Raw genomic sequence first — 69,451 nt, forward strand, 5'->3', positions numbered from 1 at the left:
ATGCATTACAAAGGATGATGTATACAATCTGTATCAGTGGGACACTGACAGACTGTCAGAGAGTGGAAACCAGTCCATGATGCTTCAGAGTCAGAATATAAGAGCTCAGTTTGGAGGACTTGGCCTGATCCCGGCTTCTTACCCTCTTCATGAACTGTGGGAAGGATACACACTCAGTTTTTTCCTTTAATATTCCTATTAGTTAGAGCCCATCCTCTCCAGGACTCTCTCTCTCTCTCTCTCTCCCCCCTCTCTCTTTCTCTCCGCCTGCTCTGGTCCAGGCTCAGGAGGGCTGTGTATCGGGGCCCAGCCTGGCCCCTGCCTGCCCAGCGTCAGACTAAGTGCCTCTGACAGCCCACCACACAGTTATTAACTGTGATCCGCCACCACAGGGCCCGGGCAACCCCGCGCCGAGGGGAGGGTCCACCAGAGGGCTCTGCTCGTAACACAAAGACCGCTTTCACCTCCCTCACAGTGACCCCCCTCACCCGCTAATACATATTTACATCACTTTATATACAGAGCGCATACAGTGGTTCTAATGTGGCTGCTGGGAAGCTGCTCTGCCAACCGTCCACGCTGCTGACACTGATGGGACGAATATAAAACGTTAGGGGAGGATAACCTAGGAGGGGGACGCGTCAGTCACCAGAGAGAGGGTCTAAAGAAGGGGAACAATGGGAGAGGATTCAAACACTTGGATTCAACAGAGACAAAAAACATCCACATTAAAAAATGAGCGACTCTGACAGAGACGATGGTGTGCCTTATGGAAGTCTTTACATGTCTTTAACATGTTTTAATGATGCTGTAAAATTTGACTTTTTAACATGAGGCTCTATGAAGATGGACTCACTTTCAGAGCCAGCCTCAAGTGGCCACTCAGGGAACTGCAGCTCTCAATGTTTTTTAATGGCTTCTCCTATAAAACCACAAGATTCCCTCTAAAATAAAACATTAAATAATGAGTGACTCTGACAGAGATGATGACGTGTCGTGTGGAAGTCTTAACATGTCTCTAACATGTTTTAATGATGCTGTAAAGTTTGACTTAATAGAATGAGGCTCTCTGGAGATTGACTCACATTCAGAGCCAGCCTCAAGTGGCCACTCAGGGAACTGCAGCTCTCAAAGTTTTTTAATAGCTTCTCGTATAAAACCTCAAGGTTGCCTCAAAAATAAAACATATGGGGCGCTAGTGGCCTAGCGGTCTAAGCGCCTCACATACAGAGGCGTCGCAGGGGTCGCCGGTTCGATTCCCGGCCAGGACCATTTCCTGCACGTCTTCCCCCTCTCTCTACTTTCCACATTCCCTGTCTCTCTTCAGCTGTCCTATCAAATAAAGGCAAAAAAGCCCCCCAAAAATATGACTTTAAAAATAAAATTAAAATTAAAATAAAACATTAAATAATGAGTGACTCTGACAGAGATGATGACTTGTCGTGTGGAAGTCTCAACATGTCTCTAACATGTTTTAATGCTGCTGTAAAGTTTGACTTAATAGAATGAGGCTCTAAGGAGATTGACTCATTTTCAGAGCCAGCCTCAAGTGGCCACTCAGGGAACTGCAGCTCTCAGAGTTTTTTAATGGCTTCTAGTATAAAACCACAAGATTCCCTCAAAAATAAAACATTAAAAAATGAGTGACTCTGACAGAGACGATGGCATTAATGATGCTGTAAAGTTTGACTTAATAGAATGAGGCTCTATGGAGATTGACTCACATTCAGAGCCAGCCTCAAGTGGCCACTCAGGGAACTGCAGCTCTCAAAGTTTTTCACTGGCGACTCGTATAAAACCAAAAGGTTCCCTCAAAAATAAAACATTAAAAAATGAGTGACTCTGACAGAGATGATGGTGTGCCGTGTTGGAGTCTTCTAACATGTTTTAATGATGCTGTAAAGTTTGACTTTTTAGAATAAGGCTCTATGGAGATTGACTCACTTTCAGAGACAGCCTCAAGTGGCCACTCAAGGAACTGCAGCTCTCTGAATTTTGTAATGGCTTCTGGTATAAAACCACAAGATTCCCTCAGAAATAAAACATGTAATAAAGGTTGAATAAGATATTTATGATCATGAAGAAAGGGCCGGCTCTTGTTGCTTCTCTGAACAGAACGACCCGTGGAAAAAGAGCCCATCTCTCGTTCTCTTTATGAAGGATGACTGGAGGGTAAACATACGTGTTACATACAGCACAGGCATGTACAGCACCCGGGCGTTATGTTGCCTGAGGAATGCCGTCCGTAGACTTGTGGCTTTCATCCATATAGGTGGTCTGGCTGCTCTGTTTGTCCCGCGCTCGCCCTCCACTATCCCAGCCGGCCCTTTTTCTTCCTCAGGATGTGGGCGAGCGGAGCGCCATCATCAGCCCCCCTTCAAACAACAACACAACACGGGTCATTAGATGACAAAATTGGGAGAGAAATAAATAAATGTTAGTGAGGAGGAGGAGGAGGAGGAGGACAGAGACGGAGAGAGAGACAGGGAGAGAGTGAGATCCGTAATGACAGCCGACTATGTTTAGCCCCCAGAAAGACGTTGGGATAAACAGCAGCTCGTCCCGGCTAACAGGAGGGCTTTAAGTCGCTGAATCCAAAACCCCCAAAGCCACTTTTTCCTGCCCACGCCGGCCATAATGAGAGCCCCACCATTCAATTGTTGAATAGTTGAGGCTTTTCCCTTTGAGGTGACTGGCTTTAATATAGCAACGCGACATACACAGTGGAGCGATGGACGTCCCCAGCAGTGTTCAAAGCTGTGGCGGGAGAAGGACACGGCTGACATGCATTATTCCTTACAAAAGCTGCCCTTTGTTTGCTTTATGCTCAGATCCCACAAATTGTAGGCTTTGTCCGTCAACATTTCTTATTTCGGGCAGAGTCCTTTTTTTTAAAATTTCCCTGCCTCTGTGTCTGCTGTTGTCCTCTCTGGCCTCCTGGGCGTGCGTGGGCGCGTCACGCCATCGATAACTGCACACATTAAAAACACACAGGTTAGTTTTTCTCTTGAGTTCATCCTTAAAGCTGCTAAAATAAAAGAAGGTAAATTCAACCTAGATTAATATCTTTGCACTGCGGTCAGAGGTGTTTTTCACACACCTTGATGTGTCAGCGGTGAGAAATCGTCGTGTGTGCTTTAGTTCTCTGGAAAAATGTAAAACAAATTTGGCCTGGCCGACAAAAGAAAAATATAAAAGAGGGGAAAAGGATCATAAATCCTTCATCAGAGTAACACAAAGCCCAAAGAATTTAATTCCAGCGCTGCCAAGGCTTTCAAATAATTTTTCAAATTTAGCAATTTGTCTTTCAGTGCATGATCTGTGTGAAATATCTGCACATGAACTTTCTTTCACTGGACTTTAAGAGAGTTTGCATTTTAAATTCAGTCTTTAAGGTGTAAAGAAAACATGGCTTGAGTTTCTTTCTTCACGGCTGCAGACAGGTTGCAGTAAAGCTGAGTGGAATATTCTTGTTGCATGCTTTTCTTTGATAACTATTCATAAACAGCATCATAATAAAGACCGTGCACGCTGCAACTAATCTTAAATGGTTTTGATATTAAAGGTTCCCAGAGGAAAATTGTACTGCTCAAGGCTTTCTCTTCTAAGTCTCCAGAGACAAAATTGAGATTCTCACTTCAGCCTCATTCAAGTTTCAAATTGTTCTCATTCGTTTCTCATTAGTTTGTCAGCTTCAGACACAAAAACTGAGTCTGACAAAAACAAATGGATGAGGTTAGATTGAGACAATTGAGAGAGCTCCCTGATTTCTCCTTTTCTGGAGGCAAGAATGAGAAACAGGAGACATAAGCTATAGTCTCATTTTGCTTTCAAACAGATCTCATTGTTGTCTAGGAGATATAAATGAAACACTTTTGAGATCTCCTCTCTAAATTTATTTTCCTATGGGTTAAGTCTGTAAATTTAGGGACCAAAGGGTCATAAATGTGTTGAGTCATGCTCTTCAGTGGAATCTGAGATCCTCTGCAGACAGATTTTCTAAACAAACTGCACCAAGAGGAAAACCTGTTTATTTACCTTCCTACCTGAGTGCTGAAGTGATGCAAACTAAGTTTACTTTAAAAGGTGTCACATTTTCTTTCCTTTACCTGCTCTTAAGCATCCCTTTGTTTACACATATTCAGCATGTTTTTTTATTCTCAGAGTAAATTATATTCTTGATATCTTGGTGTTATTTTAATTCTAATTCTGCACATATTTAATTTACAACTTTGGATTTAATCTCCTGTTTCTTCATTTTGCTGCACTGGAGACGAGGTGTGATTCAAAATGACGCTCCCCTCTTATCTGAAAACATGAAATGATTTTAGTATCCATTGAAAATTGCACATGCTTTCTCATTTATTTGATGCAACCTCAGATTTTATTTGTTGAATTTAAATACAGAAACACAGAGCATCAGCAACTGTCAGAGTCTTCACCTCAAATCCTGACAGAGGCGTCAATATTTACTAAATTTTTTTTTCCTGCAGATTTTTATTTATTTATAAGATTGTATTTAAGATAATATAATAAAGACAAAGAAAAGACAAATCATTAAAATTTTTTAGTTGCCAAAAGTTGAATTCAATTTTAGGAAGCAGCAATTTCTCTGAGTCGTGCTCGGTGTCGTCGTGGAGCCGCTCTCTTCACAAACAGGTCAGGCTCCATTAACCGAGCACACTGCAGAGTCAGAGCAGGTCAAAACACCCGATGGCGCCACTGCATGAGCACCTACACACACACACACACACACACACACACACACACATGCACACACACAGATTGCTCAATTAGCCCTCCTTTAGCCCGGGCCTCTCTTAACCCTGCAGCTACGCTTATAAGTCATTACACTCAGGGTCAAGTGTGATCCCTACGCTTATCTGCATCAGCGACCGGCAAGTGCAGGGGTTCTACTACACACACACACACACACACACACACACACACACACACACACACACACACACTCCTACACACACTTAAACTGTACAGACCTCTGGTGAGTGTTGAGGGTAATAAAAAGTGATTTAAGAGAGATGTGACTGAAGAAGCAATGCTGCCCTCGTGTGTTTTATGATCTGTAATTACAGCCGGTTAAAGACTGTGTTTGTGTCTCATCAGTAAATCCTCATCATCATTCAGCCTCTACTTCTCACAGAGAGAGAGAAACACTGACTTCAGGTTTTATTTCTCACACCGTGCCCTTTGACCCCGAGGATTCAAACACTCCCTTATTCTTCTGTTGATGAATGTTTACCTCAGTTCAATTATTCTCTGTCCTACCACAACCACGGCACATTCCCCACACTTCATTTTTAATTCCTTTTTTGAATGTATATATTCAGGATAAATGTATGTATGTTTGTGTAAACAGGATTATGTATATATTGCTGCTGTGCAGTCACTCACCTAACCTTGTTCTTATTCCACTGCTCTCTGTCCTTTTAATTCCCCCCAGGGATAAATAAAGTATTTTGAATAGAATTGATCCAATAAGAGCCGAGGAGAATCTGGACGTCTGTGTGGCTCAGAAGCTGAAATGCTTGGATTAAAAGTTTGTGTCCTCTTGAAGATATTTAGTTTTTGATAATAAAAGAAAAAAGGAAACACTGGAAAATATCAAAAGACAGAGAGGCAGATAAAAGAGGATGTTTCAATGAAGAAGGAAAAGTTATCAGGGATCAGAATGAAGAAATGTCAGAATAAAAGCACAAACATGCGTCTAATAAAAACAGAAGAGTTCTCTTAATGTGAAAGGATAGAATAATAAAGAGCTGTATTAATGTGGAGGGACAGGCTGGGGACAGATTTTGTTATATGACAATAAAAATGTCCAGTTTGTCACTATTTTATTAAAATAAAGAAACATGTTTATGAGCTTTATTTTAAAACTGACAGACTAAATGAAAACAAGCACAGTGTTCTACAGACATTAAATAAAACATGTCTTTTCAATGTGTGGATAACTTTGCTGCAATTTGGTGTCCAGTAATGTTCCAAAAAAATCCAAAATATGCCACAAAAAATATAATTATGACGAATTATATATTTGTAGTTGAATAAATAAATATATCTCTTTAAACTTCTGTGAAAAGTAAGAGGCAGTGTTGGGAAATGTTATAAAATCATACATTGGTTTTAAGTGTCTTAAGAAATATATTTTAAAAGAGCTTTATTCCTTTAGAGTTCTTTTAGGGGAATTTGATGTGTTTTAAAATATGTTTTATTTCTTTATCTTGACTTGTGTGTTTTTATGAATTGCCTGTTTTATTCTGCTGCCCATGTGAAGCACTTTGTAACTCGGTTTTGAAAAGATCTCTACAAATAAAATTATTATTATTCAGTGCCCACCTGAAGTATGACAAACTCTGATGTGTCTGATATCTGTTTTTATCACCTGACTCTCTTACTGATCTTCAGGCTGTGTTAGATGCTTGATTCTGATTGGTCTAAACCCCTTGACAACAGTTATTAACTTTCACTAACATGAGCAACACCAGAGACAAACTGATCACACGTCATGTCAAATCAATCCACAGAGAAGAGTTCAGACACATTTAGCTTCTGCTTGTTGACACCACAGAGAGCCGGGTAATAAAGAAAGTTAAACCCTGAGCGGTGGTGATGATAGCAGCAGGGTTCAAAGGTCAGACATTAGTTTCTTTTTAAAGGTGTGTGAACCGCAGAGCTCAGAGAAGAAGGAGAGCTGAATGAGGACAGGTTCATGTTCAATCCAACAGGCAGAGAAGAATCCATCACCATGGAACGATCACTGACGAGGAATCATTTTAGATCAATAAAATAAACTTGAATCAATGTTTTAACAATGTGTTTGGATCTGAAGTTAGTAGCCGGGTCATTAGCAGGATAATTTATGATTAGCAGGAAGTAAAACAAACTAAAGGGCCTGATGAAGGCAGCAAAGGATCTGCAGGTTAAAGCTCCTGTGTGGAACTTTGGGTTCATGTAGAGTTTTGCAATCACACTGGATTATGCAGCACCTTGAATATATTTGCACATCTTAATCTGTGCATTCAATTCAATTCAAAGAACTGTATTTGTCTGCAGGGGGAATTCAAAGACTGCACAGCGACAGTAGCTTTAAAAGAAAGATAATAAATGGAAAGTTAGTGCATGGACATACATGCATGCATAAGTGCAGTGTTTTGATGTGGAGTCTCATCCTGTTGTGAATATTTGTCATGCAACATGTAAACAAAATCTGTTTAGGGCTTCACTTCCTCTGACGAGGATGATGATGGTCTCATTTAAGTGCAGCTAAATCTCCTGACAGGAGCTTTAAAATGACTGTTTTATTAAAGCAGTTTGGTGGCTTTGAAGAGACTGTTTGAGATCAAACACAGCATCCTCATTGAAGATATGAAGGTCTGTGTCTGCAGGGATCCTTTCTGTAATGTCATCAATACCAATCACAGTCTGAGTGACAGAAACTCGAGCTTTAAGTGGCTTTAAGTCTGAAGGTTTGTGTTGTACGGCCTGTTTTGTGGCTGCAAGCTGGAGCAATCTACTGCAGAATATTTGAGTGTCTGAATGTATCTGTCTTTTACTGGAAGTTCCCTTTAATGCAGATCCAGGGTTTAGTTTGCTCTGTTGGTTTTAAAGGTCTGAATCTCTCTTCTTTATTAGTCTATAATAACCCGAGTGTCTCACCGTGAGCTGAAACAGCGAGCTGCATCACAAAGCGTCTCTTCTCCTCCGCTCGCTCTGAAAATGACTCCGGGATGTGCGGTGAGCCGAGGAGGAAACTCCCTTCACCACAGCCCTGCTATCTCTGTGGGAGTTCATTATACACACAGACTGGCCACACACACACATGAATGCACACACTAACACACACTCATAAGCACATATCATTTGTACAGTCTGCACACATGCCATTTTCTATTGTGGGGAATTATTACACACTAACACACACACACACATGTCTGCACCATCACCACACTTTAAACCAACCGGGATGAATTTGTTTCTGTGGACATCCCCTGCCCCACCCAGGCAGACAGACTCCCACCCACAGACCTCCACCCACTAGGTGTGGGGTGTGTGTGTGTGTGTGTGTGTGTGTGTTCAGTTAAACAGACGGAGGAGTAAAGCCACAGACGGGTCACAGGGTCAGGACGTGTTAGAAGATTATCACATCTACAGTTGTGGGTCATGATGAATCTCTGCTCCACCTTCAGACCCCTTCATATCTTAAAGAGCTCATAGTGTCCTATTCCCCCTCTAGAATACTACGCTCCCAACATACAGGCCTGCTCAAGTCTCTAAAAGTAGTATGGGAGGTCGAGCCTTCAGTTATCAGCCACCTCTCCTTTGGAATCATCTACCAGTCAGGGTCCGGGAGGCAGACCCCCTCTCTACTTTTAAGAGTAGGCTTCAAACTTTCCTTATTCATAAAGCTTATAGTTAGAGCTGGATCAGGCTTGGACCAGGTCTTAGTTCTGCTGCTATAGGCTTAGACTGACACACTGGGATCCTGTCTTTCCCTCTCTCTCCTCTCTCTGCCTGTCTCTCACTTTAACTCTTCCTGTCCCATTAAAGTTACTAACCATAGACCTTTCTGGAGTCCCTGAGCTCCCTTGTCTCGTAGGTTCCTCTGGATCTCTGCTGTAGATTCCTTTTTTTGGGGTCTGTTATTCATCCTTTCTTTCTTTCTTTCTTTCTTTCTTTCTTGCTTTCTTTACTTATTTCTCTTTTTTATTTTTTATTCCTTCCTCCTTTCTTTCTTTCAATCCTTTTCCTTTCTTTCATTTCTTCCTTCTTTCTTTTATTACATTTTCCTTTCATTCCTGCTTTCTGTCATTCCCTTTCTTTCTCTTTTTTATTCCTTCCTTCTTTCTTTCTGTCATTCATTCCTGCCTCCCTTATTTCATTCCCTCCTTTCTTTCTCTCTTTTTTCTTTCCATGTTTCTTCCTCCTTTATGTCTCATTTTCTCATCCTTTCCTTCTGTCATTCCTTCACCATTTCTTCTCCTCTTTTTCTTTCTTCTGGTCTCCCTCTCTTCTCTCTTTTCTTAGACCTTTCTGGAGTCCCTGAGCTCCCTTGTCTCGTAGGTTCCTCTGGATCTCTGCTGCTGTGGACGTGGTCCAGACTCCAGCTGCTACAACTACTACTATCCGTCTCCCCACTATCATCTCTCTCTCTCTTCATCTCCCTCTATCCCTCTCTCCAACACGGTCTCAGCAGATGTGTGTCTAACATGAGTCTGGTCCTGCTGGAGGTTTCTGCCTGTTAAAGGAAGTTTGTCCTTGCCACTGTAACTTGCTAAATGCTGCAAAGTGCTCTGCTCATGGTGGATTAAGATGAGATCAGACTGAGTCCTGTCTGGAAGATGGGACTGGATCTAATCTGGTCTTGATGTTGGGTCTTTGTTAGTAATAGAACATAGAGGGCGGTCTAGACTGGCTCTGTTTGGAGAGAGTCTGAGGAGAACATTTGTTGTGATTTGGTGCTTTATAAATAAAGATTGAGTGAAGGAAACTCTTTAGCTTCAGGAGACTCCCTGCTGCTTGACTCTGGCGCCCCCTGCTGGTGAACGTTTGTTACTGCAGCTCATCAGAATTTGTAGAAATCTTTATTTATGTCCGTCAAAAGTACATCATTCCCCTCGAACACTCAGTAAAAATGGCCGGATATTTCACATTTAAGGCCATGAGGACTTTCTCATAAAATTTAGAGGCAGCTTTGCAGTCGACAGAAAGAAAAAAGGGAGGGAAGGAGAGTCCTAAAACCAGGTTTTAAAAAGCACCAGGAGGCCGAGACTTCCAGGTCTGGAGTCCCTTTCAGTCGGAGGTTCTCTTCCTGGAGAGGGAGAGACTCAAAGGTGATGGAGGATGTGCAAACTGTCCCCGTGTCTCCAAATTAACAAAACGTCACTGTTTTATTCAAGAGGTCAACTCCTGTCACAGCCAAGGATTCTGCATCAACAGTGACAGGCTCCCCGTCACATAACTTAGGAAAACTGAAACACAACAAACGGATGAGATTTGATCTTCCCTATTTACAAAGTATTCACGAGCATGAAGCAGAATCAGCGTTTCATCAACTGAGGGGTGTTTACATTCAGAAATGAACCCAAATGAAGAGACTCCCGTCTCAAAGGTTTGAAGGTGTTTTTAAAGATGTCGGGGCGTCAGTGTCCTCTTCTCCCAGACAGAAAAATGAGTCCAAAATATTAAGACTAAAACAAAAAGGCCTTGATTCAAAGTAAAGAAAATAAAAGAGGACAAAAAGAACATCTTTTTCTTTTGTTCACTTTAAATAAAACTTCAGAGTTCATGAGTCGCTGCCGTCGACCTGCAGAACATTCAAAAAGAACTAAAGGGGGATCGAGCCGTCCTGAGAACATCTGAAAATAATAAATACACCCTGGCCCTCCTGTGTGAGTGAGTGTGAGTGAGTGTGTGTGTGTGAGTATGTATGTGTGTGTGTTAATGTGGCAGATAACTCAGTCCAGGCTGTGTCTGTATGTGTGTTAGTATCCTTGTAGTCCATTGTAAATTTTCTGTACAGATCCCTGCTTCAGAAGGCCGCGGATACCTGCAACAAGCAGAGAGAGAGAGAGAGAGAGGAGGTCAGTTAGAGTTTGTTAAAGTAAGATCATCACTCAGAGGAAACTCTGAACAGTTCTTCAACACTCTGAAGTTTCTGCCACCTGATAGAGGACCCCTACCCCCCCCAAAGACTGTCTGTTTGGTTGTCTCTTTTATTTTCTGAAATCTTAAATGAAATGTCTTTTTGATTTTTAATTCATTTTATTGTATTTCCCTTTTTTCTTTTTTTTTTGTATCTATTTTTTATTTTAAAATTTCTTTCATTTTTATTTACATATCATTTTTATTATTTTTTTATTTCTTTTTTTATCTTACATTTTTATTTTTATTTTAACACTTTTATATATCCACATATTTTATTCATTCTAATTTATTTTGGATTATTAATTTCTTAGATGTGTCTATTTTCATAATTTCTTTTCTAAATGGAGGTAAGTCATGTTTTGTTCTATGTTTACTGAATAATGTGAACATGTAAATTATTGATTTTTTTAATATCATTTTTTTGCAGACTTCCTGAGATGCTCAGTACTTTATTAATATTGTTGCTTATTATACATTTCTTTGATTTTGACTGTGGTTCTCAATCTTGATATGACACTCTACATTTGCAATATTTCTTATTTCTAATAGTCTCACCGTCTTTCTGCTGATCGTCCAGCTGCGTCTGAGGAAACTCCACGTCGAAGGTGATGATGAGCGAACCTCTGATGTTGATGTTGTCAAAGTTTGGCAGACCTTCTCCTTTCTTCCACATCCGAGCTCCGGGCTTCGTCACCTTATCTCTCTCTATGTGGACCTGAGAGAGAGAGAGAGAGTTATAAATCACCTGCAGGTTCAATCACACCTACTCTTCCTCCTCCCCCTCTTCTCCTTCCTCTTTCCTTCCTCCTTCCTCTTTCCTTCCTTCCTCCTCTCCTCCTCCTCCTCTTCTCCTCCTCTTCTCCTCCCTCCTCCCTCCTCTCCTCCTCTTCTCCTCCCTCCTCTCCTCCTCCTCCTCTCCTCCTCTCCTTCTCCTCCTCTCCTCTCCTCTCCTCCTCTCCTCCTCTCCTCCTCCTCCTCCTCCTCCTCCTCTCCTCCTCTCCTCCTCTCCTCCTCCCTCTTCTCCTCTCCTCCTCTCCTCCTCCTCCTCCTCCTCTCCTCCTCCTCTCCTCCTCTTCTCCTCCCTCCTCCTCGTCCTCTCCTCCTCGTCCTCTCCTCCTCCTCCTCTCCTCCTCTCCTCCTCCTCTCCTCCTCCTCTCCTCTTCTCCTCCTCTCCTCCTCTCCTCCTCGTCCTCTCCTCCTCGTCCTCTCCTCCTCCTCCTCCTCTCCCCCTCTCTTCCTCCCTCTTCTCCTCCTCTCCTCCTCTTCTCCTCCCTCCTCTCCTCCTCTTCTCCTCCCTCCTCTCCTCTCCTCCTCTCCTCTCCTCCTCTCCTCCTCTCCTCCTCTCCTCCTCTCGTCCTACTCCTCTCCTCCTCCTCCTCTTCTCCTCCTCCTCTTCCTCCTCCTCCTCCCTCCTCCTTCTCCTCCTCTCCTCCTCCTCTCCTCCTCTCCTCTTCTCCTCCTCTCCTCCTCTCCTCCTCGTCCTCTCCTCCTCGTCCTCTCCTCCTCCTCCTCTCCTCCTCCTCCTCTCCCCCCTCTTCCTCCCTCTTTTCCTCCTCTCCTCCTCTCCATCTCTTCTCCTCTTCTCCCCCCTCCTCTCCTCTCCTCCTCTTCTCCTCCCTCCTCTCCTCTCCTCCTCCTCCTCTCCTCCTCCTCCTCTCCTCCTCCTCCCTCCTCCTCCTCCTCCTTCTCCTCCTCCCTCCTCCTCCTCCTCTCCTCCTCCTCCTCCTCCTCCTCTCCTCCTCCTCTTCTCCTCCTCCTCCTTCTCCTCCTCCTCTCCTCCTCCTCCTCCTCACACTTTAAAAGTCTCTGAATAAAATGCTTTACTCCACCTTGTGTCCGTCCAAATGTGCGATCTCCATCTTGAAGCCGACCAGCGCCTCCACCAGGGAGATGGTGACGTTGGTGTAGAGGTCGTCTCCTCTGCGCTCGAACACAGGATGTCTGAAAAACATCACGGAACGTTTAAACATTCCTTCTCTTCCTTTATTCCACAAACAAGGGAACAAAGCTGGTCCTCACTTTAAGACTTTGATCCTGAAGCGTAGATCTCCTGGTTCTCCGTCGATGTGCGGCTCACCTGAGATCACACAGAGAGACGTTAACGAGTGATACTCACAGGACAGGTGACGTGATGTGTTCAGAGCATCATGTTGATTTACCTTCTCCGATGAAAGGATACTCCATCTCATCTCTCACTCCCTGCTCTATCTCTACCTCCAAGGTTCTCTCCTCATTCACCAGCCTGCAGGGAGGAGAGCGTCACAGGAACATGTTACTAACACCGGCTTTATTACACCTGTTATTACACCTCCAGACCATCAGGAACACGTACACATGGAGCAGTTTGACAGAAGTCCTGCAGGTTTTGATGTCTCCTTTTTAAAGTATTCTTTGTAACAGCATCGAACATGGGTGTTTTTCTTTTTATAGAACTTTGAAAAAATGAATAATAAGAAGCAGAGTTTGTAGAGAGAATTACATCAGGACTATAATCTGCAAAAGATGAACAAAATGGCCGTACACTTTAAAAAGAGCTCTTTTATAACAGCTGGAGAGGCAGAATCTCAAAGTTACACTGACAGATGTTTGAATTATTTTGCACATCAATGAGGAACAGAAGAAACTCCTCCCTCCCTGTGCAACCGAATTCAACACCACCCCTGAAAACAGAGATCTGAGTCCTAAAAATCCACATCTGTTGAGTCTGCTGCGAGCTGCGCTGGGAGTTTTACAGACTGCAGATTAAATGGATTACAGATTTCCACACAGACTAAATTTGGGATTCAAAACAGACTGGGAGAGAAATCTATTTATAGAGCTGTGTAGAAAAAGTGTTTGTTGAATAGGAAGTCAGAGGAGAAGAGTCAGACTGAGCGTCCTGAGCAGAGACCCCTGCAGTGACAGCAGCTGGATGATCCTCAGGTAAATGACCAGGAGCAAAGCAAACCCTCTGATGCTGATTCCAACTACACCTTTTGCTTCATTTATTTGATATTCGCTCTGTGCTGCGTGTGCCAGAAACATGATGCAGCTGTGAGACTTTGATCAGAAGCAGGGACTTACTTCACATTTGGACACTCGTCACACACCATCTCCTGAGTCATCTGGAAGCGTCCCGGCCCGAGCTGCGTCGTCCTCATCTCCTGCCTGCAGTTACATTTCCTCTTACCCGGAGCTTCTTTGGCGGTGGGTTTGTTACGAACGACCTGAGAGACAGAGACGTAAAAACACAAAGTCAGAAACCGTGTTCGGATTCAAACTTCAATCAGTGCCCGCCGTGAGTCAAGAGTATCCTCTCCTCACCTCCACAAAGTTCCCAGAGTACACCTCTTCCAGCGTGACCTCCAGGTCTAGTATGATGTCATTTCCTCTGGGGATGTTCCGGTCCTGCTGCTGTCTGTTTCCTCCGAACATGAACCCGAAGTCACCGAAGAAGCTGCAGAGGGAGAGCAGAGAGAGAGAGGGAGAGCAGAGAGAGAGAGGGAGAGCAGAGAGAGAGAGGGAGTTAGCTGCATCAGAGGATTGTGTGAGGAAGTGAAAACTCTAGATTTGAAACACACGCTGATCTTATAGACTTCAATCCTGCAAATAGCTTGAGTTCACCCTCAAACACTTCCTGTTGGATCTTCATTTTGCTTTTCCTACTTTCAGTTTATTTTGTCAAGGCTTTGAGGTTTTATTTTGGAGGGAAAGCTCTGAACAAAACTGTGTTTCCAGTCAAGACTCGGGTGAAGCAAGTCGGCAAAGAACCAAGGAAGAAGAGAGAATTTTCTGCTTGAATTTAAATCTTCTGGGACAGGATTGTACCACGGGGGGATCCTGGTCAGCTCAGCCTCTTTGTTGAGAGAACAGAACAGAAGCTAGACTATCAGCTGCTGCAGACCTGGTCCGCTCTATCACATTACTTCACTAATTCAAAGCCCTTCTCTCGTGTACGTGCACGCTCCATTTCTGCATTTCTCATCAGCTTTACTTCACCGTCAGAAAGCACAAGAACACAAAACAAACTATACCTTAAATTTGACCTTACTGCCTTTATTATGATGCACACAGGACAGTAATCTGGTCGCCTACCTGAGCACATGAAACGTACCTGGAGAAGATGTCGTTGTGCGAGCCGTGGTGACCCTCTTTGAGTCCGTCTTCTCCGTACGCGTCATACTGTTTCCTTTTCTCCTCGTCTGAAAGTACCTGGAAATACACAACCCGTCAGTCACAGAGCGAGCAATCACACACACACCTTTTTAATACAGGGTGAGTGTTACAAAACACCATCAACAGATCTCTTTCACAACTACACGTTAATGTCCTGCAGGTCTAATGATGTCTGAGTAGATGAAGAGTTTACCAGCTCACCTAAAAGACTGTTTCACACTCTCTGCATCATCTGTTGTGTTTCAGTGGCTTCCTTTTGTAACTGAGTTAATGTGCAGATGTTTGCTGTGTTTTATGGTGCTACCTGGCTGCAAAACAAACTTCCTCATGAGGATAGTAAAGTTAAAGTTGCAACGAAATGTCAAAATTGTGAATATAATACATAAAAAGTGCAAATAGATTTGTAATAGTGTGTTTCCTTGGACAGTTCTGGTTTTATTTATGTAAAAATAACTGTTCTAACTATTATTTTCATCCTACTTTAAGATCCTGATTGTTTTATCCATCAATTAAAATAATTTTTGGTTGGAAAAGTTATAAAGATTTTGAGAAATGTTCTCACAGTTGCTCAAAGTCCAAAGTTACATTCATACCAACAGTCAAAACCTTGAAATATTATGTTTTGGTGGTGCCCGCCGGGTGCTTGTTTTTGGAATGGCGTCTCCTCTCGGTTATCTACATCAGGGGTTCCCAAAGTGTGGGGTCGTTTTTTTTTTTTAAAGTTATCCTACATAAGTACATTGTACCAATTAAAGAAAAAATATCAACAAAAATAGTAGCTTAACTTGAAATAAAACCTTGAAAATACAAAAGTGTAATGAGTTTTCTGCCTTTCTTTGTTTCCAGATGACTCCTAAGTTTAGGGTTAGTGAACAGTTAATGATCTAAAGCAGGGGTGTCCAAACTTTTTTCAAAGAGGGCCACATATGATGTTGTCCGAATACCTCAGGGCCAGTGGCTCCTACTGAGACTTAGGAATCCTAAAAGTTATACATGAAATATTTATTTAATATTTAGTATCATTATTTTCCTATGGCAGGATCACGATCTAGATTTCATCACACTTCTTTTTCATGTTTTTTTTAAGACCTTTCTGACCAGCAGACAACATTTTAAGAACTATATAATTACTTTCCTGAGTTCTGAACATTTTTGATGCACCAAATTGTGCCTTTTCTGCACAATTTTATAATTTGATCTTGTCTTGTATCCTCTTTTGTGTCTTCTGAAGTTTTAGTGTTCATCAAGAACATTTTCACATCATGATAAAAACATGAATTTGAAAACTTGTCAACTTTAAGAGTCCTTGTGTTTCTTCTTTATTGCCGTCTTGAAGAATTCCCAGAGCTTTGGTTTTAGACAGGTAGTCCATATGAAGCTTTTTGAGACGTTTCTGGATTGACTTTAGTTTTGTTTGTAGAAAGAAACTGTGGTTAATTTCTTTGCTATTGATAACACAATTTAAGATGGAAGCTTGGGGCCATAAATAAATGGACCTTGGGCCGCAATTGGCCCCCGGGCCGTACTTTGGACACCCCTGATCTAAAGCATCAGTAGCAGCAGGTTCATTCATAACGGCACAGGAAACACAGACACATGCTCATATAGGTAGGGTCATTTTCTGCAGACCAGGTAAATGAAGACACATTAAATCACTTTGAGGGACAGTGGGGGGTCACGAGTCTTTGGCACAGATATTTTGGGGGTTGGGTAGTTTAATTTATGTTTTAGTTGTCAAGTTAATACTAGGGATGGCATTTCAAGCTAAATTTAGATGGTCACTGGCTCACTATTCATTGATTATTCGATTATAGCGCCCCTGATTTTTATTTGCATAATAATAATTATTTTACAACCAAGTGTTTGTAAAAAAATATATAGTTTTTTTTTTAATTACATATTAGTCACATGAATTATTTGATTTTTTCCAATTATTAAACCATTAATCGACTAATCAAATATTCCAAAATCATGACTCATCCCTAGTTACCACAGATAATGATACCCCCTCTGAGATCTTGTAGAATAGGAGTATAAATACACTCAGGCACCTCATTTGAACTTTAGTATCATCTAACCTCGTGTCTCCTCTCTGTATATCAAACCACGTGACTGTTATTTGTCCCTTAATGTGAATACCTGATAAAGAAACACCTGCTTATAAAACACCTCACACTGCTCCACGTCCTGTTTCACCGTCTGCCAGCTGCGCAGCTCAACAGCCAATCAGAAGCGGACACACAGTCTGATCCACCAATCAGAGCGGACACACTGTCTGATCCACCAATCAGAGCACAGGGTCCGTTTCCAACAACAACAGGGAAGCCAGGGTACAATAGAATCAAGTATCTGTCCCTCAGGCTCTTACAGACTAAATCACATATTTAAATACAGCTTCTTCAGACAGTATCAGTGTGAATGCAAGTCTAGATAATTTCTTTGTGTCTCTCTCTTCAGCTCAGTCAGTAAACCTTTATAACAGCAGGTTTAAACCCACCTCATAAGCTGCCCCCAAGTCTGCAAATTTATCCTGGGCTTTCGGGTCGTCCTGGTTCCTGTCGGGGTGTAACTGCAGAGCAAGCTTTCTGTAGGCCTTCTTGATGTCCCGGATTGATGCACTCTTGGTCACCCCCAAGATGGAGTAGAAATCTCTCCTGTAAGATCAGAAAGAGGGAATAATGTAGGTTAGCATGTTAGCTAGCTCGGCTGTGGTCAGATAGGAGGTTAGGTTATAAAGGCTAATGCTAGCAAAGGATGCTACTTTAAGTGTAGTTTAATTGGTTAGCTTGTTCTTAGCCTGGATGAATCAATGGGAAAGTCTTAAAGTTAGATACTCTTTGAGAGAGTGAGTCACTTACGGCAGTTTCATCCATTGGACTGTTTACCGTAAACCTCACATCAATGTCGCAAAACGACTCACTGATATCTCCCAGATCTAAACTCTGTGAGTGTCAGCTCAGGTAGAGATCATCTAAATAACACCAAACTATTTTAAATCTATCTTTGTGCGTGTCAGCCTGACCCAGACCCCTTCACACAGTTAGTCCAGCTCTGGACCAATCACAGAGGAACATGTGTACCACCTGGAGATGCTGCTTCACTGCTCACTCTTCACTTACCCCGCGAGCACCGCCGTGATGGCGTACAGGAGCAGGCAGCACACGTTGCAGAGGTTCATCCCTTTGGACGCCATAGATCCGAGAGGTTAAAGAAAGAGGAGCAGAAAGAAGAGCCGGCTTTCAGGGCTGGATGCCGCTGCCAGTCACAAACCTTCTTCCTCCTGTCAGAGAGAGCCCGCCCACTGCGTGACGACAGATCCGCCTCTCAGGGCTAAACCCCGCCCACTTTTAAAGAGACACACACCCTATTTAAACTACAGAAGGCCCTCTTCAGACATGCATCCATACATTTTATCTACTCCCTTTCCTCATATTAATGAGTCAATATCAGTTATTTTCCTAAGATCACATGAAAGCAAAGCTCCCCTCCCTTATTATGCTGTAAATTGATGTTCCAAAATTTACATTGTAAATTCTGGATAATGTCTAACAGTACATGTTTCATGAAAAGTTCAAGTACATTTTTTAACGTTGCAGAATTCCTTAAAAAATTCTGACCACTGAAAAATGTTAAATTCTACCTGGAAAAATATTTTAAATTTCCATTATATTTAAATATAATATTTAAATGACAAAGTTCATTAAAACCTTCCCAATTAAATTGTTTACATTTCCATTAGAATTCTTCCAAAGTTTGCCATAACATTTTCAGACAACTGAAGCAAAACCTTGAAAATTAAAAAAAAATTCCCTTGTTGAAAAAATAAAATCCTTTTCAAGTGGCAACCAACTTTTTTTTGTCTCAAGATAGCTAGATGAATTAATTTGGAGTAAAGAAGATTTATAATCCTTAAATGATATTTTTTTAAAAAGTTGAATTTCCAAGAAAACAACTGAAGTGATTTAAACAGGAAAAATCAGCATTGTTATCTTGAGAAAATTGTATTTACAAAATAGTTATCATTACACAAAACGGGGTCAATAAGATATAGGGATTCATGTCTGCTTAACTCAACTCAACTTTATTTATAAAGCACCTTTCATACATATAAACATGCAGCCCAAAGAGCTTCACAGAATAACAGAGAGACAGAAAACAACAGCAATGGTAAATTTATAAAAGGTATGATTATAAAAAAAAAACTTTAAAGATAAAATAAAATCAATACAGTAAAATTAATAAAACAAGTAAGAGTGGAAGGAAAAGGTAAAAATAAGGTAGAGTTAAAAAGATCAGATAAATACAAGAAATAAACACAAATAAAAAAGTAAATAAGATCAATAAATGTTAAACAAATGATTATAATAACAATGCAGGCTAGGGCTGAAAATATATTACTCCAAATTAAAAGCTAGATTAAAAAGGAAAGTATATTTTCTCCACAAATTAATGAATTATTTTTGTTTGGAAAGGTTTAGAAATTGAGATAAATGTCATCACATATTCTCATAATCATAAGTGGCATTAATAAAACATGTATAACTCACAGACTGTATAAACATGTTATAACCACAGACTGTATAAACATGTTATAACCACAGACTGTATAAACATGTTATAACCACAGACTTTATAAACATGTATAACCATGGACTGTATAAACGTGTTATAACCACAGACTGTATAAACATGTTATAACCACAGACTGTATAAACATGTTATAACCACAGACTGTATAAACATGTATAACCATGGACTGTATAAACATGTTATAACCACAGACTTTATAAACATGTATAACCATAGACTGTATAAACATGTTATAACCACAGACTTTATAAACATGTATAACCATGGACTGTATAAACATGTTATAACCACAGACTGTATAAACATGTTATAACCACAGACTGTATAAACATGTTATAACCACAGACTTTATAAACACGTATAACCATAGACTGTATAAACATGTTATAACCACAGACTGTATAAACATGTTATAACCACAGACTGTATAAACATGTTATAACCACAGACTGTATAAACATGTTATAACCACAGACTTTATAAACATGTATAACCACAGACTGTATAAACATGTTATAACCACAGACTGTATAAACATGTTATAACCATAGACTGTATAAACATGTTATAACCATAGACTGTATAAACATGTTATAACCATAGTCTGTATTTGGTGTTACTCTGGCTCAGACTGTAAGTGCTGGCTGAGGCGCGCTCCCGCGAGCTGCGCGCAACAGTTGACAGTTCCTGATGGAGCGCGCCAAATAGGAAGACCAGCAGAGAGTCTCAGACCCGAGTCTGCCAAGACCACAACAACCCTCATCCACAGTATGCTGCCCGTCTCCCCCTCTCCGTGTGACTGAGCTGACCCTGGAGGAGGAGAGGATCGAGTCCTGAAGGAGAGGAGAGCTGAAAGTAAGAAACAGAGAGCTAGCTTTGCTCTGCTAGTTCAAGCTAACATGCTAAGTGACCTGCTCGAGCTGGTTTTAGTGAAGTTTCCTTAAAGAGGACAGTTTACTGATTATTCTGCTCTAAAGCTGCTTTTACTCTCTTTACATACAACATGAAGGGAGTGTTGTGTGGATTTATTGGTTGTCTGATAGGATTAGTTATAGCTTAGAGTCAGCTTTGTTAGCCTGCCAAACTTCATATCATGATGCCAGGTCAGGTGCTGATGGCACGAGAAGGCTGCTGCCTGTTGTCATGGAGCTTCATGAGAGAGCTTCACTGGAGATAATACAACTAAAACAGCTTCATTCAAAGAAAGAGGAGCAGTTTGTAGAAACATCCCAGTATGAAGTCAGCCTGTGAGGTATAGAGTTGAGAGCTTCACTGGAGATACAATCCAACAGCTTAATTCAACAAGGAGGAACAGTTTGTAGAAACATCCCAGCTCAGAGTGAGCCTGTGAGGTGTAGAGGGGAAGACATGACAGAAAAACACACAGAAAGTGATGTATTTGTTGTGTTTGTGACTGCTGTGTGTCTCTGCTCTGCCCTCCATCACAACCACTATACTGCTAACTCTCCACATTCACAGGTCAACAAATACTGAGGTAAGGTTAGGTCCTATTAGCACCTTATAAAGACACACACACACTACATTAATGACGCACTGTTTTACCTGTAAAATGACCACATCAGTAAGACTGAGAGCACACTGCATTATTTATGATAATCAAGAGGAACTATTTCATTTTGATGACACATTATCTTCAGGAAAAATTGTATTTATTTAACATATTTAACAAAAATAACAAATTATTTTCAGTCATGTGACCAGTGCCAAAGCCAGGAGGTCAGAAAGAGCAAAATGACATCCTCCAATGGTCGCTCTCTGGAGCTGCAGCTTGTTACTCGTCCGTCTCTTCAGAAAAAGGCGTATTTATATCATCATAACTTCATGTTGGTGATATTTACATTCATCTAAACAAGAATCCTTCCCTTTACATCACTGCCAGGATGAAAGGCGATAAAAGTACAGACAGATAAATGAGTTTTGGCGTGTGTTTACATTTTACAGCCATGCTCAGTCTCTGGAAATACGTGTGTAGTAGAGTGAGATTCAGAAATGGAAAAAATTGCTGCAACTGTTCCTCATGTTTTCTTCTTCTTTTGCGATTCAATGCAGTTAGCATTCTTCTTCTTCTGTTATTTAATGTGGTTAGAAAAGCAGCTTTAAGACGCACTAGAGCCACCGTCTGGCGGGAATACTGTATTAGAACCAGGCAGGCACTGGTAAAAATGATGAAAAATGTTACTTTTAAAATGAGAAAATGTTAAGTAACTCCTCAATTTTTACAAAGTGAACGAATATTTGAAAATCATTGCCCATCCCTAGTCAGAACGACATCGACTAAACATACATGAATTAAAATACTCTGTTTACTTGAACTTACCGTTAATGAAATGTTCAAAGCTCAAAGACTTTGATCCTTGTTTTGTTCCCACAGCAGAGCGTCTAATAGAATTAACCCACATCTCCTCCTCTCAGGGTTTTCTGTCTCAGGTGGATTCTTAAGAAGCAGAGCCCGGGCTCGTCTCCTTGTCATATAATTGAACAACAACTGTCGGCATTTTAAAAGGTTTTAAACACGTAGTCGGCAGCAGAGTTCGCTCATTTCCTGTAGCAGGAGGAAGACTTTCTTGCCCACCAGGGGGGCGGGTCCATAAGTGTGTGATGTCACATGAAAAGCTGCCTTTTGTACATTTCCCAAAGATTACAGAGACGGATTTGACAGATTAAAGACATTTTTATTAAAACAAAGCACTTACCTCTACATGACAGTTTCCACGTTCTCCACAGGGGGCGCCAAAATCAACACAGCCTGAGCGTCCCTCACGGGAGCTTTAAGTTAAACTCATCAGTGAATTCTGTGAAAGCTCATTTGCAGCCAGGAGTACTACAGATTGATTGTGCTACTGTAACTCTGAACTCTGCTGTGACAACCGATCAATACATGATCAATACACGATCAGTTCTCTGGTTAACAAGCAAGATTACCCATCAGCCATCCTGCCTGTGCATCCTCTCTTTCACCCCGGGGGTCGATGTCGTTCGAAGAATCAGTCAATGAGGATGAAACTATCTTTAGAATCAGCGTAAACTTGGACGATATAAATGATACGATCAGTGTCTGCATCTCTGGAAGTGAATCTCTTTTTCTGTTTCCTCTCAGCAGACATGGAGGCAGACAGTGTGAGCATCTGGCCGCGCATGGAGCCCTTCTTACTGGGTGCCTTGCAGGTGAGAACATCCTTCCTACCTATCAATCATAAACTAACCTCCAGTGGATGCATATGTTTTAAATAACTGGAGTTAAATGGCGTTGCAGGTGGCGCCCCCTTCCAAGCTCAGCCTGCACTATCTGCGCAAGATGGCGACGTACGTAAGAACACGGGACGGCTGTTTCCCCGTTTTGAGCTGGTCCATGTGGAGACACATCGCCTGCGGGAAACTCCAGCTCCCAGAAGACCTAGCGTGGCTCTACTTTGAGACCTTCGACCTTCTCATTGGCCACACTCCAGAGGAGAGGCTGGAGTGGGCCGAGTGTCTCTCCCAGTGCTCCTCGAAGAGTGAGCTGGACCAGCAGAGGACCAAGGTAGGAGAGAGGACGGGGTGGAGACGTTGTGTTGGTCCTGAGGCGGAGGTTCGTGTCGTTGTTGTAACCTCACCTCTCGTTCATCTTTTCTCCCTCCAGCTCTCCGTGGACACTCTGCAGTTCCTCCTCTTCCTCTACATCCAGCAGCTGAACCGTGTCTCTCTGCGCACCTCTCTGATCGGAGAAGAGTGGCCCAGTCATCGCACTCGCTCCCCGTCTCCGTCAGACCGGGAGGCCAAGACCAGCTCTCAGAACAAGGTCCCTGTTTCTGTGAAGAACAAAGAGTCTGATAACCGATCCTGCAGTCCTCTGCTGTATCATGTTTAAATCACAGGATTACCACACCCTGTCGTTCTTTGTGATGTGGCTCTTATTGTCTCTTTTCTTTTGTGTTTCGGGGTCAGCAGAACTGGGACGACCAGGCTCATCTGTCGTTTGTGCAAAGCCATCTAGCTGAGATCCTGGAGCTGCTGGTGGAGCCGGGGCAGCGGTCAGAGTCTGGACAGGCCCTCAGGGACTGCAAGGTCTGCAAACACAGATTCTGTTCTCCTCAGACGCTTTCCAAACAGAGCAGGTCTAGACCGTCCTCCATGTTCTATTATTAACAAAGACCCAACATCAAGACCAGGATCAGATCCAGTCCCCTCTTCCAGACAGGACTCAGTCTGATCTCATCTTAATCCACCATGAGCAGAGCACTTTGCAGCATTTAGAAAGTTACAGTGGCAAGGACAAACTTCCTTTAACAGGCAGAAACCTCCAGCAGGACCAGACTCATGTTAGACACACATCTGCTGAGACCGTGTTGGAGAGAGGGATAGAGGGAGATGAAGAGAGAGAGAGATGATAGTGGGGAGACGGATAGTAGTAGTTGTAGCAGCTGGAGTCTGACACGTCCACAGCAGCAGAGATCCAGAGGAACCTACGAGACAAGGGAGCTCAGGGACTCCAGAAAGGTCTATGGTTAGTAACTTTAATGGGACAGGAAGAGTTAAAGTGAGAGACAGGCAGAGAGAGGAGAGAGAGGGAAAGACAGGATCCCAGTGTCAGTCTAAGCCAATAGCAGCATAACTAAGAGCTGGTCCAAGCCTGATCCAGCTCTAACTATAAGCTTTATCAAAAAGGAAAGTTTGAAGCCTACTCTTAAAAGTAGAGAGGGTGTCTGCCTCCCGGACCCTGACTGGTAGATGATTCCAAAGGAGAGGGGCCTGATAACTGAAGGCTCTACCTCCCATACTACTTTTAGAGACTTCAGTGGAGACCAAAAACATTTGAAAGAGTGAATTCGTCCTCAAACTGACCTGAAACTATCTCTGATTATTGATCATTAAAGGAGTTATTTTGTGGGGAAGGAGTTGTTCACCTTGTTCCTTGTACCTTGTTCAATTTCTGCCAAATTTTCAAAGATATTTTCCCACCTCAAGGGCCAAAAAAATACATTTTTGCAGGTTGAAGAATAGAAGTTTTCATTAAACTCCATTAAAAAGGACTGTAGCTACTTGTCTACTGAATACATTGACACACATTAATCACATGCACTCTAAACATGTTGCCTGAGTTGGAGCGTCTCATCTCTCGTGCCCTGTCGCTGATTTGAGCTCCTCTGATTCTGCAGATCTCCCTGGAGGCCGTGCGGAGTCTAGGCCTGCTCCTTGAGGGCTCAGGGAGTCAGGGCCGAGCGGTTCACCCCGTCCACCGGCTTCTGACCAAAGGCCCGCTGCAGACACAATCCGGCTACTCCACCCTCACCCGCTCCTTCCCCCTTCACAAGCTGCTCTCCGCTCTGCAGAACGGCCTCACGCTCAACCCGTTTGGGATGACCGCCTGCCTGCGCTCGGGGAAGAAGCTGGCCTGGGCTCAACAAGGTATCCATTCAGAAAAACACTTTTATCAATCATTCTCACTGTTCCTCAGGAGTTTAAAGTAACTCCTCTGCTCTTGATTTACAGTGGAGGGGGCGATGAAGAGAGCCAAAATAGCCAGAAACACCCACATGGCTCCACCGGGCAGCAGGATGGTGCTGATGTCGCAGGTCTTCAAGCAGACTTTGGCTAAAACCTCCGACAAGCTGACGGGCGCCAACATCAAGATCCACAGATGCTCGGACGCCTTCATTTACCTGCTGTCGCCTCTCAGGTGAGGAGGACTCTCGTCTTTAAGTTCAGGTTTGCAGGTTTCTGTAAGCGGCGTCTCATTATGTGTCGGTTTGTCGCCGTTTCAGATCAGTCAGCGTGGACAAGTGCAGAGACACCACCGTGGTTCTGGGTCCCGTTGAGACCAGCGTCCACATCCACAGCTGCCAGAACGTGCGTCTGGTGTGTGTAGCCGGCAGAGTCATCATCGGAGCCTCCTCCGGTTGCACCGTCCACGCCTTGACACCAAACCGGCCTCTGCTCCTGCCGGGGAACACAGACATTACCCTGGGGCCTTTCCACACCTTCTACCCGTCCCTGGAGGACCACATGGCCAGCGTAGGGCTAGCTGTGGTCCCAAGCCTCTGGGACCAACCTCTACTTCTAGGAACCGAGGGGCTGAACTCTTCACCTCACCACGACTCGGCCTGCTACCGCCTGCTGCCCCCCGCCGACTTCCACGCTCTGGTTGTGCCTTTCAACACGGAGGGGGACACCTGCGAGGTCCCGGGGGGGCTGCCTCCGCCGTACCAGGCCGCCGTGGAGGAGAAGCAGAAGAGGATCCAGAACTGGCAGAAGACCGTGATGGAGGCGCGGCTGAACAAGTGAGCGGCTCTCGTTATTAATAAGTGGAATCATTTGATCGACTGAGTAAAAGCTCTTAAACGCCTCTGAGATCGATGCCGGGGTAAAAATAAGTTTGGTTCCATTATCCCCTGCCCGGTCTGGATCAGTGGAAAGTTCTAACCTAAAAGCCATCCAGAGAAATCAATGAGAGTGTGACTCAGCCGCTCAGCTGGAGGGACGCTGTGGAGCTCTGTGGGTCTTAAAATAAACTCTGAGGGCTCCACAGTCCAACCCTGACCGGACCACACTCCTCACAGTGTGCTGGATCTCCAAACAAAGAGCCTTTCATTGATCTCTTTATCACACCGCGCTTCTTAAGAGTACAGAAACTTGACTCCACGTCTGTTTGAGAGTGCATGAAAGAGTCTGGAGTCATATCTGTTTCAAGGTTAATGTTTAGCAAAGCTCGTTTTTGTTTCACAGCAGGAAGTCAGGAACAAAATGCATCTGTTTGCATCCTTAGTGTGAGTTGCATGATTGTTCCTTTTGGCTGTTAAAAGTGAAAACACTGACAGCGAGATCAATACATGCCCGACATGCCACTAGCTACATCTGTGTCTGGTCCATCTCTGATCCACTGCGGTCCGGCTCCATGCTCTCTCGTCCGTCAACACCCACCGGTTGTGTTTCCAGAGCGCAGCATGGAGCAGGACCGCCGGACTCCTGGAGTCATGTGACCGAGGTTTCCCCCTCTGTAATCCCTGAATCAAGGATTCTCCTCCTCCTCTTCTCCTCATCCATGTTGTCTTTCTGGTCCTCTGAAAACCTCTGACCTGTTGACTCCAGGCCTGGCTCCGCTCATCATGACTTTGGTTTGTTGTTGTAGTTAAGTGAAATACGATCTGGTGATAACACAGAGTGTTTGATTCTGAAAATTAACCGGATGTTTTCATTTTGTTTTGGTGAAACCTGACTTCCTGTCCCGCTCCATCTGCTCTGTTGAGATTGATGCGTCGTGCTCCGGCATCCGGCAACAAATAGAAGTCTTGTGTATCAGAGACACAGCCGGAACGCAATGGAGCGGATCCAGTGGAAGTTAACACAGTGACTAGAATAGAAACCTATCAGATCCGGAGCTGTGACGGATCAGACACGGATCTGGTGGAATTTGGTCATAAGAGAGAAGTCCTCGTCCAGAAGTCCTTTGATGCAAAACTACAGAACCTTTATCTGCAACTGAAGCTCTGAGAAAATAGCTCTCTACAAGTTTTATCATCGTCAAATCACCTCTGATGTGTTCTGAGATAAAATGCAAATCAAACTTTGTACTGATGTCTAAGTAGGTCAGAAACTGTACAGAAAGTTTGGGACTTTAAAGAGAAGATGGTGTTGAATTCACTGATGTTCACTGTTCTGTTGTTCCCCTTCTAACTTCTCTCTCTCGTCCGTCTGAAGGGAGCAGAAGAAGAAGTTCCAGGAGCTGGTGGAGATGAAGTTTCACGAGTGGCTGCTGGAGACGGGTCACAGACAGGAACTGGACAGCCTGATCCCTCCCTCTCTGACCCCCCTGAGTGACTCTAACGGACCCACCACGGACCACAAACCCCTGAGGAACGGACGAGCGGTGGAACCGTCCCCTCTGGCCTGTTAACTGTCGTCTGTGTGTGTGTGTGTTGGTAGATAACTCGCTGTCATGCAGGTAAACAGAAGTGTTACTGTACATATTTTTATTACTCACGCCTCAGTTTGGCACGTCGGCATCTTCTGAGTCTATCATTACAGAGAAGGGAAGAAAAGGCAGCTAAGTCCTCCTCGGCATACCTCGGCGAGGCGAGGATCGGCATGTTGCAGAACAACATTAACACGCTGCTGTTTACAGAGGTGTGACCTTAAACACAACAACAGGCTCTGAGAGGGACGAGGACAATGAGCTCTGACGGACATACTGGTGCAGAGACGCTCTCAAAGCACTGAGGGGTGAATGTTGGCCCTTTATTTGCTCCGTGGGGAAATAAGCATCAAAGAGAGACTTTTTTTAGAGTCAGTCGCTCTTCTTGAAACGCCACCGAATTTATCCTGCAGTAAAGCTGGAGTTAAACTTCAAAACAACACAAAATAGCACCAAAAACTTCAAAAATGAGGCAGGGGTGGACGTGCAACTTCCATTTCCTGCATCCCGCCACAGTTTTTTGCACTGGGAGCGCCCACGACCTCAATTTCAGAGCGCTTCGTGACAGTCGGGTTTTCAAATCCTCTGTCTGCTTCATATTCGCTTTCATTTAACGACATTTCATCAAGAAACTGTAAAAACTGTTGATAGGAATCGCTCTAAACTCGTTCCTCCGCCATTGGTTTTGACAAAGCTGATATCAGAAGTCCCGCCCCTTCTTGAATCTGATTGGTCGGTGATCAGGAAGTGACATTGAAGATGTAGCGGTGCGGTGTCCAGCTGATTTGTGTCTCAGTGCTGTCAGTTGAAAACAGTTCAACTGGGTCATCAATGTCACTTCCTGATTACCGACCAGTCAGAATCAAGAAGGGGCGGGACTTCTGATACCAGCTTTGTCAGCAACAATGGTGGAAGTTGAAGTTTAGAGCTGCTGCTGATGCTCTGACTCGATCTCTGTTGATAGTTTTTACACTTTCTTGTTGAAATGCAGAGTATGAAGCAAACAGAGCATTTTAAAACCCACCGGTCACAAAGAGCTCTGCAGAAAATGGAAGTTGCACATCCACCGCCGCCTCATTTGTTTCGTTTTTTATGCTATTGTGTGTTAGAAAAGTCTTATTGTAAAGTTTCTTGATGAGATTTCGTTGAGTGAAAGCATGTTTGGAGCATGTAGAGCATTTGAAACCTAACGGTCACTACTTAGGGAAGCAGAAGGGCCGAAATGAAGGTCTGGGGCGCTCCCAGCAGACATGGCCTTCTTGTGGACGTGGAGAAAAAGAAGTAGCAGCTGATTCTAACTTGAATAAAAAGTCTTCAGCCTGAACTTAAAGCTCCATCTCTGCAGGGATCTCTTCTGTGAAGCTGTCAGACACCAAAACAAGTCTTAAAGTCGTCGCTCGGGTCACATTTCAGTCGTTAGAGGCCGGAGTAAGAATGGTTTGAACCTGTCGGGCATTAATGAAACATTCTTTGTCATGTTTTGTGAAATCACAGATGTTTTCTTCTCTCCTGTAACGTTGGAAACTAGAGAAGCTTCCTCCCAAAGTGACTCTTAGATTATTCTCCCAAACTCTGCTGAGGATTGTCAGTGAGGGGAAGTGAAAGCAGCACTTTGTAGATGAACTAACACGTCCTTAACGTTGGTACCAGTCAGGTGTTTGTGTTTGTGTCACATGTGAGAGGAGAAGCTGAAGCTTCCTGTAGGTACGTGATCACGCCGTCCAAACTCCATCGCTGCTCTCGCTGCTCTCAGGCGTTTCAGCAGGTTGTGTTTTCTGCCACAGCTCAGTTATTGATCTCACAGCGGGGGGGTTTTCTGCAGCTTTCAAATGGAAATATTTGCTCTGCCATGATCAGAGTTCAGCCACGAGTCCGACCTGAGAGAGCAGAGAAAAGAGAACCGATAATAGACGTGCCAAATGAGGCTTTGGTTTACCTCCTGGATGTTGGATGTGTGTATTTTTGTATGGACTCCCTCGTGTGTGTATATTTGTACATGTTAGCCTCACAGTGAGATTGTTGTCATGAGTGGACCCCGCCTACAGAGCTGTGTTCAGCATTTTAAACCTCTAAGTGTACTTCGGGCCTCTAACTCACTGTGGGACACGTCACAGGTCGGGTTCACACGTTTGAAGAAGATGGAATAAATATTCACTGTCAGATTATAATCACATATTCAAACGTATGTGTGTGTGTGAGTATGTGTGTGTGTGTGTGAGTGTGTGTCATCGTCTCATTGAATGTGACTTCACTGTAAAATGCCTTTCTGCTGTCGTCCTTATGATCCGAACCAGAGCACCTCTGTACAGCTGCTAGAAGAAGAAATATAGATGTAGATTTTTAATAATATAAAGATGAATAAAGTTTTGTATAAAACCGGCTTCGTCTGTTTGTGTAATCTTTAAGTCCAGTCCCTCGTATCCGTGGTGAACCAGTGATTCCTAAACCATGACCTGACAGTTCTACTCTTCAGTGGCACAAATCCAAAACCGGACACAAGTCACCCGGCTCTCTCACTGATCTCTGGCTGTGTAAGATGCTTGATTCTGATTGGTCCTCCATGTTGTTCAGAAGATGAGATGCTATGATGAAAAGCTTGTGTCCTCTTGAAGATATTCAGTTTTTGATCATAAAAGAGAAAAAATGTCAACATTGAAAAATATCAAAAGACAGAGAGGCGGATACACGAGGATGTTTCAATCAAGAAAGAAAAGTTAGGGGTGCTGGTGGCCTAGCGGTCTAAGTGCCCCGCATACAGAGGCTACAGTCCTCGTCGCAGGGGTCGCCGGTTCGATTCCCAACTGGTCCAACATTTCCTGCATGTCTTACCCTGCTCTCAACTCCCCATATTTCCTGTCTCTCTTCAGCTGACCTACCAAATACAGGCCAAAAATATAACTTTAAAAAATAAAAGAAAGAAAGGTTATCAGGGGAAAGTACTAGAAAATGTCAGAATAAAAGCTCAAACATGCATCTAATAAAGAGAGAAGAGTTCTCTTATTTTGAAAGGATAAAAATATAAAGAGCTGTATTAATGTGGAGGGACAGTCTGGGGCCAGATTGCTCCAACATGTTCAAATTTATGTTATATAATGATAAAAATGTCCAGTTTTTCACTATTTAATTAAAATAAAGAAATCTGTTTATTAAATTAAATGTATTTTTTCGATGTGTAGACAATTTTGATTCAATTTGGTTAAATAATGTTGCAGAAAAATTCCTAAATTTGCCACAAATAATACATTATTTTTATATTATTTGTGGCAAATACTTGTTTAAGTAGATAAATGAATCTCTGGTTGATTTAAACTTAAAAGCTGTCTATAATGTGTCTGATATCTGTTTCTGTTACCCAGCTCTCTTACTGATCTTCCAGCTGTGTAGGATGCTTGATTCTGATTGGGCCAAAACCCCTTGACTACAGTTATTAACTTTCACTAACATTGAGCAACACCAGAGACAAACTGATCACACGTCATGTTCACTGAAACCACCAGATCTGGTAAACTGGTACGTTGCAGTTCCACTGCTCCTCTATACTCACACACTGCACCCTGAAGTGGTGTAATATTGGTGTGTGTTTTCACATCACGTTATGGTGATGCAAAAGTACAAGAGGAACATGCTCAGACATGCACACAAACACACAGCAATGTTCCACCCTGCTGCTGCACATCCCCATCTTCTTCCCTAATTCAGCCGCTCAGGATCAGAGGTGGGAAGACTTTGCCCCACGATTACGCTTCCCCACATTGCAGAGGAGACATAAATATCCCTCCTTCAAATGTTTGTATGTAGGAGCCTAAAGTCAACTCTACAGGAGCAGATTAGACACAGAGGTCCAACTTCTCTCCTGCCTCACTTTGCAATCAATCCTTGTTTTAAAAAAGAGCATAAAGTCTCTTTTTATTGTGCAGCAGGATCTGCAGTATGTCATTTCAAAGTTTGGTTTTAAAGAGGTTTCTTCCATCCCACCTGTGCAAACTTCACGCAGGCGTCTGCTTCTGTCACTCATACATCAGATGTGAGTCGATGTCCGACTCTTCACTGACTTAAAGGACTCTGAGGTCCAGATCACGGCAGCGTGACCGGCTGAATGCACTCATGCCTGACATTCTGTGAATATGCCAAAAAAAGCCTGGACCCGGAGCGCTGCTTTTTAAATTCTCCTATCAAAGCAGAGGTTGCTCTGTTATTGTAATATTGCTGCTATCTGCAGTTGGAAGTGGCATTCGAGAAATTCAGTTTGGCACAAATTAGTGCACGGTGCGAAAAATCTGGAAACGTCTGCAGGAAACGCTGCAGAGGGAAACGCTGCACCATTAATGCTTTTAATGCAACAACAGGGAAATACTCTGTGTGCAGAATCCATTATGATGAATCTGAAGATAGAAGCTGTTGGAAGAAACGACGTGTTCTTAAGTTAGCTCTGATTCTTACGTGTGGCGATTGAAAGCATGTTATTAAAACACACAGAAGCTTCATTCTGCAGGAGAACCTTTGATTTGATGCTTTAATTCAATATTTCTTTAAGAAGGATTCAAGTGGAGGGTTCAGGGTTCAAGTGGAGGATCCGAGTCTTCCTTCCCTCCCTCCGCCTGGATTCATCCACAAGGCAGACAGAAGTCCTGAGTTGGCAGGTCCTCACCAGGTGGGGGCAAGCTGGTGGAGCTGGCATGTGTGACATGGTGCGAGAGCTGGAGCTGCGGGTGGGCACTGGACCCAGCCAGGACAGAAGTGGGGGTCAATGGACGCTAACCATGCCCAGCCTTTATGCCGTAATCCTTCCTCGCTTTTCTGGAAAAACTGAATAGCACTAGAATCACTGACTCAATTTTTGGATCTCATTTTCATGACAAAGCGATTGTTCCCCTTGTAGCTCCGCTGTTGTTGTTGTTTACCAACGTGGGAACGCCGGGTGTATAAAAAGGGAGCGGTGAGAGGAGAGAGCAACATCGAGACCTCAGGGGAACAACCAGCTCCACCAGCAGCAGCAGCAGCAGCACCACCACCACCACCACCAGATCTCCCAAAACCACCAACAGTCAATCCAAGATGGGCAGGGTGAGTTCAGACCGGGCTGACTTGAAGGTTCCACCAATAAGTCTGGTTCTCCTTGAGGTTTCTGCCTGTGGGAGCTTTTCTTACAGATGTTAATGTTTATATGGGGCCTGCTCTTTTAGTGAAGCATCCTGAGATCAGCTTGGACTCTTCTTTGTGGGTTGTTGAGATTTGAAGTGTAGTTTAAGGAGCTCTTAGACGTCTGAAAATGTTCTTCTTGAAGTTACTGTGATTCAAAGTTGACAATCGTCCTCCTCTCCTCCTCTCCTCCTCTCCTCCCACAGATTGTCTTTTACGAGGATAAAAACTTCCAGGGCCGTCGCTATGAGTGCGACAGCGACTGCTCTGACTTCCACACCTACCTGAGCCGCTGCAACTCCATCCGGGTGGAGAGCGGCGCCTGGGTGGTGTACGAGAGGCCGAACTTCTTGGGCTACCAATACGTCCTGATCAGAGGAGAGTACCCCGAGTACCACCGCTGGATGGGCCTCAACGACCGCCTCAGCTCCTGCAAGTTGATCCACTTTGTAAGTCGGTGACAGCCTGTGGTCTGATCTGAGTGTCCTGAACTTTGTGTGCAGGATTCACCTCCACAGAGGATCCACTTCAAGGTTTAATCAGAAGCTGTAACAGCGGTCGTAGATTTCTCTTATCTTACTGAGAGAGGAGCCGACAGAAGCCACGCAGAGAGCAGAGCAGAGAGAGAGGTTGTTGGTGCTAACTGTGGCTGCAGGGCGTCGTCGATGCAGACAGATTATCTGGGTCAGTCTATTCGGATGATCAGAGTCTGGTTTAACGGACCCACAGCCTGCGGGCGCATTCAGGGCTTTCATACAAAAATCAAACTGGTGTGTAGACGCTGCATGTGTCGCTCTGACTGTGTGAACCAGTGAGCTCAAAGAAGGAGGGACGGTGTTGGTGTTGAGTCTAGTTTTAAATCACAGCTTCAGGTCATTGATGCTTCGTTTGACAACAGATGAAGTTTGAGGAACGATTCAGGATTAGAAAGTTGTAAATTAGGATTGATTGTACGAGTGATCGGCGGATTCATTGATCAGCGCTCTCAGGAGCACATGCAGCAGATTATCACAGCTTGAACCAGCAGGAGTGAAGATGCAATATCAGTTATTGTTCCATATTATGTCATACATTCTCAAAGGAAAGGAGACTTCTGAGGAGAATCATTTCATCTGAAAATCTGCAGCACTGGCGGCCATGTTTGTAGTTCTGAAGCGACTCATTTGTAGGCGTTTCAACAGAGATCTAAATTCTGACGAGTCTTCAGGTGAGAGGACGCTTAGAAAACATGCAGGATCACAAAGTCTGTGAGTAAATGATGTTGAACTCGTCTGCAGAGTGAGTCTACCTTTAGCAGATCTAGCACCCCCTCACAGGTCAGCATCCTCATGCCTGTGCTGGTTCCTCATGTCTCTGTTGGCGTGTTTATATGTCAGTTTAACCAGACACATCTTCATCTACTAGATCAAGGATCCAGGTAGTAGAGCTTCATGGCCTCAGAGCTGCAGCCCCAGCTAGTGGAGGGAGGCTGAACTACAGCTCAGAGTAGAATGAAGACTAGTTGAATCATCTGCTCGACTACCCTTGAACATCTCCTCTTGGATCTCACTCAGGAACCCTTTTTCTGGTTGTACGATACAAATCTCATCTCCCTATATATCCCCCCTTCTCCTTTTTTCTCACCTCACATCCCCTTCCTGTTCTTTCCCAACCCTCTGCACTAAAAACCACCTCCTCCGTTCCTTCATCTATCCCTCTCCACACGCTACCTCTTTCCATCTTTCTTCCTCGCTCCCTCCCTCCATCCCCTCCCTCCAGGCCAGCGGGTCCACGTACAAGATGCAGCTGTATGAGAAGGCAGACTTCAGCGGCCAGGCCTACGAAACCTCCGAGGACTGCCCCTCTCTCCTTGACAAGTTTCGCATGAGGGAGTTCAACTCCTGCAAGGTCTACGACGGCTGGTGGGTCTTCTACGAGCACCCCAACTACCGTGGACGCCAGTACTTCCTGGAGAAAGGGGAATACCGCAAACCCGGAGACTGGGGCGCCGTCAGTCCCACCGTCCAGTCCTTCAGGCGCGTCACCGAGTGATCCAACCTCCATCCAAAAATGTTCAGAAAAGATCTACTGTGCTGACATTTGACTTTGATTTTCATTGACTACTTTGTGATTTTGAACTGAGGTCTCACAAATAAAGCCTGTCCTGTAAGCAGACTGACGATGTGTCTGTGGGTTTCTTAGTCAGAGGTTGTTCCTCATCCAGAACTCAACGCAGCACTCACCTGATCCTTAAAACAGACTCCAGGTAGCCTCCACTTAGACCTTTAGAATCAGTTTTCCTTCCTGTCTCATGTTTCTAACAGCTGAAGGTTTACAAAACTACCTGAGACTAATGATCACACACCTTCATATCTTAAAGACCTCATAGTGTTCTATTACCCCTCTAGAACTCTACGCTCCCAACATGCAGGCCTGCTCATCGTACCTGAAGTCTCTAAAAGTAGTATGGGAGGTAGAGCCTTCAGTTATCAGGCCCCTCTCCTTTGGAATCATCTACCAGTCAGGGTCCGGGAGGCAGACACCCTCTCTACTTTTAAGAGTAGGCTTCAAACTTTCCTTTTTGATAAAGCTTATAGTTAGAGCTGGATCAGGCTTGGACCAGGTCTCAGTTATGCTGCTATAGGCTTAGACTGACACACTGGGATCCTGTCTTTCCCTCTCTCTCCTCTCTCTGCCTGTCTCTCACTTTAACTCTTCCTGTCCCATTAAAGTTACTAACCATAGACCTTTCTGGAGTCCCTGAGCTCCCTTGTCTCGTAGGTTCCTCTGGATCTCTGCTGGAGATTCCTTTTTTGGGGTCTGTTATTCATCCTTTCTTTCTTTCTTTCTTTCTTTCTTTCTTTCTTTCTTTCTTTCTTTCTTTCTTCTTTCTTTCTTTCTTCCTTTCTTCTTTCCTTCTTTGTTTGTTTGTTTCTTTCTTTCTTTCTTACTGTCTTTCTTTCATCTTTCTTCCTTCTTCTTCTTTCTTTCTTTCTTTTTTCTTTCTTTTCTGTTCCTTCTCTCTTTCTTTCTTTCTTTCTTTCATCCTTTCTTCCTTCTTTCTTTCTTTCTTTCTTTCTTCTTCTTTCTTTCTTTCTTTCTTTCTTTCTTTCTTTTTCCTTCTTTCTTTCTTCTTTCTTTCTTTCTTTTTCTTCTTTATTCTGTTCCTTCTCTCTTCTTCTTTCTTTCATTCCTTCCTTTCTTTCCTTCTTCTTTCTTTCTTCTTCTTTCTTTCTTTCTTTCTTTCTTTCTTTCTTCTTTCTTTCTTTCTTTCCTTCTTTTTTTCTTCTTTCTTTCTTCTTTCTTTCTTTTTTCTTTCTTTCCTTCTTTTTTTCTTCTTTCTTTCTTCTTCTTTCTTTCTTTCTTTCTTCTTTCTTTTTTCTCTTTTCTGTTCTTCTTCTCTCTCTTTCTTTCTTTCTTTCTTCTTCTTTTTTCTTCTTTATTCTGTTCCTTCTCTCTTTCTTTCTTCATTCCTTCCTTTCCTTCTTTCTTTGCTTCTCTTCTTTCTTTCTTTCTTCTTTCTTTCTTTCTTTCTTTATTTCTTTCTTTCTTCTTCTTTCCTTCCTTTCTTTCTTTCCTTTCTTTCTTTTTATCTCTTTCTTCTTTCCATGTTTCTTCATCCTTTATGTCCCTCTTCCTTACCCTCTTTCCTTCCTCATTTCTTCCCCATTTCTCCTCTTTTCTTCTTCTGGTCCCCTCTCTTCTCTCTTTCTTAGACCTTTCTGGAGTCCCTGAGCTCCCTTGTCTCGTAGGTTCCTCTGGATCTCTGCTGTAGATTCCTTTTTTGGGGTCTGTTATTCATCCTTTCTTTCTTTCTTTCTCTCTGTGCAATAAAGCTTCTTGGGGCTTAAAATCTTGGAAAAGGATGCACCGGACTCTAGAGGAGAGCTCTTTGCAGAAAGGAGTGTAACAAGAGTACCATGCTGGATCTGAGCTACACATTTAAAACTAGTCTGCCAATTGAAGCAGAGTTAGACCGACTATTTCAACATCCTGCAAAGAAAAACATCTGTTTTATTGGATACTTTGTGTTAAAAGAAAAGAGTCTTATGCTTTAAGAAAATGTTATTTATGGAGGGTTCTTGTCCCTCGAGTTGTCAGAAGAATCTGAGCTTTTAGTGCTTGGACAAGATGGATTATGTTGCAGCCGTTTTGCAGGTGCACGCTGAAGCACTCCCAAAACTTTAGCTGCCTTTGAATCATTTGTGACGTTTGAATGTTTGTCAAAGCTCAGAGTGTTAAAGTACAGGAACTCCTCTTCAACAGAGTCACAGAGAAAAACCTTCAGATCCTTCATCCCAGTGCAGGTCTGAGGTCCACGAGGACAGGCTGAGGGTTGAAGTGAGTCCCAAATGAGAAACAGTTTCCTCCTCCACCAATCAGGAGCAGCTCGGGTTCCTCTCCGTCCGTCAGCTCCGAGCAGAAAGAGTGAAGCATCAGAGGCCAGGGCACCGAGGTCTGCAGAGAGGAGGAGCACAACAACACATTTATCAGTGTCCTCGATTCAATCCAGTTAAAACTAAACACAGATTATAATCTGACCGTGTCCAGGCTGAACTCCACGCCGCTGCGTGCTGCAAGGTCGATGATCAGCACGCCTGGGACGCCGTCTGAGTGCAGCCAAACTCCTCCGACCACCACCATCTTCTCCCCGACCACATGAGCACGATGAGAATACCTGAAGCAGCAGAGGAGTTCAGATTAAAACAGCAGACACTCTGAGACGTTCTGTGTTATGATGTTTAATCTCTGACTCGCCTGGGGACCGGAGGGGGCAGCACCTCCATCCTCTCCCAGGTGAAGCCTCTCTCTGTGGGCCGTAACACAGCCGTGTCTCCCAGCGGCTCCCCTCTCCCGTCCAGTCCTCCAAACACCACGGCTCCTCCGTGATGTGAGCACGCCGAGTGGGAGTGACGAGCCTCTGGAGCTGCGCCCTCTGCTGGAATCTGTGGAGATCACACGTGAGCCTCACTCAGGAACATTTACAGAGAAGTCTGCAGACACTGAAAGGATTCTGACTTCAATCTCATCTCTCGTCTTGATTCCTCGTGACTTAGAGCTGAGATAAGTGAAGTTTTCTCCTGTATGTGTTTGATTAAAAACCCTCTTATAATAAAGACAGTGATGATCAAACCTCAGTCCATGTCTGCTGGTCCAAACACAGGAAGTGGGCGTCACTCAGAGCTGCCTGGGACTCATTTCTTCCCCCGAACACAAACAGGAAGTCTCGTCCTGCAGAGTGAAGAAGAAAGAAGAAGAAGAAAGAAGAAGAAGAAGAAGAGAAGAAGAAGAAAGAAGAGAAGAAGGTTGAATCAGGTGTGAAGAGGAAGTAAGGAGGGAAGTGTTTGAGCTGATCCTCACCTTGATGACTGACTGTAGCAGCGCTGTGTCTCCACCTCGCTGCAGGTGGATCCCCCTTGCACACAACCTCCTTCACACAGAGCTCCACTGGATCTGGTCCCTCTGAGTCCGGAGGGCAGCATGGAGCAGCGGGGAGCAGGGTGACTCTGAAAACGCCTCTGGACGGGTTTAAAGGAGAGGAGCGACCCCCGAATACAACAACACCTCCATCAGGGAGAGAGGTGGAAGTGTGGTAGAGTCGAACGCCTGAGGAGAGGAGAGATGACCACATGCTCTTAACTCTGCTGCTCTCTTTACTGACACTCAGGTTAGATCATTTAAATATAAAGAACAGAAGAAGAAGATTCGACTCCTCACAGCAGTCGGCCCCCTGCTGGCCGTTTGAAAGAATGCAGGTCTAACACACTAAACAGTCTTTGCTTCACCTCTCACCTAACTCCTCTGATGTCTCCACGCTGACAGACCTCCATCCCTCCTCCTCCTCTCTGACGAGCATCCTCGTCGCTGCTCCTCTCCCTCCTCTGCTCGAGCCTCCTGTCAGCAGCACCCGCCCGGGGCTCGCCACAGCGGACGCCATCCCCAGCCCCTCCAGAGTACCCGGTACGGTCCGTACTCTCAGAGCTTCAGGGCTCACAGAGACGGCGCCGGAGACCACTGACACAGAAATCAAAGATCTCATGACGGGGAAGCAGGGACAGAGGTTATATTAAAGGTAGATAACGTGGACGGTACCTGCAGCATGTGAGAGTAAAGCCCGCTCCATCAGAGCGCCGCGAGACGCAGAGAGGATGAAGTAATGAGAACATTTCTGGTGCCACTCCTAAAGAAGACAGATTTGTGAATGAGCAACTTAAATGAGGGGAACATCAAATCCAGAGATCCTCAGTGAGATCTGCAAGAACTGACTCTGTTCACAAGTACATACAATTCTACAGAGAGAAGATCTAGAGCTCAGGTGAAGCTATTTATGTTGATGTGATGACATGTCTTTGAGTGTTATTATTATTTGCACACATATCAGTTTGCATAAGATTTGATTATAAAAGAAATAAGAAGAGTGTGCTTTTACAGAAAGACCTCACCTTTCTTAAGAAACACAAAAACAAACAAACACACAAGAGCAACAAGAAGAACGCAGGATCTAAAAATATGAATACATGAAAAAAGATATACATAATAAAAAATAAAAATGAAAGAAAAATAAAGATACATGACAAAAAATAAAAATTAAAGAAAAAAAAAAGAAAGATAAAATATAAATAAATGAAAAAAAGATATATATATATATATATATATAAAACAAAGAAAAAAGGAAGAAAAATATAAATAAATTATTTTTTTCTAAAATTAAAGAAAAAATAAAATAGAAAGAAAATATAAATAAATGACAACAAATAAAAATTAAATAAATAAAAGAAGAAAGATAAAATATAAATAAATGAAACAAATTAAAATGTAATAAGTTAAAAAACAAAAGAAAAAAATATATAAACATAAAAAGAGATTTAAATTCATGATTAAGTTTGATGACTTGATTTATTTTATTTTTAAAATTGTCTAACGGTGACAAGCTTTTAACATCATTCTCAACATCCCATAATCCAAATGAGAAAGGAGCTTCAGATGCATGTGACGTCTATCCACCTGTAATCTAACAGCTCACCTCGTATTCATCAAACGGCTCCAGACCCTCCACCTGCTCCGCTCCTCCTCAGAGACCAGACCCAGGTAGAACTCATTCATATCTAGACACACACACTGCTCCCAGCCCTGAACACAGAACAAAAAAACTCTGGACTAAATAAAAGATTATAAAACAACAGTCACAACATGTTACTCCATATCATCGTCGTCCGACTGACCTTACTGAGGAACCTGCTCCTCTGTGCGGCGGTGTCCGGGTACTGTTGAAGTGCGTGCAGACGTGAATTCAGTTTCAGGAAATGATCTTGCATGATTCGACCGAAGGGATCGTGAGGGTGAATCTGCTCGTACATGACGAAGACGGACTGAGGAAGATGATCTGCAGCCCATCGGATGACGGCGTCTGACCTGGACGACACAAACACAGTCTGTAACAAAAAGTAATGATGACATGAAATCTAAACATCAGATTCAAAAGATGACGTCTTCACCGCTGTGTTTCCATGTAGGTCAGGACCACCTCAGACAGGATCAGAGTGGGGGCAGTCCAGTCCAGCCGGCTGCACTCAGAGCCTCCCCACCTGAGACTCCTCTCTCACGTCCACACCCAGCAGCCTGTACTGACCGCTGTGCACATACACACACCCTGAACACACACAAACACAACCTAAAACACTCTGACATCACTTTAAGACGTGTGCAGACTGAGAGGAGAGTGTTTGTGATATTCAGTGTGGAGTCTGTGAAGGAAGAACAAACCTGTCTGAGGAGGTAAACTGGAGTCTAACATCCCTCTCAGAGAAACATTAGAGCTGATCAGAGCAGTTTTTCGCCGCGCTACATCAGGAAAATCGACCTCAAACACAGCGGCTCTGTGAAGCGCTCCATCGGCATGAAGACGGAAATACAACGAGTCGAAGCCTGCGCCCAGAGACAGGATCTGAAACAGAGAGGAGGGAGTTAGAGACTGAAGGAAGATATTTAAAGCTGCTGTGAAAAACTTCTGGTTTGTATCGATTCTGGCGCCCCCTTGTGGACAAAGTGTTACATCTTATCTCTTGTCCTGTAAATGCAAAATTAGTGTCTTCAGACAATAACCTCATCATGCTGTCTTTTAACATTTAGATTTATCACACAATGTGACTATTTGAAATGAAAACAGCCAAAAAAGGGTGTTTCTAAAGCCAGACGTCAATCATCTGTTCTGACACCTACCCCCTCAGAACAGATTCAGGCATTAAAAATGACAACAGAGAAGGTATCGGTGTTGTTGTGGATGGTCTTGTTTGCTTTTGAGGGTCATATAGAGGCATCAGTATCAGTTTCAGTCTGTTTCTCAGCCAATTAAAAACTCCTCATAGTGCCTTTAAATACGTGCTTTCTATGCATCGTGAAGTGTTACACATAAATACTCGCCTGTCTTTTGGGGCAGGTTTCAGTTATGTGCAGAAACCTCCTCACACAGTGATCCACGGCTCTCCAGCGCATATAGTAACCCCTGAAACATACGAATATCCTTCAGACTGTCCTTTAAATGTCACATCTCTGGAGTTATTACAAACATATTAACATGTTTAGCACACTGCTTTCTGCAGCCTGCAGATAGGGCTGCAGGATTTTATAAAAAGGGAAACCATATGTTTTCTGTCTGAGATATGAAGAAATATAGCAAATTAAACCTTGGGGTTTATCATGCTCAAATATACAAGTAAATTCAATAATAAAAAATGAACAATCGTCTCTTACAATTTGTTACTTTATGTGTATTTTCCTCAAACAAATCAAAACAAAACGAAGCAGCCCCTAACCATCAAATCTGACCCTTGGCCTGCAGGATATAACTAAAATGTAATGTGCAATATCAATAAGAAATGTGGTAAATAAACAAATATCAATGAGTGTTAGCTAAAATAACTCACAGTTTGATCCTCTACACGACCTGTGTTACAAAATGCTCCTCATGAATCCAAAAAGCTTCCTTTCAACACTATAATTAATCTGACGTTAGCTGACCGCTGCCTAAAGCTTCATCAGACTGCAGTCATGCAATCAGTCCCATGCATAACTGAGTACGACAGGTTAAAAGTCGTGCTGACCTGTTGATGAGCGGGGCTCTTCGGGACACTTTGCACACAAAGTGTTGGAGGAAGTCATCCTGGAAGTAACCCTGAGCTGCAGCGGACACCTTGCTCACCACACTGCTGTCGTTTGTTCCCTGAACCTGAGACAAGCAACCAAAAACAAAAACAGAGACAAGTTCAGAATGCACATCTTAGTATTTAAAGAATCTGACATTTAGTGATTGTATAACTGAAGTATTAATGTGTAAAATAATAATATAGGTGCGATAGAATGAGATCAAACAAGTGTTACAAGCTGTTTATACACTGGTATGTGGTTTCATCAATACAAACACTGAATATTTCAAAATGTCAGCATGTTTGAACCCTGCCTCTTAATTTGCATGATAATGTAAGCTGTCAATTAAATGTAGATGATTTAAAAGAGAGTAAAAACTACAAAAACTATAACATACATCAATGAATTGAGCCACAATGTATGCACACAGTAGGATAACATTTGATAATATAAGGAAGGCACATGCACTTAAGTTAGAGTATAAAATAAATCAATAAACACACTACTGTATGAGTAAGTTAAGAATGTGAATCTTAGTATTTAAAGTATGTGACATTTAGTGATTGAATAATAAAAGTATTGATGTGTATAATTATATAGACGTAGAATGAGATCAAACAAGTGTTACAAGCTGTTTATACACTGGTATGTGGTTTATCAATACAAACACTGAATAATTCAAAATGTCAGCATGTTTAAACCCTGCTGCTTCATTTGCATGACAATTTAGTCTGTCTAATGTATGTGACTAAAAAGACTATAAAAACCCTATACAACTATGAACTGAGGAAAATATAAGCACACAGTAGAATAAAATTTGATTATTCAAGGAAAGTATATGCACTTAAGTTAGAGTATAAAATAAATCTATAAAAAAGAGTGAAATATGACTTTCCATTATTGATTTTATATGATTTCCATCAGTGTTTCTACCTGTAGTGAGTAAATAAGCTCCTTACCGAGGTGTCCTTCCCCTGATTCTTCTTCTTCCTGTTAGTAGTCGGCATAATGTCAATGATCTGTCTCATAAACAATCATTTTAACTCATATAAAGAGTTTTAAACACAAATTTCTCCCTCCTGCGTGTGATCCTCAGATGTAAACAACAACTTCCGGGTTCGTTCCCTCAGTTTGCTCTCGAGCGCCCTCACAGGCCTGGAGGACCGGATGTTCTTCTTCTTCATGTGTTGTTGGGAAACAGTTGAGGGTTTTTGTCGCCACTGCCTGGACTAACACGACGATATTTCAGCTCTCGAGGAATTAGGACCCTTAAAAAACTAAGAATATTATTGTGGTGTAACATTCTGCATATTTAGTGTATAATTTTAAAAAAACAAAACTATTTTAATGTGCTTGTTTGGGGCTTAAAAAAAAAATAAAAATCACCATATAATTATATTAATCATCACATATATTTTTAATTAATCACATTTTATCATCAGACAAATAATAAGAAGCATGTTTGATTAAAAATGTTGTATTAAATAAAAAATGTAAAAATATGACGAGTCACTGAACGGACCGTTGGGGAATGCGGTTATTCTTTTGACAATGCGGCACTCAGAGCGCATGCGCCAATTTCCAGGAAGTGTTAACAGTCGCTTTAACCAGCTGATCGCCAAACTGTCAACATTCAGCCTGAGATACCTGCTCTGCTGAGGGACAGCTGACACGGTAAATACCTCTCTGTGTTCATATCAGTCCTGGGATAATATCAGATTCACATGTTGAGATATTTATTTAAAGAAGGCGTCGAAATTCAGAGCTTGATCCTCGCCCGAACTGAAGCTCTGTCCCGTTAGCACAGAACGCCAGATCAGGGTTTCTGATCTGCATAAATTCACACTCCCTGGATGGTTTTAGAGACAGACTTCAGGGATGACAGCTCCACAGACTCTTCACATCACGATGTTTAAAGCCTGAGGGAGGTCTCAGGCTCTGCAGGGAGGATCAGGTCTGGTGTTTCTGAGCAGGGAGGCTGATATCTGAGGCGCAGCATCCCTGACGAAGCTCCAGTTTCAGAGCAGGATCCCAGGACTCAGTCTGCATGAGGGAGACTCTCCGAACACAGCTGTGACTGAAGGGGACATGGAGGAGAGGTTCAGGACCTTGTTCTGTGGCTGTGCAGGATTATTCTGTTCCTTTCTTTGATTTGATGCCAAGGAAGTCTCCACCCTTCCTCATAACAACAGTCTTCAGACTTCTGGATGCTCTGAAGGAAGTATCTGTTGCCTTTAGAAAGAACGATGCTGTTCACAGCTTCCTATTCAGCTGAAAGGGGGGCACAGGGTCCTGATCCAGAACCACACAGGCCTACTTAGGCATGTCAGGTCTGGACTAGATTATCTATGAGAGTCTGCAGACTTCTTGAACACAGTTTTGGACTTGTGAGACCTTTATTCTATTATTGACAATGCAATAACAGGCAATTTCACTTCTTTTTTCTGTCGGACCACATAAGACCAGGTCTTGATCCAGAACCCCAATACAGAGACCTTCTTCAATCTGGCTCAAATTATTGTAGATAGGTTCCTCATTTTTTAAAACACAGTTTGGGATTTTTGCAATCTTTATTCTCCTTCTGTTTGTGGAAATACAAAAATGGACAATTTCTCTACATTTTTTCTGTCTAGACGACCTCAGACCAGGTCTTGATCCAGAACCACAACACCAAGACCTCTAACACCTGTCTTAATAATTTTAGGAAAGGCTGCCCTCTTTTTAAAAACACAGTTTGAGATTTTTTCGACCTTTACTTTATTTGTGAAATTAAAAAATGGGCAATTTTACTCAATTCTTTTCAATCTAGACCCCATAAGACCAGGTCTTGATCCAGAACCACAACACTTAGACTTTTCAGATCCAGTTTAGATTATTTTAGAAAGGTACATTCTCTTGAAAATACTGTTATTGATTTATTAAACCTTTATTCTGCCTGTGAAATTAGAAACAAGGGCGATGCCATCTTTTTAAAATCTATCTAGACTACATGAGACCAGGTCTTGATCCAGAACCAAAAAAAAACCAAGACTTCTTAATTATGGGTTAAATTATTTTAGAGAGGCTTCCCTCTTTTTAAAACACAGTTTGAGATTTTTGAAGCCTTTATTGTGTTCTTGAAAATGCAGAAACTGGCAATTTACTACTTTTTTTTTCATCTAGACCACATCAGACCAGTTCCCAATCCAGAACCACAACACTTAGACTTTCAGATGTGGACTAAATAATTTTAGAAATGCTACCCTCTTTTTAAAACACAGTTTGAGATTTCTGCAACCTTTATTCTCTTTCTGAAATGCAAAAATAGGCAGTTTCTCTACATTTCTTCTGTCTAGTTTACCTCAGACCAGGTCTTGATCCAGACCACAAAACCAAGACTTCTTAAATCTGATTAAATAATTTCAGAGAGGCTACCCTCTTTTTAAAACCAAAGTTTGAGATTTTTGCAACCTTTATTCTGTTTGTGTAATACATGAAAGGGCGATGTCATCTTTTTTTTTGATGTAACTAGACTACATAAGACCAGATCCCAAGCCAGAACCACAACTCTTAGACTTTTCAGATCGGACTAATATATTTTAGAGAGGCTGCCCTCTTTTTAAAACACAGTTTGAGATTTCTGCAACCTTTATTCTCTTTCTGAAATGCAAAAATAGCAATTTCTCTACATTTCTTCTGTCAAGATACCTCAGACCAGGTCTTGATCCAGACCACAAAACCAAGACTTCTTAAATCTGGATTAAAGTATTTCAGAGAGGCTACCCTCTTTTTAAAACACAGTTTGAGATTTTACAACCTTTACTTTATTTATGAAAATTGAAGAAAGGCCGCATGCTTAGAGATACTTATAAAGAATGAAAGTTTCACACATCTGAAACTGTGTCTTAAGAAGTCTGTAGACCCTCTGAGATCATCTAGTCCAGATCTAAAGTAGGTGTAGTGGTTTTGGATCAGCACCTTGTTTCTATAACCTCCTATCTTCTGCCTGAATCAGAAGCTGTGACCAAACAGGATGCTAACTCCAGTGTTGTTTAGAAAGAGAGATTAAGCTGATCACTTGGATGAACTGAAAGAGATATTTTAGCCTCTAAAGATAAAGATGGTGAGTGTTGTGCTGCTGCAGCCGCTCCTGGACTTCATGTGAGATCTCTCCTCCTCTAAAGGCCCCGTGAGGAACTTTCTGCACCCTCTGCAGAAAAAGCAGCATGTCTAATTAGCTGCTGATATTGTCGTGTACTCGTCCCTGTGATGCTTTCTGACGTACGATGTCATCCTGTTGTCTTTGTGTTGTATCACTCACTGGGATGAAGGTAAAGTAATGCTGGTGCAGAAAACCGGTGTGATGCACGATGACACCGCTCAGTATTTGATGAATGTGGAGTTTGAAAGATAAACATTGGTGTAACGTACAGATGTATATCGACCTGCAGCTTATCAGGTTTGATGCTGTGGCTGTTAAAATACTTTCAGGTCTGTGTTGAGCTCATTTATCATCTCTGGCCTCTCGTTCCTCTCATCGAGTCGTCGTGTTAATTAACCTGCAGTCACTGATTAATGCGGGGCAGCTCCTTCGGTCAGATAACCTCGTGCTGCTTTAAATGTTTGCTGCTGTGCATCACAGATTCTTCTTTTTTAATACATTTGTTTATGTGCACAGTCTTCATGTTCTGATGAGAGTTTCCTTTATTGTGCAGCCTGAGTTGAAAGGTACTTCTGTTGTCTTTAAAAGACAAGAAAGAAAAGCAGGAGTGAGCTTGAGCATGATGTAATCCTGCACCAAAACACAAACCTTTCACTTCTTCCTTCAGACCAAACACGGAGTGCAGAGAGGTCAAGGACTCCACCTGCCTGCCAGACGTGACTCGGGTCTGTTGAGAAGTCCGCGTCAGTGCTCTGCTCCAGGGAGGAGGCCCAGCCCCCCCTGACGTCCCCCCACAGCGGGCCACGATGAGCTCCAGAGGGAGTGGAGGCCGCTCCAACGGCACGCTACCCCAGACCAAGATCTGCCAGTTCAAGCTGGTGCTCCTGGGCGACATGGCTGTGGGCAAGTCCAGCCTGGTGCTGCGCTTCGTGAAGGGGCAGTTTGACGAGTTCCAGGAGACGACTATCGGAGGTGAGGTGTGTGTGTGGAGGTGTGTGTGTGAATCCAAGAAGGTCATATGTACATCATGTTAACCTTTCATTCCTCTGCTGTACATCCAGCTGCGTTCCTGGCTCAGTCCGTGTGTCTCGATGACACCACGGTGAAGTTTGAGATCTGGGACACTGCGGGACAGGAGCGGTACCACAGCCTGGCTCCCATGTACTACCGCGGCGCTCAGGCTGCCATCGTCGTCTTCGACATCACTAAACCGGTAACATATTAAAGGTTTAATTGGTAACTTGTTAATCCAGAGATGGGTGCCACATTAAAAGAAAGACCTGGTCTCTGCAGGGTGAAGGTTGTAGAAGGGTCACTGAATGTTTCTGTGTTTGTAAATCTGTCTCAAGGACAGAGTCCACTTCTCCCCCGTCTGACAGAAACATTCTTAAACTGACGTGGAGTCTGAGCAACAAGCTCTCTCATTGTGTCCGGGGCTCACCCTCGTGTTCCTGCTGTGTTCCTGCAGGAGACGTTCGAGAGAGCCAAGGCCTGGGTGAAGGAGCTGCAGAGACAGGCCAGTCCTAACATCGTCATCGCTCTGGCTGGAAACAAGGCCGACCTGGCAGAGAGGAGACTAGTGGAGTACGAGGTACTAAACTAAATCTGCACCTCTCTGGAGACGCTGAGGAATCGTTTCAGAGAAAAGGTTTAAAGTAAAGGTTTCAGGGAGGTGAGCAGGACACTCTGTAGAGGGGTTAACTCTCACCCTGAAGAGGATCCTCCTTTATAACAACCTTATGATACATTTAATATTCCTCCCTTTAAACAAAGTCCATCAACTTTAAGTCTGAGCTGTGTCCACAGTAAACAGGTTAACCCTGCAGACTTATTAAATGAGTTAAATCAGCTCTTATGATGATGTTTTAAAACTTATTATTCAACTGAGTCAACACAACACAAACAACATGCAGTCATTAGACTCAGAGAACGACCTCATCTACAAATATTTCATAAAAATCAAAAAATCTGAAAGAAAATAATAAAAACTAAATTAACAATTAAACTGAACAAATAAAATGTTAAATTAATAAAAGTCTGTAGTCTGAAAGATAAAGTAAAATGTAATTAATATTTAAAATAAATAAATACTTGCATAAAAATAATAATAAAATGTTAAATGAATAAATAAAAGTATATAAGTCCATAGTCTGAAAGAGAAAAGTAAACATGTAATAAAGAATAAAAATGAATAAATAATACATTTAAAATACTTAAATATTTTTATTTATTGATTTAACATTTTATTTATTTTTATTCAAGTCCACAGTCTGAAAGGGAAAAGTTAAAACATAATAACATATTAGAAATGAATTAATAAATACATATAAAATTAATTAATAAAGAAAAACAATTTAAAATTCTTTAAAGAAATTATAAAAGCCCATATTCTAAAGAGACAGGTAAAAATGTAATACAAAATTAAAAATGAATGAATAAACACATGTACATTAAATAATTAAAAATAAATTAATACAATGTTAAATCAATAGATAAAAAATGTACTTAATAATAATTAGAATAATTGAAAAGTAATAGAAAAATGAATGATGAAATGAAATAAAAATTTACATCACAATCATCCATCAGAAGGTAATCTGAGAAATCAGTTTTTAACTGTAATCCTGCAGAAAATCTCCTTCATGTTAGTCCTCCTCTGAGGGACTGTGAGGACCCTCTGCATGCCCACTGAACTCCTCATGCCCACTGAACTCCTCATGCCCACTGAACTCCTCATGCCCACTGAACTCCTCACCCCCTGACTATATCAGACAGGAAGTAGGAGGGTTACTAACTTTCCTGTGATTACTCACAAACTGAACATTTCCACCGACGGTGAAACGAGGTGAACAGGCTGCGTGAGTCAGAGCAGCACCTGGTTGAGTTCTTCTGCCTCATCACCGTCAGAGTCTGTGACATTTCCTTAAACGCACCGTGTCCTTAAACGCACCGTGTCCCTAAAGTGTTCTGTAAGTGTTTACTTCATGCACCATCTTCAGTTTTGCAGATTTCTGCAGAGTCGTAGCCTTCAGTCTTTGAGTTTTAACATCTCCTGCCACACTATCTGCATCTATGGGAATGTAACTTAAACTCAAGCATGTGTAAACTGCGCAGCTAATCAGGCCTTTGTTGTATTAATATTTTAGAATTAATAAACACATTTATTCTGTTCTTATTAGGCTTAAAATCCCTGTTATTAAAGTCCATGTTATGCAATTTGTGTCCAATCTTGATTCTAAATACAGAGTCCAGAGATGTGGAAACACCTCAATGTTTTCAGCTCTAGCTCTCTCTTCTGTTGTTGTTGTTGTTGATGATTTTATGTTTGTGTTTGTGCATCACACAGGAAGCACAGACATATGCTGAAGACACTGGCCTGCTCTTTATGGAGACGTCTGCAAAGACAGCCATGAACGTCAACGAGCTCTTCCTGGCGATCGGTGAGTCCATCCTCCGGTCGCTCACACTTTAATTTAACATTTATATGCAGATTGATTTTAAACCCAGAGAGTCAGATTACAGACTCAAATCAACCCAGAGAAATGGACGAGTCGTCAGATTTTGTTGCAGGAGTCTTGTTGTAAGATGAGCTGCAGGCTCTGTAGAGCCGTCAGTGACTTTCATCTCGTCAGTCAGATCTCTGAGCGTTCAGTTCGAGCTGCGTCATCGTACGGAGCGATGCAGGCCGGGAACTTTACAGCCTGAGAGTGACTCACAGCCGGTGATAAGAGAGGAGCAGAAAGACTCTCACTGTCCCTGTGAGGAACACTTCCTGGACTCTGCAGTTACAAATGACAAACAGGAACAGGGCTGCAGAAGTCACAGTTCAGACATGATGATAGCTCAGGCTGTGGGGACGCGGCGTGGGGACCAGAGGGTCACTGGTTCAAGCCCAGTGTGGACTTAATTCAGTTCAGGATGATCATCCGTGTGCAGACGGTCACTCTGAATCTCTTCTGCTGGTGCTTTAGGGTCCTGTTTGAGCATGAGTGTGTCGCAGGATCAATATCAGAGCGGACGAAGGAAGATCTTCTTCTTTTCTTCTTCTTCTTCTTCTTATTCTTCTTTATCTTCTTCTTCTTTGTTTCTTCTTCGTCTTAGTCTTTCTTTTCTCTTGTCTTTCTTCTTTATATTCTTCTTATTATTTTCTTCTCTCTTTTTTCTTCTTCTTGTTTTCTTCTTTCTTCTTCTTGTCTTCTTTGTTTCTTCTTGTCTATTCTTCTTCTTTGTCTTCTTCTTTGTCTTCTCTTCTTCTGCTTCTCTCTTTGTCTTCTTCTTGGCTTTTGTCTTATCTTGTCTTCTTCTTCTTCTTCTTTGTCTTCTTCTTTGTCTTCTTCTCCTTCTTCTTCTTCTTCTTCTTCTTTGTCTTCTTTGTCTTCTTCTTCTTCTTCTTCTTCTTCTTCTTCTTCTTCTTCTTCTTCTTCTTCTTTGTCTTCTTTGTCTCTCTTCTTCTTTCTTCTTCTTCTTCTCTCATTGATTTGAACATGACGTGTGATCAGTTTGCTCTGGTGTTGCTCATGTTAGTTGAAGTTAATAACTGTAGTCAATGGGTTTTGACCAATCAGAATCAAGCGTCTTACACAGCCAGAAGATCCGAAAGAACGCCGTGTGATAAGAATCATTAAAGGACATCTGATGGATGGATTGTTTTAGAGATCCTGAATCATGGAAGCTGTGAGGTAAAGGTTTTAAATATCGGTGTAGGCTGAGAGTCAGGGTCTGATCCAGTCTCATTGATAGGATGAGTTGATGTTTATTCCCCATTGATCTCAAAGAATGAAGTTCCAGATAAGTCTCCAACACAAAAACTGGGTCAGGTTCAGTCTTCAGTGAAACTACTTTGATGCAGATCTGGTATTTCTTGTTCACTACCTGAATTTTGGTCCGGATCCAGATTCTGGTTTGGATTCAGGACTTAATTCAAAGGTTTAACAGTGTAATCCTCTCTTTCTGGTGGATAATCACACCTTCTGAATAATAAAAGACGTCTTGTGCATGCTTCAGAAATGATGTGTCATGTTTTGTTTTTGCTCGCTGACACAGGAGGGTTCAAAACATGCTTCAAAGAATACCAACATGTTTGTATTTCTCTGATTTTTCATATGAATTAACTGTGATTAAAATAAGGAGAGTGTTTCCTTGTAATGGCACGCTCTGTCGTTGAGGATGCAGTCATTTTTTCCTCTTTTCTTCTCAATTCAGCAAAAAAGATGCCAAAAACAGACACCCAGAAACCCCACACATGCAGCGCGACACCGGGGCGTCAACCTCCAGGACCCGACGCCCACATCCAGCCGAGCCTGCTGTGGAGGGAACTAGACCTCCACCTCTCGCACCAGTATCCCACCATCCTCACCACCACCACCACCACAGCCCTTTAAACATCCCGCCTCCTTCGACCCCACCTCACAGAGGGGGCCTGATAACGGGGGACGCCTGGCCATCCACTCACCCTCCCCCCACCTCACCCTCCATTCATCCTGCTGTCCGAGCAGAGTCAGAGACAGACGCGTAGAGGAGAACGAGGAAGACAAGACTTTCTGTTCTCTTCACCACCTGAGAGTCTCTCCGTCTGGGAAGGAGAGGTGTGGAGAAGACTGAGACGGAGAGGAGGGAATGTGGAGACCGTGGCGAGCCTGTTGTAGTATTTAGCACTAAGTGTGATATTTCTTTGTCTTCATGCTGCCGTTGCATCGTTTCAAGCCCTGACGGCGTCAAAATGCACAAAATGAGCGGCACATAGAGAGGGGGACGAGCGGAGGTAGAAACAGAGTCGCTCGGCTGCTTTCTTCTGTATCTGTGCGCCCGCTTCTTCCTCCTCCTCCTCCTCCTCCTCTTCCTCATCCTGCTGTGAATACCGCCACACATCGACCCCTGGAATGATCCCATAACTCATAATCCCTCTCCGTCCTGCCTGACCCTCTCTGGTGTCACAGTCCAGGCCCTCTTTATAGTAACACTCATCACGGCACAGTTTCCCAAACGACGCTCCATTTGTACGTATTATTGTCCGGTGTTGACTGCTGGTAGTGACGTCCGGTGTCGTCTTTTAAAGGCGCAACACACCACACACACACACACACGTTCTGTTTCCTTTCAGGTAGAAACTCAAAGTCTGAGTGAGGCGAGCTTTTAAAACTTCTGACTCTGTAGCTTTTTTTGCTGATTTGTGTTCCTCATGCATTTTGGTCCGACGGCTGGACGTGCTTCTTTTTCCTGATTGTTTGGGTTTAACGCCTTGCTTGATGCTCACGATGCACCGCTTACTCTTCTGTATAAAAGCACCAACACAGACCTGTTTATGGAGGCAGTAACTTAAAACTTTGGACCTGCTAACTGTTAAACTCGACTCGTCTGTAGCAGAGAGCGAACCCTGAAAAACCCAAAGAACACAGAGCCAGTTCACAGGAAGAGATTTAGCGACCTCCTGCTCTCAACAACAAGATTAAAGGGTATTATCGTGCTTTCAAACCTGAGACCTACTTTCACTTTTAATTGGGTCAGAAGAAAGAAGCGGTTCTGGAAGGTGTTGCTCCAGTAGAGGTAATCCTCCAGGGCAGCTGAGAGTTCATGTTGTCGTCACAGACGGGCTCAGATTGTCCGGGAACATCACAGATAAGATCCTCTGACTTCACACAGAAACTGCTGAGTCCTCACTGTCTTTAAATCCAGCTGATTTCATGCACAGTCGTTTTGACGCCCCGGATCACAGACGCTGCTTTGTGTCCCCGTCTGAAAGCGTTTGTTTATTTGTGTTGCTGTGTGGTTCTCTGGATCAATCCAGAGCTCCTGAGTTTACAGCTGAAGAGGAATCATGGATATCCCATTAGCTGTTCAGTGAAATAAGGAGAATGAAATGTGATCATACTTTTCATTTCCAGAATCCTGATACTGAGAATGAGCCGTGTTAGCCGCTTCTTTATCTCAAGGCTTGCATGAACTTTAAAGTAAGAATTCTGTTAACTGCAGAGAAAACAACTTTCTAATACATGATCAGAATCAGAAAGAACTTTAATCACAATGTATCTCAAGAATACAAAGAATTTGACCTCCAGTATTTTTGCGTACTCCCTGAACAAACATAAACAGGCAGACACTAAAATCAAGTACTAATAAAAAGATATATATAAGTACAAAAAGGCACGATGTGCAATAAAGAAACAATAGACAAACATGATAACGTGCAATAGTGCAAAGATGAAGGTGGCTCTGTCCATGAGGTCTCCTGTGTCTTTGAAACGAAGGCTGCAGCTTTGCCGTTGCAGAGATCCAGAGCTCGCCCAGTTCAGAATATCCAGGCTTCTAAGATCTCATGCTTTAGGTTGTTTAGACACACACAGAATAATCTGATCCCAGCATTGAATCTCTAACTCTCACTGTTTTTTGTTTATCGAGTCTGGTGGACTTTGAGAAGATCGACTTAATATCTGTTATGGATTTAAGAACAACATCCAGCTCTTTCTGTGGGGGGGATCTTTCTGTGATGCTGGACCAAGATTCAGAACGACAATCTGAGCCTCTAAGTTGATGAAATGACACTTTAGAGGACGACTTTGACCGAACAGGGCGCTACAAAGGATAAGATCCATTATCTATTATAAGTACAGCTGGTTATACTTCTGCGTAGAATCGAAAAGAGGCGGGGCTTGAGCCTCCTTGCTAACAGCTACAGTGTTCCCGCCTGTCAATCAAGTCAGCACGCCCTTATTTGGGCAAAACCCATAAATTTAATATCTTCAAAATAACGACTTTTAATAGAAAGAGAAATGAGCTCTTCAGATCTACACTCATTTTTTGAACCAGGCTGTAAACAATGTTTATTTTAAAGATCGTCTCTTTGAATGGGTGTGTATGTGGCTTCTGGTGTTTCTGCAGCCAGCCTCTAGTGGACACTTGAGGAACTGCAGTTTTTAGCACTGTCTGCATGGGCTTCATATTTTAAGAGCTGAGGTTTGCCGCTTGGTACTACAATCGTCACGGACTGCAAGCTCTGTGATTGGTCCACTCGATGGCATTGTATTTCCTGTATTGACATCTCCCTGCTGTTTGATAAACAGCAAACATGTATCAGCTGTAGATTAACAGAACACGCTCTGAATCAATGTGAAACAGTAAACAGAACGTAGCGGGGGCGGAAACAGGCGAGAGAGAGACACACACTGCCCTCCTAGTGTTTTGGAGGAGTACTGCAGATCGGCGCAGAAGTATAAACCAGTCATTTAGACCAAACGTGTCGTTTTAAAAGTTTGAAGAATCAACCTACATATCTGGTTTTAAAAAGATTCATGTAGAGAGACTTTAAAAGACCGGGCTTGATGAAACCTGTCAGAGGATCTCTCCCCACGTTGTGTTCAATGTTCCTCCTTCCTGACCTGATCTTCCATGACTTAACTAACCTGAGGTCGCGTGCTCGGTCATGCTCGGTCGCTCGGGCTGAAGAAAATAAGAAAGAAAAGATGAGACACAAAAAACAGAAGTGCTATCCCCGTTTTCTTTTCTCAAAGCTTCATAGAACGAGCAGAACCACGTCCCTGACATCAGCTTGTACTATAAACTAACCCCCCCGGCACCCCGTCTCTAGGCTGTAGTATCTGTATGGCTGTTTGTATGGATGTAAAGAGATCTCGGTGAATCCACTGTATGTTAAATATTACTGTCTTAATTTGAAGCGAAGGTGTTTTGTTGATTCTAGCGGAGCACACTTGTGAACTTTGAATGGATCTAATTAATGTTATAAATCTGTTTGGTTTAAACTAAAGTGAAGTCTATGAAACTTTTATTTTATTCATCAGGTGTTTTAAAAAACACGGCGATCTAATTAAAAGGTGTAAAAAAAAATTGCTTTTTAAAATCTGCATCCATCGCCGGCTCATCGGACAGGTCTCCATTCTTCAGGGCTCACAAGTCGGTTCAATGTTCTGTGCAATCGAAACCACAAACGCTGATTCAAAAACAAGGGTTTGATTCTTTCCATCGGCACATTGAGTCTGTGTAGTGTTCATAAAGCTGTGAATGATGCTCTGAGTGCTGATTGCTTCGACATGAAAAGCTTCCTTTAGTTTATTGAATCAGTCAGAGTCGTGTCTGCACAGCTGTGTTTGTCTTTAATGTGTTAAAAAATAATATTTACAGCTTCTTAACAGAACGTACAAAAAGAACTCATTTCATTTGATTCCTAAAATATCCTGGGTTGGATTAAAATGCATAAACTCAAATTTTAGAACAGAAACATTTCATGAGTCGTCCTGGAGAAACGTCCAGCCTGCTCTGACTTTGATCTGATCACCGGCAGGAATTAAAAAGATACAGAGAGTCTCTAATCTTCGTCCTCCTCGTCCTCCACGGCCGTATAGATGACCTGGTTCCTGCGTTTGATCCTGGAGTCGTCCCCTTGCTGCCGGGATCTCCGCTTTCATCGCTGGTGCGTTTTGGGACACGTGCCGCCGCCGCCGCCGCGCCATCCTCCTCCTCGTCCTCCTTCTCTGCTGCAGAGAGAGAGCGTGGGACTGCCGGCGTGGAGTGTGACGGAGGCGGGAGGTTCATGAGGTCGGGGAGACGAGTCGGGGAGAAATCAGACTTTGGTTTTGGGAGGACTAAGCGTCCCGGTGTGTGGAAGTCTCCTGCTGGAAGCTTCTCCTCCTTCGTTTCAGGTTTGGAGTCGCCCTCGCCGTCATCCTTCTCCGCTCCCTCCTCCTCTTCCTCCCACTCGTCCTCTATCGTGATCTCATCGGGGTTATACGAGCTCGACAACCCTGAAGTGTCCGTCGGGTACTCGCTGGGCTCGTCGGCGCTCCCTACACTCTGCCCGTCATCGTCGTCATCCTCCCCTCCGGTGCTCCCCAGGACTCCTCCGTGTCCGGCGAGGGCGTAGAGGTCCGTGAGTCCTAACGTGGCGCAGAGCTCCGTGGTCTGTGGGTTGGTGCTGCAGCTGGGCGCCGCTCCGTGCTGGGGCTTGTTGGGGTCGTAGGCCGGCACGGTGCGGCTGAAGTTGTCCGGAACGGCGAGCTCGCCGCTGAAATCCCCCACGACCTTCATCATGGCGGCTTCTGAAGCCGTGAAGTCCCACCTGTGTTTAAATAATCCAGGTTAGAAGAGGAAGCATGAAGCACAACTTAAACTCTGCAGCTGTGACTCTGAGAGGGGGGGACATGATCAGTGAAGGGTTCTTTAAGACCCTGAACTCAACACGTGAAGCACTAACGCCCGTCTGAACATTTAAAGGGTGAGTTCGTGACCGTGCGAACTCTGCTGTGACGCGTGTTTACCGTTCATGCAGGCCGTTATTCTCCGGAGGGTTCCAGAGGTGAGGGGTGATCCTCTGCAGGTTGTTGGTGGCCTTCAGGATAGCGAGCCACTCCGGATCGTACTCCAGACCTTCAGACGAACCCGCTCTCTCTGGGACGTCCACAATCTGCAACACAACAAGTGCTCATGTCACCGTGTGGATTTATCACCACAACATGCTGCACCGGACTCCTGAAGACCTGAACCTTTGGCTCACCTGGAGGAACTCTCTGTAAGGGAGGCATTTATCCAGGGACAGGAACTTGGTGACGCGTGGTGCTGAATTCACTTTAGGCTGGAGACAAAGAGAGAGATCACATTAAGAAAAGGAAGTGTGAACACAGCTGACAGAGAAAAGTGTAACGTCAAATTCCACCAGATCTGTCTCTGATCCGTCACAGCTCCGGATCTCATAGGTTTCTATTCTAGTCAATGTGTTAACTTCCACTGGATCCTCTCTGTTGCGTTCAGGCTCACACAAAACTTCTATTTTTTTCTGCCTCCAGTGAACTGTTCAAACAAACGTGTTTCAGTTTGTTGATTTTCTCCTTTCCTTTCCTAAGCTTCTTTTCCTTGGGTTTCCATCCCTTAGTGCTCATTTCCTTCCTTTCCTTCCCTTAGCATTTCTTTCCTTTCCTTTGCTTTTCTTTCCTTAGCAATTATTTCCTTTACTTTCCTTTCGCTGACAGTCCTTTCCTCAACGCTCATTTTCTTTCCTTTCCTTTCACTGACAGTCCTTTCCTTAACGCTTACCTAATTTCCTCAGCTTTCTCCTCCCTTAGCACTCATTTCCTTTACTCAGCTTTCTTCCTTGCTTCCTTTCCTTAGTGCTCATTTCCTTTCCTTTCCTTTCCTTAGTGCTCATTTCCTTTCCTCAGCTTTCTTTTCCATGGCTTTCCATTTCCTTTCCTTTCCTTTCCTTAGTGCTCATTTCCTTTCATCAGCTTTCTTTTCCTTAGCACTCAATTCCTTTCCTTTCCTTCCCTTAGCGCTCATTTCCTTTCCTCAGCTTTCTTTTCCTTGGCTTTCCTTTCCTTAGAGTGCTCATTACTTCCTTTCCTTTTCCGTAGTGCTCATTTCCTTTCCTTTCCTTCCTTAGTGCTCATTTCCTTTCCTATTCCTTTCCTTAGTGCTCATTTCCTTTCCTTTCCTTCCCTTAGTGCATCATTTCCTTTCTCAGCTTTCTCCTCCCTTAGCACTCCTTTCCTTTCCTCAGCTTTCTTTTCCTTGGCTTTCCTTTCCTTAGTGCTCATTTGCTTTCCTTGGCTTTCCTTTCCTTTCCTTAGCGCTCATTTGCTTTCCTCAGCTTTCTTTTTTCCTTGGCTTTCCTTTCCTTTCCTTTCCTTAGTGCTCCTTTCCTTTCATCAGCTTTCTTTTTCATTAGCACTCAATTCCTTTCCTTTCCTTTCCTTTCCTTTCCTTAGTGCTCATTTCCTTTCATCAGCTTTCTTTTCCTTAGCACTCAATTCCTTTCCTTTCCTTTCCTTTCCTTCCCTTAGCGCTCATTTCCTTTCCTCAGCTTTCTTTTCCTTTCCTTTCTTTTCCTTAGCACTCAATTCCTTTCCTTTCCTTCCCTTAGTGCTCATTTCCTTTCCTTAGCTTTCTTTTCTTTGGCTTTCCTTTCCTTTCCTTTGCTCATCTTTCCTTCCTTTATTGCCAAATTCCACCAGATCCATGTCCGGTCCGTCTCCGCTCTGATCGGTTTCTATTCTAGTCAATGTGTTAACTTCCACTGGATCCTCTCCGTTGCGTTCCGGCTGCGTCTCTGATCCGGCAGGTCGGAGTCCTCCGGATCAGAGACAACAAGATGAAAACATCCGGTTAATTTTCAGAATCAAACACTCTGTGTTATCACCAGATCGTATTTCACTTAACTACAACAACAAACCAAAGTCATGATGAGCGGAGCCAGGCCTGGAGTCAACAGGTCAGAGGTTTTCAGAGGACCAGAAAGACCACATGGATGAGGAGAGGAGGAGGAGGAGAATCCTTGATTCAGGGATTACAGAAGGGGAAAACCTCGGTCACATGACTCCAGCTGTCCGGTGGAGCAGGACCGCAGCGGATCAGAGACAGACCGGACACAGATCTAGTGGAAGTCTGATGTTACCCTCACCTTATGCTGCATGACGGCAGCAAACTTGACATGCAGATGTGCAGAGAACCAGTAGCTGGGCTGGAGGTGAGCCAGGAGCTCCTCGGCTGCAGGACTCCCCAGAGTGTTGGTCTCCACTTCTTGTCGCAGGAACTTCTTCTTCCTCAGCAGCTCGGCCGTGCTCCCGTAGCGGTAGATTCCACGAGGCCAGTCGTGGCTCATGAAAATGTCGATGGGCATCTGGATCTGAGCGGACACACACATTTCAGAATGAATGAAGATCGTCTACGGGGGTAAACGGGATCTTTTAAGCCGGCACACAGAGAAGAAGACGGCTCAGTGATCTGTACCTGTTTCAGTTTAAACACCTCGATGTTGCGGATGTGGTAAACACTTCTCAGAGTGTCAGGATTGTACGGAGGGAATTCATGGTGACCTTAAAGAACAAGTTTAGTTTAAGCATCCTGAAACAAACTCTCCATCACATACTGACTTCAACCTTCAGTCACAAGACTCACCTCTTCTGTAGTCGTGGGATTTGAAGATGCCAGATAAGCCACCAATTCTGATCCCTTTGTAGCGAACGACGCCGGCGTAACCTGCAGAAACATGTCAGAGTCAGACCTGGAGAGGAAGAGAGGCGTACCTGGAGTGATTGAACCTCCTCTCTGCTTCTTCTTACCCAGGTAATAAATATTTGGAGCCACCCAGCCTCCGTACGGGAGCTCCTGCAGGTGGTTGGAGGCCTCGTGGTTCCCCCCGATGAAGATGGTTAGCACTGGAGCTTTCTTCTCTCCAGAGTAGTACCTGCAACAAACACAACCCAGTTTAATAACTCAAGTTCCTCCTCTTGCACATGACATCTTTTTCAGAGTGAAAAGCACAAACTGACTTGTAGAAGGTCTGCATGGTTCTGTACTTGGCTGGAACCGCCATGCACTTCATGTCCCCCTCGTTCCGCACCGCCTGGAAGTCTCCGCAGCAGAGCAGGAGGTCCACTTTAACCCCTTCCTTCTTCTCCAGGAAGCCGATCGTCTCGTAGATCTTGTCCAGCTCCCCATGGCAGCAGCCTTCCACCGCGATCTTCATCCTGACTGAACGAGTAAACTGAGGAGACACAGAGGAAGTGACGGACGTCTGAGAGAGAGTGCAACACAAGAGAGGATCTAGAGAGGAGGAGTGAGTGCCACAAGATACTTCAAGTCTAATCAGACACTAGTGCTGACGTGCAGCTAGAGGGAATAAACAGGGTGTTTAGAAGCAGGGATTTTTGTTTGATTAAGATTTGTTTTTGATTTTCTTCTCCGTCATTAATTCACATCATCGCCAAAGCATCATAATCTATCAGCAGCAGGGACATCAAGTTTTTGGAAACATGTCAGACAAAAGATTTGACGATTTTAAAGCTTGGAGATTCAAGTTTGGCCTCACAATAGTTTATTTGAGGAGGGTTCTTTTCTAAAATCTTGAATTATGGATCCCCAAAAGTTGCTGTGGATAAAAATGGAGGGCTGTAATTATCGTACGAACTCGTGGAGGGAACTAGGGATGCTTGATATTACCAGCAAAACATAGAGATCAGAAGATATGAAAATGTCTGCAGGTATTTACAGATGATAAGGTGATGAATTAATTTCATGCACCTGATCACAGCCTACAAGCTTCATCATGATGGCTGTATGGAAGTATTTTGAGAGTTATGAACAGACTGCAAAAGAGATATTTGCAATATCTGTGATGCCATGTGATGCAAGGAGGAGCAAAACAGCACTCCTTTAACTCTTCCAAATTAAGTGTGCATTTAAAAAACTGTCATCCTGAGCAGCACTATGAGCTTCTGAAGAGTATGAACAAAAATGCACCAGCTATAACATGTCAGCAGCTTTCACTTCAGACATTTGACAAACCTAAGAAGGTAATAGAGCTTGAAAAAGAAAATACCAATGGTTGTTGCTCTCAATAATGGTGGAAATGCAGGCTAATGTACTTTACTTGGTATCAGTGTGGCCTATTGTTAAAAATATCAGCATAAATCGAATATTGTGCCCCCCACGAGGGCAGAACTGTGTCAGAGATCACTAAGTATAATACTTTATCTGTCTCACATGAACTGAATTAACTGATCTATAACAGGAGGAATATAATGTTACCTGGTGAGCAGACTATACCTGACATTAGAGCAACATTTGGCACCAATTCATTCACGTTTCTCTAAAACTTGCAGATCAAAATACTCAAACCATATTGTATTAATCTGACACCATGAGCTGCAGATTAATTCAATATTTCCATGAATTTGAGGTTCATCTGTTTTTTTGTAAATCAACGTGTAAACTCATAACAGAACATGCTATATAAGCTAGCTCCCTATGCTATATAACGCAGCATGACACTGAGAGGTTTAATTCTCCTCCAGCAGGACAGACTCAGTTCATAAACATGTTAAAGAGACTCACTCAGACTGATGGATGGTCACAGAGTCTGTGTGAGCAGCTTGTCTTATAAACGTGTCCACAGATTCATGTTGACGCTTCAGGTTAGCTCAAACAGCAGGATGAATTTTCCCACCTCGAGAGGGTGAGGAGGGATGCGCATGCGCAGAGTGTTACCAATTCAACCCAGCCGTTTGGCTCGTGAGCGGCAGATTCGACACGAAATATTTAAAAATATCTTTTTATTTATGTTTTTATTTATTAGTGGATAATTCTTCTGACTTATTCTCTGGATTAATTTTGATATTTATTAAGTTAGACTAAAATGGTGAGCGAAAAATAAATGATTTGGATTTAATTTAATTTGAGTTTATTTATTTATTCTTTATTTATTCTTAGTCCACCATAGACTGTAAATAAAAAGGGTCCACACATAACAATAAAAAACAGTAATTTATAATCACAATTCAAAACATCTTAAAGATATTATTAATTACCGCTGAACATGAAATAAGCCATAGCATCCCTGAGAAAAAGGAAAAAAAAAAAATCTAAAAGAGAAATAGAAAATAATACAAAGAATACAGAAACAGTCAGAAGATCACAACAGGTAATAATTAAGTATATCTCAAGCTTAAACAAATATTTTGATTACTTTTTTTTTTTGATTAGGACAATGCACATTAATCAACATTTCAACAGTGTGCCTCAATGTAAATATGCAGGAATTAGCACAATAGCTATATTTCATCTGTAGTCCTAAAGCAGGTACTTACATAAAACATAAAACAACAAGATTTAAAATTACAGGAAGTCACAAGACAGTTAACAGGACACCACACCAACTGACTTACTGACAGATTTTACATACATAACGTTTGTGACTTTATAAAAACAGGATGGAAGGTGAGGCCAAAGCATCAAATGAGGAAACAGATTATTCATGTGTTTATGACTGGTTTGTTTTTAATGTTTAATGTTTTTTTTAAAGGTACAGTAGTTCTCAAGCTCCCTAATGTGAGCTGGTAGTTTGTTCCAGGACTGCGTGCCTCTGACAGACTCTACCATTTGACTGAATGTGGTTGAAGGTCTCGGTACATCTCAGTCCCCTCTAGTTTGTGCTCTAGTATTTAACATTTTGTGTGTTTTTCTTTTTAATAAATTTGTTCAATGATGGAGGGGTCCATTTAAAACTTTAAAAACCAGACAGATGTCAGTGTAGGTTTGAAAATCTTCAATGTTTAAAATATTATACTTCCTGACTATATTGCAATAATGGAATTATTATTATTATTATTTTTAATATTGGTGAATAAACTTATTTTTTCTTTTTTCCAACAAACAAAGGGTACATTCAGAAGGAGCATCATACATAAACAATCATTAAGGACACAGAAACACTACAGCTTCAGTTGTTAATTTAAGGTAAATGAGAAAATTTACATACATAGAAAATAAATTATAAAATAAGTTGAGGAAGGAGAGGGAATAATTTTATAATTCAGTGAGGGAATCATATATCTTTAGTGCTCTTGGTCCTTTCATTATTCTCAATGATTTTAGTTATATTTTTAATTCATTTAGAAAAACAAATTTGGGGGGAGATTTAATCCTCCTGTTTTTATGAATAAAGAATTCTGAGAGGAGAATTATGCTACAGCAGATTTCATCTCTTTTATTTTTTTAATATCAAACCGAAAGTTATGTCATTTATTGAAAAGGAAATTGGAATGGATTTTATTTTTACTTTTAACCATTCATGGAAATCAGTCCTGCAATAATGGAAGTTGAGAGGTGTCCTGTCTAAGGTTTTGGTGGTCTTCTTAAAGACTTGATGGGATGTAAGGTGCTGGCTGTGTGGGACCAGGTTGTAAAACAATAAGGGATGTGAGTAAATGTCATTGTGTGAATTTAGGCTTTTGCTGATCTTGAAGTGAGGAAAGGTCTTATATGAGGGAGATTTGAGAGGTTGAACTTTATGATATTTGAGATTTATTTAAATGAATGTGTCGAATCATCATCTCCGTCACGTTGATAAACAACATTTACCTTGTTGTGAAATCTGTCTGACAGCCTGCTCGCTGAGTTAGCGGTGGAGTTTCTTGCTGCATATCTGCTGCTAGTGAGAGTTCCTGAGTCCACAGAGGAGAACTATTAAAGGTTCTGGTTCTAACCCCTCCTTGGAGCCTCCTGATTAGTCTGCAGGTACTTCTTAAAGCCGCTCTCAGCTGCTCTGGGGGGCGGAGTGTCTGCAGAGAGCTGCGCCGAGTGGGGCGCTCAACCGGGGGAAGAGAGATGGCGTGCTTGCTGGAGGCCCCTCTCCGCATCAGTGTCCTGTCTGTGAGTGTCCCCCTCCTGTTTCTGAGCTGCCTTCTTATAGTGTCAGTGTGTCTGCACAGAGAGAGAGCGCGTGTCAGCTTTACATCAGTCATTCAGAGGAGCTAGCTGCTGTCAAACTGCGGAGGATTGTGCCCTCTGTTAGCCTGGGAGCTAACTTAAAGGCAACATGTAGCACTGGAGCGGTCCGCCTACGTAGCTGATGACGACATCGATTTATACCCCGGCTTCTCCCGGAAGGGCGGGAACATTTAGAACGCGCGGGCTCACCGTTCCCGCCCGCCCCGGCGGTGTGCGCGTGAATCAAAATGGAACCGCCGGAGTACCTGTCAGTGTCACTCGGAATGAGTTAGCAGCTAATGCTAACAGTGAGAGTGCTGTCTCTGCTGTCCCGTACATTATATCAGAACACATTTTAAACTCTTTAAAGCTCTGTAATAAATAAAGTTTATTATTAAAGCAGAAATCTGACATGCTAACTTACATTGAGAACTTTAGGGGGCTTAGCTAGCTAGTAACCTTAGCCTACATATTAGCATCCCTGGTAAGCTAGCGATGCTAACAGAACTCACTCAGCTTACTTCATAGTGAGTTTACAGTTAGCTTAAATCTACAATTAAAGTCTATAATTATTAGCAGTATATAAAAATAATGAATAAATCTGAACAATAGTGTGTAAAAGAGGGATTTGTATTAATGCCTGTGTAGCTGGGACTGTGCAGCACACTGCAGAGAGGGGTCGTGATTTTCGAATATTCGATTAATCGTTTAATAATGATAAATAATCGAATAGCTCATGTGACTATTATCTAATTATTAAAATGTATTTTATCTGGTTTGTTTTAAGTGGTTGTAGGGCATCTGAGAGCTGTTTACTTTTTGCCATTAAATAAGAAAAAACATCCATAACACAAAAATATTCAAAATAACATAAGAAACCAAGAGTGCCATTTCTTAGTAGAACAAGCAAGACTTCTACGCACAAGGAAAAGAGAATTTAGCTGAGGTAAAATTAGAATATATAGATCACATGCATATGTATATCTTGTATAATTAGCATATCTGCAAAAACTGTGCACAGTCATTAAAGGTGTTTTTCTCTCAAGGAGCTATTTGAATAATTGTCTAATAGTTAGCTGTGACTGTCAAATAATGGACATGCTTGACATGCACATCCATAGTACAGTATCTGATGTAATACAGGACAACAGTCAAATAAATGAATACACAAAATTTTGCATGTTCAGACTCCAGCAGTCACAAACATTTCATCTTCACTGCACCATCCAGGTCTCTTCAATAATACTCTGAAAGCATCATTATACACTACCTTTAATCTCTGTGAGGTCTTTCTTATTATTGGTCCTCAAAGACGCCTTCACCTCATGTGATTACATACTAAACCTGTGTCAAAGCACGTTCGCTTGTGCATACAACTCTCAACTCATTTTTATTTATAAAGCATCATTCACACATTCAAGGATGCAGAAAACAACAGAAATATTTAAAAGTGGAAAAATCTGAGAAATAAAGTAAAATTAAATAAAATCATTATAATAAATACCCCAAAAAATAAATAGAATATAGAATTAAATTAAATAAATAAAAATGATGCTAAAGCAATGGTCACAAAAGTAATAATGAAGTCCAAGGCTAAAAGGAAATGACCCCTTGTTAAAAGCGTTTAAGGGCATAAAAACAGAAAAATCGCGGGGTAACTCATGGCACACTTATGATAGGATGTCTGATAACTGGCCTACGATAATGACGATATTAAGTTATAGTATCGGTGCAACACTATCAAAATCTCAGGATATGATAATGCAGTGATAACAAGTCTACAATAAGATCCTTAAAGGAACACTTGGAGAAGAATCTGTGGCTCCAGCGTGTTCTCTAATCTTCTGAATCCTTCGTTGTCGACCTCTTTGACGCACCATGTGACCTCTTGAGAAGCGAGTCTCGTATTAGCTCCTCATATCACTCATCTTCCCGTCACCTTTCCTCCTTTCTCAGGGAAACTGAAAAGCGTCCACACGTCTGATCTAAAAGCCGCTGGAGCTTCCCAAAATTCATAATTGTCTCTCTGTTCTCCCTCACTGGTGTGTCCTCCATTGTTGCTGTACTAGGCTGGAAGCAGAGTGCAAAGAATGATGGACACACGTGGGATTATGGTCTCTATAGTCTCCCTTCGCTTCACTGCAGCTGAAACAAAACCACCTTTTTTCTCCCTGAAGCTCTCTTTAGTTTCATACATCACAGCTCCATGATGGGGATGAGACACTTTTGTTCTCACTATAACGTGAAGTTCACAATGTTGTTGCATCCCTACGACACAGCAGTTCTCAAAATCGATAAATTGGAAGACGCTCGTCTGTTGAAGCGGTGAAGCAGTGAATCATTTTAGGAGGGAACCTGTTTAAAGAGTCGTGGTGTTATTAAAGTAAAATATCTATATTTGGCACCAGAGGTAAGACAATCATCAGGCCAGGACACGGATGTCTTACCAGATCAATATTTTGTCCCTCCAAATTAATTCATAACCATGCACAGCTGTTCAAACAGTGTGTCCATGCTAAAGACACAGAGCTTCAGTTAGAGGGGAATTTAAGAAAACTGCTGTCAGCAGAAAGTTGGAACTCGATCTCTAGTCTCCGCGACGTCACCCGTCTGTTCCTGAAGTCCTGTTTTGAAGCCGATCGCCAGAGGGTGCCATATTGGAAATGCTGAACTCAACCCAACTTATGTGTAGCTAGTGTGAGGTAAAGAGGCGGGCCTTTAGCCTCCTTGCTAACAGCTACAGTGTTCCTGTCTGTCAATCAAGTCAGACACGCCCTTATTTGGGCAAAACTTGTTAGTTTAATATCTTCAAAAATAACGAGTTATAAAAAAATTGTCCCCCAATAGAGAAATGAGCTCTTCAGACCTAAACAGTTTTTTGAACCAGGCTGTAAACATGTTTATTTCTGCTGTAAAGATCGTCTCTTTGAATGGGTGTGTATGTGGTTTCTGGTGTTTCTGCAGCCAGCCTCTAGTGGACACTTCAGGAACTGCAGTTTTTAACACTTCTGCATAGGCTTCATATTTTAAGAGTGGAAAAGTCCTCAAGTTCATCCCTACTTCTCTTTCTTTAAGGTGCATCCTTTTAAACCGAAGCAGCTCTGTTGCTTTGTTCAGCTTCATTATAAACATCACACTATTAAAAAGGCAGGTGCAGATTCTACAGAACACCTTGTCAGCAGTGTGTCGACTCCAGAAACAGGTAGCAGCAGCGTGTCAGAGGCAGGGTGAGGTTTGTCCCGCTGCAGTCATGTGGAAGGTTCTAGCTCGAGCTCTTCATGATATAAACAAAGTTTGCCCGTGTCACATGGAGCTGCTGGGTCACAGCTTTTAAAGGGGCCTGCTATGGATGCTTCTGTATGTGTCTCTATAATGACTATACATTATTCTAGTTATTAAACAAGCTTGTTATTGTATAGTTCTTTGTGTGTTTGCTATTTTACAGCAAGACATAACCATGCCTAGCACATTTAACAGTCTGATAAATCTGCACCTGTCTTCTTGTTAAAGGTGTATCTCTGCGTTGGAGAGAAACAGGGCGAGCTTATTAAAGCTAGCTCCAGTTATAAAATGTATGTCAGTGAATCATATCTCTAATCTTTGTGTTATCTCTGTCCTCATTCAGGAAGTCACCGCCACTAGTCGCCATTATGTTGACAGACTGTTTGACCCCGACCCACAGAAAGTGCTGCAGGGAGTCATGTAAGTGTACCAACACCTCCTGTATGTGTGTGTGTTATAAATCATTGTCTTTGCAGGAGAGAGAGCACCTGTGTCACCTTCTCCTCTAGAGTCAGCTCCCTGTGAGAGCGTGGATTTGTGATCTGAAGCGCCCGCGCTCCTGACGCTGAATCATCTCCCACAATCCTTTGCATAAATTTGCAAATTAAATGACTTCCTTTGAATCTCACACAGATGTTTCATTCTGCAGAAAACACAGCCGCTGTTGCAGAGTGTGATACCTCTGTGTTTACACGCTCAGGCCCTCATGTGACGGTCTAACTGTATTTCACTCTCTGGTGTGACTTCATATCTCTGTCTCTCTGACTCACCGCGGTGACCTGGACTCGGACTGTTTTCATCGTTATTTTTAACTCGGAGAGAGTCTAGCTCTGGTTACGGCTCGTACCGCTCCACCTGACTGACTTGACTGCCTGCTCCAGCTGTACTTTTCCACTCGCCTCGTTCACCTGCCACTCGATCTCATGTGGGGCAGCTACAGAGCGCTCAGAGGAGAATGAGGGAACACAAATGAACGGGCTCATTCATGTGGTGCAACTGCTGGATGTAAAACTCTGTTCTATTATCAACAAAGACCCAACATCAAGACCGGGTCAGATCCAGTCCCCTCTTCCAGACAGGACTCAGTCTGATCTCATCTTAATCCACCATGAGCAGAGCACTTTGCAGCATTTAGCAAGTTACAGTGGCAAGGACAAACTTCCTTTAACAGGCAGAAACCTCCAGCAGGACCAGACTCATGTTAGACACACATCTGCTGAGACCGTGTTGGAGAGAGGGATAGAGGGAGATGAAGAGAGAGAGAGAGATGATAGTGGGGAGACGGATAGTAGTAGTTGTAGCAGCTGGAGTCTGGCACGTCCACAGCAGCAGAGATCCAGAGGAACCTACGAGACAAGGGAGCTCAGGGACTCCAGAAAGGTCTAAGAAAAGAGAGAAGAGAGGGAGACCAGAAGAAAGAAAAAGAGGAGAAGAAAGAGTGAAGGAAAGGATAGAAGGCAAGGATCGGTGAAGAAAGGAGACATAAAGGATGAAGATATATGGAGAGAACACAGAGAGAAAGAAATAAAGAAAGATAGAAAGAATGACAGAAAGGAAGAAAGAAAGAAAGAAAGAACGAAAGGAATGGAAGGGAAAGAAGAAATGAAAGGAAAAAGGAATAAAAGAGAGAAAGAAGGAAGGAAGGAATAAAATAAAGAAGGAAGGAATGAAAGAAGGAATAAAAAAGAAAAGAGAGGAAGAAATAAAGAAAGCAAGAAAGAAAAGAAAGGACGGAAAGTAAGAAGGCTGGAATGAAAGGAAGGAAAGAAAGAAAGGATGAATAACAGACCCCAAAAAAAGGAATCTACAGCAGAGATCCAGAGGAACCTACGAGACAAGGGAGCTCAGGGACTCCAGAAAGGTCTATGGTTAGTAACTTTAATGGGACAGGAAGAGTTGGAGAGAGAGGGAAAAGACAGGATCCCAGTGTGTCAGTCTAAGCCTATAGCAGCATAACTAAGACCTGGTCCAAGCCTGATCCAGCTCTAACTATAAGCTTTATCAAAAAGGGAAGCGTGTTGAGTCGGCCCTTCTACATCTCATTCTCTTGTATGAACTGTTTTTCATTAGAGAGTACTGTTGCTTTAAGGGATTACATAAAACTGTAAATTGAAAGCGTTCCTCATCTCTGCGTCTTCGTCTCTCTGCAGTGACATGAAGAACGCCGTCATCGGAAACAACAAGCAGAAAGCCAACCTGATCGTCCTCGGAGCCGTGCCGAGGTATGTGTCTGCACAACTTTCCACTCTCTCGTTTCCTTCTTCCTTCTTCCAGCCCTCCAATCCTGCAAATTATAAGTGACATTACAAACACAAACACAGGTAGAACATGGTGTGCTTTTGTTCGGGGAGCAGTGACTGCATGGAAAGGAGAACACGACAGAGCAGTGGAAGGACACTTTGAGCCGTGTTGTTATCTACAGGGGTTCTGTGTGTTTGTTGTTTTCTGTGTGTGTCTGCAAATATCAAGAGGACTAAATGCTGTTCTCCCAGACGACAGAGGTGTTACAGAAAAGAGTGAATACATGAATATATCTAAAACAAAACACTCCAAAAATAAGGTGTAAAGTGTGAAAAACACCTGAGGTTTAAGCAGATGTTTCTTTAGCTGATGTGCACCTCCTTAAGCTTTACTGCTTCAACACAACTCAGACTGTAAGCCCTGTGATTGGTCCGCCGAGTTGCATCATACCAAACGTGCACAACAAATCTCAGCAGCCATACTTTCCATCTCCTCCTTCCTTCTTTGTAATAACTCCAGTTTGATTAACTGCTGCTCAGCGTTCATCCGCTCCAGCTCTCCATAGTTTCACAAACAATCAGAGAATTCAGCATAACTGGAAACAGGCATAGAAGTCACACTGCCAGGCAGCATTCAGGCGGACTACTGCAGAGCCATGCTGACACTCCAACGCAGGAGTGTGTAGTCGAGCTCACGGCGGCGTAGGACTAGGGATGCAAAGGGGTGGAACATTTCTGGTGAATTTCCATGGGAAGTTAAGCTGGGGGATTCTGGAAATATTCCAAATTGAAAACTTTCCAATTATGGGAATTGAGGGTAATTTATTGGAAAGGTATTATATCCAAGCATACATCTTTGTTTTGTTGTAAGCAGACATCCATTAAAACAGATTTATTTGTAAGTAGAACTTTATCAAGTGTTAAATATTTTATAGAACAATCAATTCTTTCATTGAAGAACAAAAACATGAATGTTGAGTTAAATGTTACTCATCCCCTGAC

The 69,451-nt window shown here is 42.8% G+C and overlaps 7 protein-coding genes across 9 annotated transcripts; 4 read left to right on the forward strand and 3 right to left on the reverse strand.

Annotated features, from left to right (window-relative positions):
- Window positions 1–9,580: 9,580 nt before the first annotated feature.
- dnajb11 (DnaJ heat shock protein family (Hsp40) member B11) lies at window positions 9,581–18,137 on the reverse strand. Of its 2 annotated transcripts, none has more exons than XM_034693437.1 (10): window positions 17,937–18,137; window positions 17,315–17,471; window positions 14,756–14,853; window positions 13,966–14,098; window positions 13,726–13,868; window positions 12,822–12,904; window positions 12,682–12,739; window positions 12,492–12,603; window positions 11,218–11,377; window positions 9,581–10,564 (listed from the first exon to the last, which is right to left on the reverse strand). In XM_034693437.1, the coding sequence occupies exons 1-10, from the start codon at window positions 18,008–18,010 to the stop codon at window positions 10,500–10,502; spliced, it is 1,083 nt and encodes a 360-aa protein (XP_034549328.1). In that variant the 5' UTR covers window positions 18,011–18,137; the 3' UTR covers window positions 9,581–10,499. The 2 variants fall into 2 exon arrangements, with proteins under 2 accessions (XP_034549328.1, XP_034549329.1); XM_034693438.1 differs by lacking the exon at window positions 17,937–18,137 and adding an exon at window positions 17,676–17,826.
- Window positions 18,138–20,052: 1,915 nt separating this feature from the next.
- tbccd1 (TBCC domain containing 1) lies at window positions 20,053–29,694 on the forward strand. Of its 2 annotated transcripts, none has more exons than XM_034693434.1 (9): window positions 20,053–20,262; window positions 22,526–22,593; window positions 22,682–22,948; window positions 23,048–23,206; window positions 23,356–23,472; window positions 24,564–24,813; window positions 24,898–25,084; window positions 25,170–25,685; window positions 27,103–29,694. In XM_034693434.1, the coding sequence occupies exons 2-9, from the start codon at window positions 22,531–22,533 to the stop codon at window positions 27,296–27,298; spliced, it is 1,755 nt and encodes a 584-aa protein (XP_034549325.1). In that variant the 5' UTR covers window positions 20,053–20,262; window positions 22,526–22,530; the 3' UTR covers window positions 27,299–29,694. The 2 variants fall into 2 exon arrangements, with proteins under 2 accessions (XP_034549325.1, XP_034549326.1); XM_034693435.1 differs by having other exon boundaries at window positions 22,529–22,593.
- A 1,560-nt stretch (window positions 29,695–31,254) lies between these two features.
- Window positions 31,255–34,609, forward strand: LOC117820309 (gamma-crystallin S-like). The gene is made up of 4 exons (XM_034694037.1): window positions 31,255–32,094; window positions 32,196–32,380; window positions 32,662–32,904; window positions 34,214–34,609. The coding sequence occupies exons 2-4, from the start codon at window positions 32,372–32,374 to the stop codon at window positions 34,484–34,486; spliced, it is 525 nt and encodes a 174-aa protein (XP_034549928.1). The 5' UTR covers window positions 31,255–32,094; window positions 32,196–32,371; the 3' UTR covers window positions 34,487–34,609.
- A 1,819-nt stretch (window positions 34,610–36,428) lies between these two features.
- On the reverse strand, window positions 36,429–42,789 carry lcmt2 (leucine carboxyl methyltransferase 2). Its single transcript, XM_034693124.1, is given in 16 exon segments — window positions 36,429–36,892; window positions 36,977–37,112; window positions 37,193–37,380; window positions 37,569–37,666; window positions 37,796–38,041; window positions 38,228–38,449; window positions 38,528–38,615; window positions 39,459–39,496; window positions 39,499–39,565; window positions 39,658–39,847; window positions 39,931–40,008; window positions 40,010–40,085; window positions 40,199–40,379; window positions 40,856–40,937; window positions 41,536–41,660; window positions 42,538–42,789. Coding segments are annotated over 16 exon segments (2,049 nt in total). The 5' UTR covers window positions 42,607–42,789; the 3' UTR covers window positions 36,429–36,727.
- A 354-nt stretch (window positions 42,790–43,143) lies between these two features.
- On the forward strand, window positions 43,144–54,759 carry rab5b (RAB5B, member RAS oncogene family). Its single transcript, XM_034693558.1, is given in 7 exon segments — window positions 43,144–43,252; window positions 46,387–46,691; window positions 46,781–46,932; window positions 47,188–47,310; window positions 49,066–49,159; window positions 50,922–50,950; window positions 50,952–54,759. Coding segments are annotated over 6 exon segments (651 nt in total). The 5' UTR covers window positions 43,144–43,252; window positions 46,387–46,525; the 3' UTR covers window positions 51,039–54,759.
- On the reverse strand, window positions 54,751–60,700 carry dbr1 (debranching RNA lariats 1). Its single transcript, XM_034693556.1, is given in 10 exon segments — window positions 54,751–55,097; window positions 55,100–55,785; window positions 55,985–56,130; window positions 56,221–56,298; window positions 58,120–58,344; window positions 58,449–58,534; window positions 58,617–58,697; window positions 58,781–58,905; window positions 58,991–59,205; window positions 60,555–60,700. Coding segments are annotated over 9 exon segments (1,686 nt in total). The 5' UTR covers window positions 59,188–59,205; window positions 60,555–60,700; the 3' UTR covers window positions 54,751–55,035.
- A 1,853-nt stretch (window positions 60,701–62,553) lies between these two features.
- On the forward strand, window positions 62,554–68,626 carry LOC117820415 (armadillo repeat-containing protein 8-like). Its single transcript, XM_034694163.1, has 3 exons — window positions 62,554–62,870; window positions 66,553–66,629; window positions 68,360–68,626. Exons 1-3 carry the CDS (start codon window positions 62,826–62,828, stop codon window positions 68,508–68,510), a joined length of 273 nt encoding a protein of 90 aa, XP_034550054.1. The 5' UTR covers window positions 62,554–62,825; the 3' UTR covers window positions 68,511–68,626.
- The last annotated feature ends 825 nt before the right edge of the window (window positions 68,627–69,451 follow it).

This window comes from Notolabrus celidotus, chromosome 10 (assembly GCF_009762535.1).
Source record: "Notolabrus celidotus isolate fNotCel1 chromosome 10, fNotCel1.pri, whole genome shotgun sequence".
In the NCBI taxonomy this organism is placed as follows: domain Eukaryota; kingdom Metazoa; phylum Chordata; class Actinopteri; order Labriformes; family Labridae; genus Notolabrus; species Notolabrus celidotus.

Bases quoted from the DNA above. Each gene is read 5' to 3' on its own strand.
- dnajb11 (XM_034693437.1), bottom strand. From the start codon at position 18,010: ATGGCGTCCAAAGGGATGAACCTCTGCAACGTGTGCTGCCTGCTCCTG. The intron at 14,099-14,755 runs GTACGTTTCATG...CTCCCTCTGCAG, and splicing joins CACAACGACATCTTCTCCAG to CTTCTTCGGTGACTTCGGGT. The intron at 13,869-13,965 runs GTGAGGAGAGGA...TCTGTCTCTCAG, and splicing joins ACTCTGGGAACTTTGTGGAG to GTCGTTCGTAACAAACCCAC.
- LOC117820309 (XM_034694037.1), top strand. The intron at 32,905-34,213 runs GTAAGTCGGTGA...CCCTCCCTCCAG, and splicing joins CCTGCAAGTTGATCCACTTT to GCCAGCGGGTCCACGTACAA.
- LOC117820415 (XM_034694163.1), top strand. From the start codon at position 62,826: ATGGCGTGCTTGCTGGAGGCCCCTCTCCGCATCAGTGTCCTGTCT. The intron at 62,871-66,552 runs GTGAGTGTCCCC...GTCCTCATTCAG, and splicing joins TCCGCATCAGTGTCCTGTCT to GAAGTCACCGCCACTAGTCG. The intron at 66,630-68,359 runs GTAAGTGTACCA...GTCTCTCTGCAG, and splicing joins AAAGTGCTGCAGGGAGTCAT to TGACATGAAGAACGCCGTCA.
- tbccd1 (XM_034693434.1), top strand. From the start codon at position 22,531: ATGGAGGCAGACAGTGTGAGCATCTGGCCGCGCATGGAGCCCTTCTTA. The intron at 24,814-24,897 runs GTATCCATTCAG...CTTGATTTACAG, and splicing joins GCTGGCCTGGGCTCAACAAG to TGGAGGGGGCGATGAAGAGA. The intron at 25,085-25,169 runs GTGAGGAGGACT...TCGCCGTTTCAG, and splicing joins TACCTGCTGTCGCCTCTCAG to ATCAGTCAGCGTGGACAAGT.